Source organism: Tachypleus tridentatus, chromosome 2 (genome assembly GCF_004210375.1).
Source record: "Tachypleus tridentatus isolate NWPU-2018 chromosome 2, ASM421037v1, whole genome shotgun sequence".
NCBI lineage: Eukaryota > Metazoa > Arthropoda > Merostomata > Xiphosura > Limulidae > Tachypleus > Tachypleus tridentatus.
This window is the reverse complement of record NC_134826.1, coordinates 4,848,913-4,901,083: the sequence shown is the minus strand read 5'-3', so window position 1 is coordinate 4,901,083 and position 52,171 is coordinate 4,848,913. Positions and strand designations below refer to the sequence as shown.

At 35.7% G+C, this 52,171-nt stretch overlaps 1 protein-coding gene across 1 annotated transcript; it reads right to left on the bottom strand.

Annotated features, from left to right (window-relative positions):
- Positions 1-935: 935 nt before the first annotated feature.
- LOC143237096 (uncharacterized) lies at positions 936-50,610 on the bottom strand. The gene is made up of 13 exons (XM_076475966.1): positions 50,568-50,610; positions 48,006-48,106; positions 43,540-43,612; positions 40,161-40,372; positions 23,883-25,019; positions 14,378-14,569; positions 9,630-9,743; positions 8,840-8,956; positions 8,099-8,268; positions 6,575-6,617; positions 5,166-5,332; positions 3,384-3,485; positions 936-3,054 (listed from the first exon to the last, which is right to left on the bottom strand). Exons 1-13 carry the CDS (start codon positions 50,608-50,610, stop codon positions 1,509-1,511), a joined length of 4,017 nt encoding a protein of 1,338 aa, XP_076332081.1. The 3' UTR covers positions 936-1,508.
- Positions 50,611-52,171: the final 1,561 nt, after the last annotated feature.

Below are 52,171 nucleotides of genomic sequence, written 5' to 3'. Positions count from 1 at the left end.
TCTAATTAAATTTTACACTAAGGTTTAAAACTGCACATGTACATACTAGTATAAATAACTCACGATGGAATACTTTTTGTTTTGTAACCCATAAACATCAGAATGACCCAAAACCAATTACAACTGTAAGAAAGATAAGTGGAACAGCTCGCCCACTCTGCTCAACCATCGAGATTATGGCACAGAAAATATAAGCAGCACTAGTCAAGTTAATTATCGACTTGAAAAAAATCAACATAGGTCTTTCTAACCCCATCCTATCAACTGAGAATTAACAAACGAAATCATTGAATTGGTTACAAGCATACTTGCAGCATCTCAAAGTATGTTGTACTCAATTACTTTTATTTGCAAGGTGTATTCACTTTTTATAAAGCTGTTACTAACGCTTAAAGATTTTGTTTTTTAAATTCATTGTGAATTAAAAGTTACAAAACCTTCCACAAGAGATACAGAGCATCACGTTTTTGTACAATTGAACGTCTTTATCTGATAAAAGTTATTTGGAAAACTAAACCTATAACATATAATCGAACTTTATCACTACAGTATTGTTATTGCAATACATATTGATGCTATAAATTAATGTTTAAAAAGAACGAACTTTTCATTTTACTGAATTGGAATACGTGGAATGTGGACCTTATCTAATCATTTTAATATAAAACGCTAACATAACTAAGCTCAGTTAGTAGTTGTACTTTAACAGCAGTTAAGTAATACCACAAATAAGTTGAATATAACAATGCAGGATATTAGAGATAACACATTACATACAGGCTATCAAATACACAAGCTTGTATGATATACCTTTCTGTGTTCTAGTTCAGGAAAGTTTCTCTTTACTTCTGAGTCACTTTTATGTCCAGTGGTGATTTTGTCATCACCATTATCTGTCGTTGGAAGGCGTATAATGTCTACTGTGGCAGCTGTCTTTACCTCCATAGCCAGTAGTCAAACATGATGCTTCGCGTTTGACAGTTTCTTCTATCTTGCCCAGATTATGGGGTTTTGTGATTTCTGTTTTTGATACATCAATGGGTGGTGAAAGGGCACTTTCAGTCTTGGAGACCTCACTCGGAGCAGGAGATTGTCGTCCAGCTGTGGAGGAATCGGGTGTAAGTAACACTTCTATTAATGTAGAAAATGTTTTGTTAACGGGAACTCTGAAGAATTTTCGTTATCTTCTGCATGAGGAGATGAGTCAATCCGAGATAAAGAGTTAGGTTTGGAAGAGACAATAAAGGGTTGCTGAATTTGGCAGTCTTTAATATGTACTGAGAAAGAGGTAGTGTTGGATACCTTGGAATGTTTTTGTCCTTGCAAAACTATTGATACCAGAGGTGTATTGCAGGTCGAAGCTCCTTCCAGAGATTCTTGCAGTGGGCCTGATTCAGCACTGCTCCAGATTGCATCTTTAACATCTCTCCCACTTCTTTGTAAAGTTGGAGGAGCAGGTGGAGGCTCTCTTCTTGGAGGGAGTAGAACTGATGGAAGCTCTTCTAATCTTAAAAGTTGAGAAGATGTATTACTTCTTTCTGCAGATGGTGCACACACCCCTCAGTGTTCTGATCTTCTAGAAAGGACTGCTTGCAAGTGGTGGTGTCTTCTGTAATGTATGTTTGTGATGGTGCACAAGATGATTTTTTAAAAAATGTTTCTTCCTTTGTAGAGTTAATGATCCTAGGGTCTTGACTAGAAACAGTTGAAAAGTCTGGAACAATCAAATGATCTTTGCTTTCGCTTACACCAACAGATCTTGAATACATGTCTTGAAACTCATCTGCTGAGATTTCGTCTAGTTTCTTTGGTGTTTGAGACTTGTGTTTCAATGCCCATTTACCTTTGAGAGAAAGTTTGGACAGGAACCCTTTCATCTTTGCTGTATTAACCTGATATTCTGAGGGTATTGTAACTTTAGAACTAGGTTTAACAATAGTACTGAGCTGTTTATTGATAGACTGATTAATGTTTGAAGGAGTAGACTTCACTTCACTTCTTCGATTGTGTGCTTTCCAGCTTGTCTTCCCTAGTTTTTGTGGCATATTCAAATTGTGATTAGATGCTGACAGTGATATTGATTTCACTTTGGTTTCTCGAATCAGATCGGGTTCATGAAATCCTGAGCTTCCACCATCAATGGTTTTGACTTGAGTTTCCTGGGATAGATGTGCATTTAACATTGCATCTTGTACCGATAACCTGCATTTAGTTTTGTCTTCAGAAAACAAGTGAACATTCAACATATTTCTTTCAAGTGTTGAAGGGTCATAGTGGTGTTGAGATTTGCCAGAATGTAGAACAGTGTCCATTAAAACATTTTCCCGACTTTCATCTGGACCCAGTTTTTTTTCTCGGCTGTTTAAAGAAAAGGAGATATCTCCTGAAGAAAACTTTGGGTGTGAAGACATGAGCTTCTGTCTCGAAGAAGCCCAAACCTTGTAGTCCTTGTCTGACTGTACGGAACTGTTTCTGTTGTAATTTTTCTCTATCCTACAGCCTCCACTATTTTTTGTTGTTTTCTTAATTTTGGAATTTTCCTCATTTTCACTGCTGGAAGGTTCCAACACTTCCAGTATCAAGCACGTTTTCCCTTCCTGTTGTAGCTCTGGATTTCTTTCAAATAGAGATTGTAGGCTTGTGTCCTCAACCTCTTGCACCATTACTTTAGCAGTGGTTGAAGACTTAATAGGTGTAGACTTTTTTTTTAAATCTTTTGTCTTCTTTCCGAACTTGCTCTCATAATGGGAACAAATTTTACTAAGTTCTCTGTCTGCATGGTTAATTGATTTTGAATCAATGTTCAATGTACCGCACAGTGAGTGGAGATTATCTGCAGTAGGAAGGTTAGTAGAACAACAACAGGAAGCAGATGGCATGGATAAATATAAATTCTGTAGATTGTGGAGCTCTTTCTCGGGTTGTACTTCTTTCTCGTCTTCATCACTGAAGCTATCAAGAGAAAGGGTACTCTCAGATGATGATGAAGATATCCTGGAGGTTTTTCCCAGTACAGGACTGCTCGACTTGGCAAGAATTTGAGCAAAGTGTGATCTAGAAATGAAATAAACAGTACTAACTATTTTTCTTACTTTATTATTTGTTTATAGCAAATACTAATCTCTCTACAGATAAATAGTACAATTCATGTTAGAGAACAGAAATGATATGTCACTTAGATCATTACTTTGGTACAGTTTTGATACTTTAAGTAATGGTTGCCAGAATGTTCCAGGTTTATAACGTTTCAATTTTCTGATTTACAAAAGATGAAGTTAATTTCTACTAACATTTAAGCAAAATCTTACTGTAAATTATAAGACATTATACAAGTTAACGGTCCTTAATTTAAAAGTACATTTGAATTTAATTTTCAGACCTACTTTAGTAAGTCAAGTGGTAGCCTCCTGTCCTCCGTTCCTTTGTTAGGGTTCATCCTCAGTCTTCTCCATTTGTTCTCTATCCTTTGGAGTTTAGCTTCCTCTCTAGGTAAGATATGTGTATACCATTCATTAATATCTTCTTCAACTAGTCCTCTATTTGAAGGCCAGTGTTTTTCTACATCTTCAGCCATACTTGTGGTAAAACAATTTTGTATTAAAGAAAATGTTTTCATAGAATTCAAAGTAGTGCATTAACATGTTTAACTCTTTAAAACGACCATTTCTTAGCATCAGCACTTACCACTAGCACGTTGCTTAACCGTTTAACTCTGAAACTCCCATTTTTACTCACACTATAGATTTATCCCAAGGAACGTTTATCTTCTCTGTTCACCTAAATATCTCTATGAATCTTACCTCACTAGTTCCAGTCTTCATACCCCACACTAGTAGCCAAAGTTAAATCATGTAACATTCCCCACCTACATCACTACACCCTCTATCCCAGATCCATACAAGTTCCCTCTTACTTATGCTTTACATGTTTGTTTTTTGTTGGGTGTTTTTTTGTTTGAACCGTTCTTTTTTAGCTTGAGTATGTTTTCAATTTTACACAATAATGAAAAGGTAATTTTGAAATAATATCTATTCAAAATGATTTTGTGCTTCGACGTTTTGGGGGACACCTTCATTATCATCATTTGCATCCCAGTCCACAGTGAGTCTGATGTGCTTTTGTCCAAAACTGCCCTAGTGATCAGTTGACTGATAAAACAAGATCAGTTGAGATTGGGTCTTCAATGAGACAACCCTGTATGTAATTCTAACACCACTAGACTACTGTCCTGTCACTCCTGGACTATCCTGAGTAAAGTTTGAGGCAATTTTGCCCATCCCTACTGACCACTTAAATAAACTGGGGTCAATTTATTTTTCAAAATAGGGATTGATAAGCCTTTACCATCCAGATATTAAAGTTCATGTTGTCTTAAGCTTTAAGAAGTAGTGCAGAAATGCTCTTACTATATCTCATTTTTGCACACCTCTTTCCTATGCTGAGGCTTATTACTATGGTATCCTAACTGTAGTGTAAGTGAAGTCATTGTGGAAGTTAATATTTACCAAAAATATTTATTTATAATCATTCTTACCTCCCTGTTTCTCTTTCTTCCCAGTTTCAGGTGTGTGGAGTGTTTTTTAAAACAAATAATAAATAATAACAGAAAGATTTAGTATGGGAGGAGGGACATTACCATAGGTGGAGAGAGTCAACCCTGAATTAGCTTCCAGTGGTTTGGTTTCCTGGTTTGAGTCTACAGCTAACTTGTGTTAAACTGTTACACTTACATTAGATGTTAAAAAATGAAACGTAACATTCAGTGTTCATTTATAGGTAAATAAAAGAGATGATTGTGAGTTTTAGGAAGAGTTACTGTGGAAGATTCTTTTCATAAACTAAGGCAGGGTTAACTTGCTATGAGTAATTTACTGTGATACAAAGGCCAGCAAGAAATACAAGGTTCATGTTGATGCCAAGATGTGCAGAGACCAATTTGATGGGATAAAGTGAGAGAGGCAAGTGTAACTAAAAACACATTTTAAATAAAGAAGAATGTTCACTCTATATAAACAGAACTAAACAAAGACAGGACAAACCTGTTCACTCTATATAAACAGAACTAAACAAAGACAGGACAAACCCATTCACTCTATATAAACAGAACTAAACAAAGACAGGACAAACCCAATCACTCTATATAAACAGAACTACCTCTTCCTCACCCTGAGGTCTTAGTTTCATTCAAGGAATTTCTAATAATCTTCACTTTCTCTCCTGTACCATCTTTTGATAAACTTGTTCCAGCTGTACCCAGGTCCGAGTGAATCACTTTAAAAGTTTCTAACATCTCGTTTTGTTGCTTGAATAAATGTTTGGACAAGGCTAGTAACTGAAAACAGAAGGGGTGTGGTTCTGAAATACTGAGACTGTCACAGTAAGAACAGTTAACCTCTATAGATCTTGGTAAGGATCTTATTTAAAACACAAGCAAACTCTATCATGTTTCATTAGATTAACTATGAATGTTTCAAATCTAATATAAAAAATAATATAATGAAAACAATGCTTGTTCAAATAACAAGGTATTTTTTTATAGTAACGCACATAGGACGACCGTGTGCCATTTTCTACTTTTATGTTTTATTACAATACTTCACCAAATTTCATTATATTCCATACACATGTGGAATTAATGCATTTACTCTCTCAACAATGTATATTTTGACCAGCTGTAACTTTTCATGGGCAGAATTTTGAAAGATAACACATCTGATTTCTGATCTTTATAAAATTATGGCATTATCATCCTAAAGACTTGAATTCATGACTAAAACAGAAATAAACAGTTGTAAGGTTATAGTAACGATCTTCAGTATTAAAGTTATGTGACCTCAGATAAAACAGATATATAAATACAAAACCTATTATTCGCAGATGTCCCTTTAATGCTCAATACATTGAATATAACGAAATGTGTGTTTGCACAATTAAAAATTGAAGTTAAGTGATTAATGTAATTTACTAATTAATTAATCAATTAACTATTCTAACATAATACTTCAGAAAATGAAAAGCAGGAAGAACTCGGAACACCAATTATTATTTATTTCACACAACATTAAATAATGTGAACACTGCTCATTGACTTATAACATTATTGGAATTTTTTATCTGTGAGAAAGGAATGTCACAAAGTAAAGCATTTAAAAACTTGAAGAATGGTCCAGATGGAGGGGGGGTTCCCATATGTCACACTCATTGAAACCCAGTTAATCAGAGATTTAAACACTTGAAGAATGGTCCAGATGGAGGGGGGTTCCCATATGTCACACTCATTGAAACCCAGTTAATCAGAGATTTAAACACTTGAAGAATGGTCCAGATGGAGGGGGGTTCCCATATGTCACGCTCATTGAAACCCAGTTAGTCACAGTTTTACCACAAAGTCACTTTAATTTTACATAACTTAACAATTGCACTTTAAATTAATATAATCAAAAATCTTCTTAAGAAAGACAAGAGAAACTAATAATAAAATTGTGCCTCAGAAGTAACCTAACTACATGTTTTTCACTAACACATTTATGAGAAACTATACACTTTTACATAATTCTTTCAAACACCATCTTACCTTTTTAACCAATGACTTCAATTCCATATTTACTGAGACCAAACTATAAGAAATAAACAGTAACAATAAGTCATACAAGATAAAATGACAGAAAGTAACTTCACAGAATTTTGTTTTTAAACGTTATACATGTATATAAAATATAAATAATTTTTTCTTTATAATCAGAATAGATGTTTTGGTTTTTGAATTTCACACAAAGCTACACGAGGGCTATCTGCACTAACCATCCTTAATTTAGCAGTGTAAGATTAAAGAAAAGGCAGCTAGTCATCACCACCCACTGCCAACTCTTGGTCTACTCTTTTTACCAACGAATAGTGGGATTGACCGTCACATTATAATGCCCCCACTGCTGAAAGGGCGAGCATATTTGGTGCGTCGGGGATTCGAACCCGCTACCCTCAGATTACAAGTTGAATGCCTTAATCCACCTGGCCATGCCAGGGCCCAGAATAGATCTTCACATATTATATCTTCTTTTTCAGAGAATATGAATTGTGCAAGTAAATTGATACTGTAGCCACATCAAGTAAAATGTATCAACCTCAAGAATACTATCCTTTAATGTTTTATTCTTTGTGTTTTTGTTTGTTTGCTATTTTAAGATAAAATTTACTTGTAAATAGTCTGTATGTTTTAAAAATAATTCCTCCAACTGTACACATGTTTAATTTTGTGGAAAATGATATTTAAAACGTATTCATGCGATAATTGAGGGTTAGAAACATTAAAGAAATAAAAACGCTAAGTAGCATGATCACGTGTAAATAAAAGCGTGAAGTTGGATGATCACGTGTAAATAAAAGCGTGAAGTAGCATGATCACGTGTAAATAAAAGCGTGAAGTAGCGTGATCACGTGTAAATAAAAGCGTGAAGTAGCGTGATCACGTGTAAATAAAAGCGTGAAGTAGCGTGATCACGTGTAAATAAAAGCGTGAAGTAGCGTGATCACGTGTAAATAAAAGCGTGAAGTAGCGTGATCACGTGTAAATAAAAGCGTGAAGTTGGATGATTACGTGTAAATACAAGCGTGAAGTAGCATGATCACGTGTAAATAAAAGCGTGAAGTTGGATGATCACGTGTAAATAAAAGCGTGAAGTAGCATGATCACGTGTAAATAAAAGCGTGAAGTAGCATGATCACGTGTAAATAAAAATGTGAAGTAGCATGATCTGTTATGATCTTATACAAGATTGTGAAGAACAGTTGCAAAATAATCTTCATGTCATCTTTCTGAAGCTACAAAGACTGAAAGGTTTGTGTTAGTTGTAATATATTTCTGAGAAATTCACTTTATTATGATAATAATTACAATAAATATTATAATCCAGACAGTTCCTTATACTTAAGATGTAGTAGAAGGTATACAAAATTATTTAAAGTACATTAGTTCTTAACAAACCCTCACAAAATAAAAATATTTGAAACTAATTGTGGTAAACAAATGGCATGAAATCAGTTGTTTTACAAACATAATGTGTCTAGAAATTCACTTTCCAGTAAAACAACTGTAACTTACTGTTCCATATCTTCTTCTAGGAAAAGATGTTTTGCTGATAACGATAGACAAGCTTCCATGACTGTCAAGTAATCTGTACAAGAGGGGCGTTCACTATAGATAGCAAGGTCGTGGGGGTTTAACCCCAATTGGTTTTTAGCCGAAATGTCTGCACCATGAAGAATTAAGGCCTAGTGAAACGATAAAAATACATACGTTTTTATTCACCCACATTTAAAATTACAGATCTGAGACCTTAGAGTGAAGTTTGATAATTTAAGTTGCTAGGAATAACGTAAAGTCACTAAATGCAAAATAATTTTTTTAAAATCTGTCATTAAAAAAAAGGAAGTCATTAAAATGTACCCATTCTTGATAACGAGAAACTCTCTTGAAATAAAAATGTATCTCAGGACAGCTGGGTATTAACACTGATTGATAAAGCATAGAATAACCCGACCGAGGAAAGTTGAAACGTTGTTAGTGAAAGTGTTAACAACCATACCAGCCGTTCTCAGATACATAAAATGAGCCCAGTTTTTCAAAATGGAAACTGATTCATAGAATCTGAATATATTTCTGTAACAATACAACTGGAAAAGAGATGAACCATATTTATTATTAAATTGTTTTCAATAAAAGTTTTATTTACTGCATCAACTCCAAAGAACAAATTAACCTATAGGAGTACTTATCAACTCCGAAGAACAAATTAACCTATAGAAGTACTTCTAACAAACATTAAAGAAACAGAAAACTTACTTTTGCACAACCGATGTGGCCATATTTAGCTGCCAGATGAAGAGGGGTGTCACCTTTGGAGTCACAGTAATTAATGGATGTTTGTACATTCTCTGACAACCAGTGCACAAGTTGTTCCTACCATGGTTGTGAAATTTAGTTCTTTTTAGTAAACAAAAAACTTTGACCAGAAATAAAATGTTTTAAATGTGGTGATGTAAGCACAAAAACTAGAACCTGAGGCACATGGAAAGTACACATTTGTGTGCTATAACTAATCATCTTTGTTTTAAATGTGGTGATGTAAGCACAAAAACTAGAACCTGAGGCACTTGGAAAGTACACATTTGTGTGCTATAACTAATCATCTTTGTTTTAAATGTGGTGATGTAAGCACAAAAACTAGAACCTGAGGCACTTGGAAAGTACACATTTGTGTGCTATAACTAATCATCTTTGTTTTAAATGTGGTGATGTAAGCACAAAAACTAGAACCTGAGGCACTTGGAAAGTACACATTTGTGTGCTATAACTAAAGTACACATTTGTGTGCTATAACTAATCATCTTTCGTGAGACGATTATTTCTCAAACACACACTTTCATCAGAATATCGAGCAAGTTAACTCGATGTACAAAAAGCAAGTTTATGTAGTCAAGTGCTAAATAAATTGAATCCAATAAGCATGACAGATATCACTTAACTTACAAAATTATATGATATAATACATCAAATGATTTATTTGCACCTTTCAAAAAGTGATTAGAGTATCATGTTTTCCTAATATCACAAATACAGGACATTAAAGTACCTGGCCATATTTTGCTGTGTAGTGCAGGAGTGACCGGTCTCTCACTGATGTCTCTAGTAAGTTTCCACAGGTGGTATTTTCTAACAGCCACTGAACAATTTCAACATTTCCATGCTGTAAAATTAAAACAAAACAGAAACCTTGGTCCATTACAAACAAAAGTATTTATTCCCATGTAATTATATATGATTGTTAGTTTAAAACTGTAAGCAGTTAGCAGATCACTGGTGAGAGCTGAATCACAGCTAAATCTTAAGATATGTACACTGTACTGATTCATGGTTATTACGTAAGTTAAGAGATGAATAATCAACTGATACTTGATACGGTTTCTTTTGTTTTGGTTCCGGCATGGCCAGGTGGGTTAAGGCGTTCGACTCGTAATCCGAGAGTCGCGGGTTCGGATCTCTGTCGCACCAAACATGTTTGGCTTATAGGGCAAACATTGATCGTCACATTATAACGTCAATCCCACTATTCATTAGTAAAAGAGTAGCCAAAGAGTTGTCGGTGAGTGATGAAGAGTAGGTGTCTTCGATTTAGTCTTACACTACTAAATTAGGGACGGCTAGTGCAGGTTACCCTTGTGCAGCTTTGCGCGAAATTTAAAACAAACCAAACCTAAATGGATAAACCAGCCGATTTCTTGTCGCAGAATATTTCGGTATTCCAATCCAATAATTAATAATGTTATTAAATCAGATCAAGATAAAGAAATCGATCAGTCATTTACAAACTTACACATATAACTGTTTTCCATTTTTGGATATTTGAAACAATCACTATACCGTTGTGTTAGCGCAGTACAACAACAAAATTTGTACCTTACAGGTAGTTTGGGTTCTGAAAATAGTACAAGTCAATAGGTACCTCACCATCGATTTAACGAACACCAAATAACTTGGCAGTGAGAACCTAGTTTGTGCAGCAACAACATAGTTAAAAACAAAACTCGTTCTGCAATGTCATTACACAGGTCTGCGATGGTATTACTGTTTTGAAATATTTTTACATGGTCTACAGTAATTCATGTACACACAATCCGAAACTATCCATTACGTACAGGTTTTTCACAAAACGTCGTATGTACTGTTATACAAGTGAACCATTTTCATTAAGATCTGGTCATATTTTGTTATGTTTCAAATGTTGACAACCACTGACTATAAATCTCTCTAGACCAATCGTGACGTAAAAATTATCAATTTTTTCTAGGACCAACAAGAAATACACTGCTAGTATATAAACGGTTGACAGGTCGCATGACGTGTCATTTCTGGAATACACCGCTAGTATATAAATGGTTGACAGGTCGCGTGTCGTGTCATTTCTGGATGGTGTGGATACACTACTAGTATATAAACGGTTGACAGGTCGCGTGACGTGTCATTTCTGGATAGTGTTAATACACTGCTAGTATATAAACGGTTGACAGGTCGCATGACGTGTCATTTCTGGATAGTGTTAATACACTGCTAGTATATAAACGGTTGACAGGCCGCGTGACGTGTCATTTCTGGATAGTGTGAATACACTGCTAGTATATAAACGGTTGACAGGTCGCGTGACGTGTCATTTCTGGATAGTGTTAATACACTGCTAGTATATAAACGGTTGACAGGCCGCGTGACGTGTCATTTCTGGATAGTGTGAATACACTGCTAGTATATAAAAGGTTGACAGGTCGCGTGACGTGTCATTTCTGGATAGTGTTAATACACTGCTAGTATATAAACGGTAGACAGGTCGCGTGACGTGTCATTTCTGGATAGTGTTAATACACTGCTAGTATATAAACGGTTGACAGGCCGCGTGATGTGTCATTTCTGGATAGTGCTAATACACTGCTAGTATATAAACGGTTAACAGGCCGCGTGACGTGTCATTTCTGGAATACACTGCTAGTATATAAACGGTTAACAGGTCGCGTGACGTGCCATTTCTGGATAGTGTTAATACACTGCTAGTATATAAACGGTTGACAGGCCGCGTGACGTGTCATTTCTGGAATACACTGCTAGTATATAAACGGTTAACAGGTCGCGCGACGTGTCATTTCTGGATAGTGTTAATACACTGCTAGTATATAAACGGTTGACTGGTCGCGTGACGTGTCATTTCTGGATAGTGTTAATACACTGCTAGTATATAAACGGTTGACAGGTCGCGTGACGTGTCATTTCTGGATAGTGTTAATACACTGCTAGTATATAAACGGTTAACAGGTCGCGTGACGTGTCATTTCTGGATAGTGTGAATATACTGCTAGTATATAAACGGTTGACAGGTCGCGTGACGTGTCATTTCTGGATAGTGTGAATACACTACTAGTATATAAACGGTTGACAGGTCGCGTGTCGTGCCATTTCTGGATAGTGTTAATACACTGCTAGTATATAAACGGTTGACTGGTCGCGTGACGTGTCATTTCTGGATAGTGTGAATACACTGCTAGTATATAAACGGTTGACAGGCCGCGTGACGTGTCATTTCTGGAATACACTGCTAGTATATAAACGGTTGTCAGGTCGCGTGACGTGTCATTTCTGGAATACACTGCTAGTATATAAACGGTTGTCAGGTCGCGTGACGTGTCATTTCTGGATAGTGTTAATACACTACTAGTATATAAACGGTTGACAGGTCGCGTGTCGTGCCATTTCTGGATAGTGTTAATACACTGCTAGTATATAAACGGTTGACTGGTCGCGTGACGTGTCATTTCTGGATAGTGTGAATACACTGCTAGTATATAAACGGTTGACAGGCCGCGTGACGTGTCATTTCTAGATAGTGTGAATACACTGCTAGTATATAAAAGGTTGACAGGTCGCGTGACGTGTCATTTCTGGATAGTGTTAATACACTGCTAGTATATAAACGGTTGACAGGTCGCGTGACGTGTCATTTCTGGATAGTGTTAATACACTGCTAGTATATAAACGGTTAACAGGCCGCGTGACGTGTCATTTCTGTAATACACTGTTAGTATATAAACGGTTAACAGGTCGCGTGACGTGTCATTTCTGGATAGTGTTAATACACTGCTAGAATATAAACGGTTAACAGGCCGCGTGACGTGTCATTTCTGTAATACACTGTTAGTATATAAACGGTTAACAGGTCGCGTGACGTGCCATTTCTGGATAGTGTTAATACACTGCTAGTATATAAACGGTTGACAGGCCGCGTGACGTGTCATTTCTGGATAGTGTTAATACACTGCTAGTATATAAACGGTAGACAGGTCGCGTGACGTGTCATTTCTGGATAGTGTTAATACACTGCTAGTATATAAACGGTTGACAGGTCGCGTGACGTGCCATTTCTGGATAGTGTTAATACACTGCTAGTATATAAACGGTTGACAGGCCGCGTGACGTGTCATTTCTGGAATACACTGCTAGTATATAAACGGTTAACAGGTCGCGTGACGTGTCATTTCTGGATAGTGTGTATACACTGCTAGTATATAAACGGTTGACAGGTCGCGTGACGTGTCATTTCTGGATAGTGTTAATACACTGCTAGTATATAAACGGTTGTCAGGTCGCGTGACGTGTCATTTCTGGATAGTGTTAATACACTACTAGTATATAAACGGTTGACAGGTCGCATGACGTGTCATTTCTGGATTGTGTTAACACACCGCTAGTATATAAACGGTTGACAGGTCGCGTGACGTGTCATTTCTGGATAGTGTTAATACACTGCTAGTATATAAACGGTTGACAGGTCGCGTGACGTGTCATTTCTGGATAGTGTTAATACACTGCTAGTATATAAACGGTTGACAGGTCGCGTGACGTGTCATTTCTGGATAGTGTTAATACACTGCTAGTATATAAACGGTTGACAGGTCGCGTGACGTGTCATTTCTGGATAGTGTTAATACACTGCTAGTATATAAACGGTTGATAGGTCGCGTGACGTGTCATTTCTGGATAGTGTTAATACACTGCTAGTATATAAACGGTTGACAGGTCGCGTGACGTGTCATTTCTGGATAGTGTGAATACACTGTTAGTATATAAACGGTTGACAGGTCGCGTGTCGTGCCATTTCTAAATAGTGTTAATATCTAACTGTTACTTGTCTATAGTGTTTTATAGCTTGTTCACATAACAAACAAACAATATCCAACTGTTACTTGTCTATAGTGTTTTATAGCTTGTTCACATAACAAACAAACAATATCTAACTGTTACTTGTCTATAGTGTTTTATAGCTTGTTCACATAACAAACAAACAATATCCAACTGTTACTTGTCTAGTGTGTTTTATAGCTTGTTCACATAACAAACAAACAATATCCAACTGTTACTTGTCTAGAGTGTTTTATAGCTTGATCACATAACAAACAAACAATATCCAACTGTTACTTGTCTAGAGTGTTTTATAGCTTGATCACATAACAAACAAACAATATCCAACTGTTACTTGTCTAGAGTGTTTTATAGCTTGATCACATAACAAACAAACAATATCTAACTGCTACTTGTCCATAGTGTTTTATAGCTTGTTCACATAACAAACAAACAATATCTAACTGGTACTTGTCTGTAGTATTTTATAGCTTGTTCACATAACAAACAAACAATATCTAACTGCTACTTGTCCATAGTGTTTTATAGCTTGTTCACATAACAAACAAACAAATCTAACTGTTACTTGTCTATAGTCGTCCGGATTGACGTTTTAATTTTCTTTATGGTAGAAGTCACTGACCACGAAAATACAGAACGTACCCTAATGGCCAAAATAATTGGTGTGAATCCGTTATTGTTTTCGTCCATCAGAGCCTCGTTACTGTCCTGGTTACAAAGCCACTGGAGGCAGTGGAGGTGGTTCTGGTTACAACACACGTGCCACAAATTGTTCCCATTCCGGTCGGACAGGTTCCGAATTAAAGTGACGTCCATAACTCTCAAGCAGTTTTGCTGTAGATTGAATATAATATATTACATCCACGCGCACACTACTATTGCTGATATAAAAACAAAATACGTCCACAAGAAAATCAAAGTTACCAAAACCTACCAGATGAGCAGCAATAACTCTTATAATAAAGGACAACACAGGTTTTACTGAAGGTTCAATGTCTAAAACAATACTTGAGGTCAAATTCAATAGCATCACCATCACAACTTGTTCTGGAAGGATCTCACGAGTCAGGACACAAAATCAAACACTACGTTACTTCTCGTCTCATCTATGCAAAAATTTAACAAATAACTAAGGACCACTGGACTGATTGTCATCAAACCTAGCATGTACAACTATCCCTCCTACGAAGTTTTTTTACAGAGGGGTCGGTATTTGAATCTAGAATCCCCCACCCATACCATTGAATGTGTACGTCAGCTGGTATGAAATAAAAACAATAAGTCACTGTCCATTTGGTAAAGGACACGAAAAGAACATGTCCAACTTAGAAGTATACTTAAACGATTCATACAGGATAGAAATAAAACATTAACGCTATTAATTGCAATGGGAAAGTATTATTCCATTTTATATATTACGTAACACAGACTAGGTTCATAACGACTTACAGTCATGTGAAAAAGTTAGAACACCCTATGAAAGTCTGTGTATATTTGTAACATGTTTGGATATATAGATATTTAATTTCAATTGCAACAATACTAAGAGATTATAACCGAAGAAAAGACTTTTCAAGATCTTCTGTAAATGTATTTTTACACAAATTCACATTCTAACTGAGGCAAAAGTTAGGACACCCTACATCCTAATAGCTAGTGTTACCCCATTTGACTGAAATAACTGCAGTGAGACGCTTCTTGTAGCTATCTACCAGTCTCTGACATCGGTCTGAAGAAAGTTTGCCCCACTCCTCAATGCAAAAGTCTTTCAGCTGTGAGATGTTTCAGGGTTTTTTTGCAATGTACAGCCCGTTTTAAGTCATCCCACAGCATCTCAATGGGATTAAGATCTGGGCTTTGACTCGGCCATTCCAGGACTCTCCATTTCTAAGTTTTCAGCCAGTCCTTGTTGGATTTACTGGTATGTTTTGGGTCATTGTCGTGTTGCAGGGTCCGGTTCCGCTTCAGCTTTAATTTTCTTACAGATGGTCTCACATGATCCTCAAGCACCCTCTGATACACAGTAGAATTCATGGTGGATTCTATGATTGTGAACTGTCCAGGTCATTCTGCAGCAAAGCAGCCCAAACCATGACAATTCCTCCTCCATGCTTCACAGCTGGTATGAGGTTCTTTTCCTGCAATGCTGTATTTGGTTTACGCCAAACATGTCCTCTATTCTGGTGTCTAAATAATTCAATTTTGGACTCATCTGTCCAAAGAACATTATTCTAAAAATCTTGGTCTTTGTCTACATTCTCTCTGGCAAACTTCAATCTGGCCTTGATGTTTCTCTAAGAGAGCAAAGGTTTCCTCCTTGCATACCTCCCATGCAAGTTAAACTTGTGCAGTCTCTTTCTGATTGTAGAGGCATGCACTTTCACACCAACAGTAACCAGAGCCTGCTGTAGGTCCCGTGATGACATGTTGGGGTGTTTGGAGACCTCTTTTAGCATCTTGCGGTCTACTCTCAGGGTGAACTTGCTTGGACGACCAGACCTGGGCATGTTGGCAGTTGTTTTGAAAGCCCTCCACTTGTTGACTATTTTCCGGACAGTAGAATGGCTGATTTCAAAATTTTTTGGGATATTTTTAAATCCCTTACCAGACTCATAAGTTGTTACAATTTTCTTTCTGAAGGCTTCAGACAGCTCTTTTGTTCTCACCATGGTGCTCACTCTCACATTAACAGTCAGGAGCACACCAAACTAAATGTCTGAGGTTTAAATAGGGCAAGCCTCATTCAAAATGCTGAGTAACGATCTTCTAATCATGTGCACCTGGTGTGATACACCTGTGTGTGAGTTGAGCCATTTTAAGTGGGAATAAATGTGGGGGTGTCCTAACTTTTCCCTCAGTTAGAATATGCATTTTTGTAGAATTACATTTACAGAAGATCTTGAAAAGTGTTTTCTTCAGGTTTAATTGTTTAATTATGTTCTTATAATATCTCAGTATTGTTAAAATTGAGATTAAATATCTATATATCCAAAAATGTTACAAAAATACACAGGCTTTCATAGGGTGTCCTAACTTTTTCACATGACTGTAGATGTGGAGTCTTTCACATGTCCATACTTTCAACTACGGTAATCTGGTGACAAAACTAACTAAATAGAAACTAGTTTGTAAATTTGAAATTAGAACGATCTAAATTATTCCTTCAGTCCCTTTACTACTAACAACATTTTCGGCAATAAATCCAATAAAATCTCACAAAGATCAGCAAGCTTATATAGAAAACAATTTAAAATCATTTCACTAAGTGTAAATATTAATAGATGTAATGTTTGAAGGAATTCAAACATTATGATAAATTTCCTGAACGAAATTAATGTTAACGAAAAATAGAATAAGTCATTACTTAATAAAGTATTTTAAAAAGTAAGTTGTATCTCAAAGTATTAACACTTTTATTGATAAAAAGATAACAACGTTTCGACCTTCCTAGGTCATCTTCAGGTTGAGAAAGTGTTTGAATGTGTCCGTTGACGGACATGTCAAAGGGACGAGAGTATAAATGGCTACGGGATTGTAGGTGGTGTTGCAGGTGATATTAAGCTATTAATTAGTTTTGGTATAAAAGTGTTTCTTTATATTGGTGTAATTTTGGTTTTAGCTGCTGTATAATTAGGGCTTCTTTGATTTTACATTTTATATTTGTTTCCCTACTTAATATCTAGGTGTTTTCTATGGTTATGTTGTGTTTATTTGATTTGCAGTTTTCAAAAACGTATGAAGTTGTATTATTGTGTTCTTTGAATCTGGTCTCCATTTCTCTGTTTGATTCTCCAATATAGGAGACGCGGCAGTTGTTACATTGTATTTTATAAATAATGTTGGTGTTATATGTATTACTGTAGTTTTTACATAGTATGAACTTTAGTTTTGTACCTGGTTTTTGAATCAGTTTGGTGTTTAATGGAATGTTGTGTTTTGTTATAAGTTTTTTTTCCAAATGTTGGTTATGTTTTTGCCGATGTCAGGAACATGTGGTATACAGCAGTGTAAGGTTTTGTAGTTTGTTATATCTTGTGATTTATTGTTGTTTGTTTGTTGTTTGTCTAGGTGTGTGTGTAATTTTTTCCACAGATTTTTCAGGAAATTTGTTGATGTTTATGAAGTGTTGTTTTATTTTGTTGATTTCATCATTAATTTTATCAGGTGAACATAGTTTTGTGGTTTGTGTTTATTTGGTTTCTTAATATGTTCATTTTTTTTTTTTTTGTTTCATGTGCTGAGTCCCAGGGAATCTATAGTCCAGTATGGGTGATTTTTCTGTGGATTTCTGTTTCGAACTGTTTATCAGTTCTAGTGAATTTAATGTTGGGGTATATCGAGTGGTTAAAATAACAAAGTGCGCGTTCTGTAGATGTGTATCATCAACATATCTGTACCAGTATAGTTGTGTGTGTAAGGCTGAATTGATCGTTTGTGATTCAGTCTGTGTCATAAACATGCTGGCTAGAACTGGTGACAAGGGATACCCCATACCATTTATTTGTAGGTAGTTTTTTTCAAGTGGGTTTCTCGTCATCACGAAAAAATCAGTTGTTTGTACTGAGATGCATACGTCTTATTGACACACAAAACATTAATATATTTTCTATGGAATTATATGTTTGTAATAGTCCATATCCAACAACAACAACTGACCAAAGACAAAATAATTATTACATATTAACAAACTAATGATCAGCTTACTGTGTTTCACTGTTAACAAATAATTATATCTTCTGTCACTGAAAAGAACACTAGACACGGACACAGAAACTGCTGAAATGTTTGGAAACTTAACTTTCATTGAAGAAAATAGTGTGGTTATATTTTATCAAAGACCAAACCTATCATAAATGTAATAAACTGAACAATTACAACTGTAATTCATTGTTTTGTCTGTTTAACAAAGACCAAACCTATCATAAGTGTAATAAACTGAACAATTACAACTGTAATTCATTGTTTTGTCTGTTTAACAAAGACCAAACCTATCATAAGTGTAATAAACTGAACAATTACAACTGTAATTCATTGTTTTGTATGTTCAACAAAGACCAAACCTATCATAAGTGTAATAAACTGAACAATTACAACTGTAATTCATTGTTTTGTATGTTTAACAAAGCCCAAACCTATCATAAGTGTAATAAACTGAACAATTACAACTGTAATTCATTGTTTTGTCTGTTTAACAAAGCCCAAACCTATCATAAGTGTAATAAACTGAACAATTACAACTGTAATTCATTGTTTTCTCTGTTTAACAAAGCCCAAACCTATCATAAGTGTAATAAACTGAACAATTACAACTGTAATTCATTGTTTTGTCTGCTTAACAAAGACCAAACCTATCATAAGTGTAATAAACTGAACAATTACAACTGTAATTCATTGTTTTGTATGTTTAACAAAGACCAAACCTATCATAAGTGTAATAAACTGAACAATTACAACTGTAATTCATTGTTTTGTATGTTTAACAAAGCCCAAACCTATCATAAGTGTAATAAACTGAACAATTACAACTGTAATTCATTGTTTTCTCTGTTTAATAAAGACCAAACCTATCATAAGTGTAATAAACTGAACAATTACAACTGTAATTCATTGTTTTGTCTGTTTAACAAAGCCCAAACCTATCATAAGTGTAATAAACTGAACAATTACAACTGTAATTCATTGTTTTGTCTGTTTAACAAAGACCAAACCTATCATAAGTGTAATAAACTGAACAATTACAACTGTAATTCATTGTTTTGTATGTTTAACAAAGCCCAAACCTATCATAAGTGTAATAAACTGAACAATTACAACTGTAATTCATTGTTTTTTCTGTTTAACAAAGCCCAAACCTATCATAAGTGTAATAAACTGAACAATTACAACTGTAATTCATTGTTTTGTCTGTTTAACAAAGACCAAACCTATCATAAGTGTAATAAACTGAACAATTACAACTGTAATTCATTGTTTTGTATGTTTAACAAAGCCCAAACCTATCATAAGTGTAATAAACTGAACAATTACAACTGTAATTCATCGTTTTGTCTGTTTAACAAAGACCAAACCTTTCATAAGTGTAATAAACTGAACAATTACAACTGTAATTCATTGTTTTGTCTGTTTAACAAAGACCAAACCTATCATAAGTGTAATAAACTGAACAATTACAACTGTAATTCATTGTTTTGTCTGTTTAACAAAGCCCAAACCTTTCATAAGTGTAATAAACTGAACAATTACAACTGTAATTCATTGTTTTGTCTGTTTAAGAAGTAGAAAATCTCTCTAAACAATTTTTTTCATTTCTGTTGATAGAGGTTTCAATTACATTTTGGTATCTTCTTGATACATTAGTACAAAAAATATTGTATCTAATAATGTAGGCATAATATTACATTCAACAAAGATAATGTTCGCACTTTTACAAAAATAGACCAATATAATCGTGTTGAAAACAACACAGAACCGAATTTATAACCCACATTTGTCATGTCATATTGCATTTGTCCCATTTCTTCCGAAGACAGAAATCATCGTACTCTACGTTTAGCTAAACCTCAAGACTGGCTGCCACAATTATAACACCCACATCTCAAAACAAAGTGTGTGTCCCTGTAATAATGCGGCTCAAAACTCGGATTTCTCCAATACGCAACAAATTAATTATAAAATAAAAATGATAGAATGGAATGTTGAATAAGCCTAAAACACAAATACGCTCTCTATGTAACATTGTATGAAGAGTACCCAACAGATGCTAAGGACAGGCTGAGACTTTCATTACAACTAACGTAACTGCTTTTTATAGAATATTTTAGGTCCTGGTCTGAATGCGTATAACACTTCGTAACCATACACTGCTACTTAACTTTAAGGACCAAAACGAAGCTCAATCTTCTTGCTACTTAACCTTTTAAACTATTTAACCACCAATACGAAGCTCAATTTTCTTGCTACTTAAATTTTAAACTATTTAAGGGCCAATACGAAGCTCAGCCTTCTTGCTACTTAATTTCTAAACTATTTAAGGACCAAGACAAAGCTAAGCCTTTTTGTTACTTAACTTCTAAACTATTTAAGGACCAATACGAAGCTCAGCTTTCTTGCTACTTAAGGTCTAAACTACTTAAGGACCAATACGAAGCTCAACCTTCTTGCTACTTAACTTCTAAACTATTTAAGGGCCAAGACGAAGCTCAGCCTTCTTGCTACTTAATTTCTAAACTATTTAAGGACCAATACGAAGCTCAACCTTCTTGCTACTTAATTTCTAAACTATGTAAGGCCCAATACGAAGCTCAACCTTCTTGTTACTTAAGTTTTAAACTATTTAAGGGCCAATACGAAGCTCAGTCTTCTTGCTACTTAAGTCCTAAACTATTTAAGGACCAAGACGAAGCTCAGCCTTCTTGCTACTTAACTTCTAAACTATTTAAGGACCAAGACGAAGCTCAGCCTTCTTGCTATTTAAGTTCTGAACTATTTAAGGACCAAGATGTAGCTCAGCCTTCTTTTTTTTAAACATAACTTCACTATAAAAAGTCACGATTTTGGCCACTGGTTATCCTTATGTCCAAGATTGGAGCCTCTCAGTTAAGTCTGACTTCTCCTTTACCATTTTTTATTTAAATAGTCCTCAGATAATTTATCAGTAAGATGTGGACAGTTGATAAAAAAGTCCTTCATTTGTTGATTTTTTTCGTCAACCAACTGTCCTAACTATTGGCTTAGACAATTCAAGTGGTTGGAGCACTTGGTAGTCCAGTCAAAAGTGTACAAGTACCCCCGCGTCAAGATAGTAGTAATAAAGGTCGTACATTTACACAGCAGTTCTTGTTATAGACTCTAACAACAAGAATAAAGATTATTCGTGTACAGAAAGGTCCTTGGTCTTCTGCGGTTACAGTTTAGTCACTGAAAGCTACCTGCTTTAACCGACTGGGTTACATAGTCTTTTCCTATTGCGGTTTACGCTTGTCTCGAATTTAACGTGTACGTAAGCCCTCTGTTCGTACCAGGAGATCAAACGACTGGCTCCTGTAGATAAACCACGTTCTCTTGTCGACCATATTTGATTTCAGCTTCACTGGAGGTGAATCGAGTTCGCCACCAACGCAAGCAGACAGATTATACAACTGAAAATGTCACTGGGCGTCAGCAGGTGGCCAGATTGTCAGGACGCGAGACTAGGCTACCGAAAACTGTGTGCAACGCAAGTATTTTGTCGTTTTATTTCTAGACCCTGCTTGACAAATGTAATCTGGTTAGACCTGTATCAAGTTCCTCTCTCCTAAGTTCCGATAAATCATTTTTCATCGATCACGTTCTGAGAACGTGAATGATAATCAACCTGGCGAATTAAACATACTTTTTGGGGACCCCTCATTTTTACAGATACTTTCGAATATTTTGTGTATGAAACTCATACATATAAGGTCAAGAAACAAGAGATACAACCCACAACTGGTCAAGCTACAAAAGACTACACTTCAGTAAATTTTGCACACAACCACAGCTGGATTTAGTATGGTCCAAAAACCACATCTTAGATATTTTAGTTTTAATTCGTTGATACAAAAACCACAAAGAGAGAGTATTGCGATGTATCGTAGTCTAAAAAGAAACAAAACAGCATACTGTATTTATACCTTATGTACATAATTTAACAATGCAACAGACAACAAAGAAACATATACATGACTGGCTTACACCATGCGTCAAACCAAAACTACGCGAATGGATTACATTAAGAGGTAAACCAAAACTACGTGAATGGATTACACCAAGAGCTAAACCAAAACTATGTGAATGGATTACACCAAGAGCTAAACCAAAACTACATGAATGGATTACATAAAAAGTTAAGCCAAAACTATGTGAATGGATTACACTCAAGTTTTATCCCATTTCATTTACAGTTTAAACATTTTATAAAGGTAATTAATATATAGCCTAGAAGTATAAACTAAATTGAGAGAGAATCAAATGAACAGATAATAAAATAATACAACGATATTGTACAGGTATTTAGAACGGACTTAAAGTTGTGTTATAATTTAAATATGAGGATTCATTTATAACGTATAACCTTTCTTTAATTAAAAGTTCGGTATTTGATGATACAGATCAGATGATTTAAAATTTCGTAATCAAGACGAAGTGGTTGGTGCGTTCACTCTGTGGGCGAATTGTGGATTACATCACTTTTTACTTGCACTGTTTGATACTTTTATATTCGCGGGTGTAACTGGCGCATAGTTTCGCCACCGTAAGTGGCATTACAGCCACCAGGTCAATATTATGTATGGTCCTGGAACGCATGGGGGTAGATAATATATCTTTAGATATGGGCGAGGTTTCAGTTCGACTCAGGAAAGTTTATGTCAACATAAAATAGATTTTTTTTTGAAAAGGAAGGTTTTGAATATCCCTTTCTCTACACACGGGATATCAGTTTCACTCTTCCAGTTAAAATTTAAATGCTGTGCTTTTACTGCAGTTATCCATAAACTCTAATTGTCATATTCCTCCTGGCAATCTGAAATAAGGTGTACCCCTCACTAGAACATTAAAAAACCTGCATATCTTGATATAAAAACAACTGAAGTGGCTTAAAGTTTGGTTGTAATTCTGCTAGTTTAGGTTTGTTGGAATTTATTTCAATCCAATTATATTGTACCCCGTTATGTAACAACATTTTGTATTTTATTAGTTAAAAGCATTATTTATAGTGACTGAAAGCAGTTACAAATAAACGAAAGTTTAAAACAGTGATTACGGCGGTATGTGTGTACATCACACGCAATAGTAGCATCAGATACTCTATCCGAAACGAAATCGACATACCTTTAAATTTATTTTATTATTTTAAATTGCAGCTTGCAATAGAAGAGATTTACTCCAGTTTGTACGGTTTTACTTGATGAAGGTCAAAATGCCCGAGGTCGTAGAAGTCATGAACGAAGAAAATTAGAGAACTTTTGTCTATTCAATAATGTTTTAGAAAATTTGAATTTTAGAAATTCTTTTATCAAGTTTATTTATGGATCACATACTAATATAATGACGGCAAAATATTTCCGAAAACACACACACACACTATATTACACACTGAACTGCATCAAATCTAAAATATATTACCTACCAAAATTTCTAAATCTCCCTTTTTTGCGGCTGTAAAAATCGACCGAATCCATTCAGGTGCACGAGACCATCGTCTTGAAGCGCCCCCTACCTTTGACCGCAAAATCCTTTGCGTCGAAGCTAATTCTCGGGACTTTTTTACCGGAGTGTCAGTAACAAGATTAGGCTTAAGATTATCAACACTTTTTTTAGCGACAACGTCTGGTCCAGACTTAAATGCACATGACTTACTAAGTGAATATGGATTGTGAAAAGACGGAACAGAATTGACGTCAGTTGGTAAACTCTTAAGGTCACTCGTCCTGAGTTCACTATCAGATAAGCACAAGCGAGCATAATTTCGATCCAATCGCTTCCCGTGATGACGTCTTACTTTCAGATTCTGTTTTTCGTCAAAAAACAAGCCTTTCTCTTTCACCACTGTGGAAGATACGGCCTTACGCAGTTGTTTCAAGGTTCTTTTCAGTGATCCCCCAGGCACGTGACTCCCATGATACTGCCGTGAAGTCCAGGGCCGAGATGACACGCTGCTAGCGTCTTCCGGGGGACTAGATGTTGTTGTAATTGGCTTGCGATGTTTTGATTTACCTTGAGACGAGGGTAAAGTGCGCGTCTCTCCCACGCGCAAGTCACGACTCAAGTTCGATTCTTGGTGTCTTGTCTGACGAGAGTCAAACAAGGACTTGTGTCTATCCATATGAACGGTAGCGGAATCATTATTGGTATCTGCTCGGTCTCTTTGGACGTCCTTGGAATTGTGGCGAATTTCCCATCGAGGAAGAATCGTTTCCTCCGAACCATCCACTTGTGAATACTTCCTTCGATCTCTTCCTCTGACGGTCGAACCGTGCTCTTGGTCCTTAGCTTCCTGTGCAAGTTCGCTAAGCGTGTCTATGATGGACACGGTCTTAAGTTTGGCAGATTTCCGCATCCGGTGATGTTTACCAACTTCCAGTGAGATGTCACAAAAACTCAGCAGATTCAGATCGTGGTCATCAAGAACAAACTCTTCTAGTCCTTGCTGTTCAAGCCATTTCACTCCACCAGAGGCTGATGTATCAAACGTTGCAGAAGAAACTGTTTCAATAGAAGCAGCACCCGATTGGACAGTTCTCGAAATCAGCCTTCGTCTTCTTTCCTATTTGTTGGAAGAAGAATGTTATTCTATATGCCATTAAAGAATAATCCATAAAATTATATTATTGAAATAAAAAATAAAATCTGAAATGCGCAAAACAGACAATTTGTAAAAGTATATCTAAAATTTAAGTACATAAAAGTACATTTAAAATATACCTAGATTATGCATTACATAATTACGTAATTTGTAAATTCTGAAATCGTTGACATTCTTAAAGCGTTCAAAAACGTCCAACAGAAAGAGGAAAACTACTCCTGTTTCCTATATGTCTCTCAGTGTGTCTTTTCCTCATGTGATATACACACAGAAAGTGAAAAACTACTCCTGTTTCCTCACGCCTCTCTATTTCTCTTAGTGTGTCTTTTCTGCATGTGATATACACACAGAAAGAGAAAAACTACTCCTGTTTCCTCTATGTCTCTCAGTATGTATTTTCTGCATGTGATATACACACAGAAAGAGAAAAACTACTCCTGTTTCCTCTATGTCTCTCAGTGTGTCTTTTCTGCATGTGATATACACACAGAAAGAGAAAAACTACTCTTGTTTCCTCTATGTCTCTCAGTGTGTCTTTTCTTCACGTGATATATAGACAAAGAGAAAAACTACTCCTGTTTCCTTTATGTCTCTCAGTGTGTCTTTTCTTCATGTGATATACAGACATAAAGAGAAAAACTACTCCTGTTTCCTCTATTTCTCTCAGTGTGTCTTTTCTTCATGTGATATACAGACATAAAGAGAAAAACTACTCCTGTTTCCTCTATGTCTCTCAGTGTGTCTTTTCTTCATGTGATATACAGACATAAAGAGAAAAACTACTCCTGTTTCCTCTATGTCTCTCAGTGTGTCTTTTCTTCATGTGATATACACACAGAAAGAGAAAAACTACTCCTGTTTCCTCTATGTCTCTCAGTGTGTCTTTTCTTCATGTGATATACAGACATAAAGAGAAAACTACTCCTGTTTCCTTTATGTCTCCCAGTGTGTCTTTTCTTCATGTGATATACACACAGAAAGAGAAAACTACTCCTGTTTCCTCACGCCTCTCTATTTCTCTTAGTGTGTCTTTTCTTCATGTGATATACACACAGAAAGAGAAAAACTACTCCTGTTTCCTCTATGTTTCTCAGTGTGTCTTTTCTTCATGTGATATACACACAGAAAGAGAAAAACTACTCTTGTTTCCTCTATGTCTCTCAGTGTGTCTTTTCTTCACGTGATATATAGACAAAGAGAAAAACTACTCCTGTTTCCTTTATGTCTCTCAGTGTGTCTTTTCTTCATGTGATATACAGACATAAAGAGAAAAACTACTCCTGTTTCCTCACGCCTCTCTATTTCTCTTAGTGTGTCTTTTCTTCATGTGATATACAGACATAAAGAGAAAAACTACTCCTGTTTCCTCTATGTCTCTCAGTGTGTCTTTTCTTCATGTGATATACAGACATAAAGAGAAAAAGTACTCCTGTTTCCTCTATGTCTCTCAGTGTGTTTTTTTTTCATGTGATATACACGCATAAAGAGAAAAACTACTCCTGTTTCCTCTATGTCTCTCAGTGTGTCTTTTCTTCACGTGATATATAGACAAAGAGAAAAACTACTCCTGTTTCCTTTATGTCTCTCAGTGTGTCTTTTCTTCATGTGATATACAGACATAAAGAGAAAAACTACTCCTGTTTCCTCTATTTCTCTCAGTGTGTCTTTTCTTCATGTGATATACAGACATAAAGAGAAAAACTACTCCTGTTTCCTCTATGTCTCTCAGTGTGTCTTTTCTTCATGTGATATACAGACATAAAGAGAAAAACTACTCCTGTTTCCTCTATGTCTCTCAGTGTGTCTTTTCTTCATGTGATATACACACAGAAAGAGAAAAACTACTCCTGTTTCCTCTATGTCTCTCAGTGTGTCTTTTCTTCATGTGATATACACACAGAAAGAGAAAAACTACTCCTGTTTCCTCACGCCTCTCTATTTCTCTTAGTGTGTCTTTTCTTCATGTGATATACACACAGAAAGAGAAAAACTACTCCTGTTTCCTCACGCCTCTCTATTTCTCTTAGTGTGTCTTTTCTGCATGTGATATACACACAGAAAGAGAAAAACTACTCCTGTTTCCTCTATGTTTCTCAGTGTGTCTTTTCTTCATGTGATATACACACAGAAAGAGAAAAACTACTCTTGTTTCCTCTATGTCTCTCAGTGTGTCTTTTCTTCACGTGATATATAGACAAAGAGAAAAACTACTCCTGTTTCCTTTATGTCTCTCAGTGTGTCTTTTCTTCATGTGATATACAGACATAAAGAGAAAACTACTCCTGTTTCCTCACGCCTCTATTTCTCTTAGTGTGTCTTTTCTTCATGTGATATACAGACATAAAGAGAAAAACTACTCCTGTTTCCTCTATGTCTCTCAGTGTGTCTTTCCTTCATGTGATATACAGACATAAAGAGAAAAAGTACTCCTGTTTCCTCTATGTCTCTCAGTGTGTTTTTTTTTCATGTGATATACACACATAAAGAGAAAAACTACTCCTGTTTCCTCTATGTCTCTCAGTGTGTCTTTTCTTCATGTGATATACACACAAAAGAGAAAACTACTCCTGTTTCCTCTATGTCTCTCAGTGTGTCTTTTCTTCATGTGATATACAAACATAAAGAGAAAAACTACTCCTGTTTCCTCTATGTCTCTCAGTGTGTCTTTTCTTCATGTGATATACAGACATAAAGAGAAAAACTACTCCTGTTTCCTCTATGTCTCCCAGTGTGTCTTTTCTTCATGTGATATACAGACATAAAGAGAAAAACTACTCCTGTTTCCTCTATGTCTCTCAGTGTGTCTTTTCTTCATGTGATATACACACATAAAGAGAAAAACTACTCCTCTTTCCTCTATGTCTCTCAGTGTGTCTTTTTTTCATGTGATATACAGAGATAAAGAAAAAAACTACTCCTGTTTCCTCTATGTCTCTCAGTGTGTCTTTTCTTCATGTGATATACACACACAAAGAGAAAAACTACTAATGTTTCCTCTATGTGTCTCAGTGTGTCTTTTCTTCACGTGATATATAGACAAAGAGAAAAACTACTCCTGTTTCCTCTATGTCTCTCAGTGTGTCTTTTCTTCACGTGACATATAGACAAAGAGAAAAACTACTCCTGTTTCCTCTATGTCTCTCAGTGTGTCTTTTCTTCATGTGATATACACACACAAAGAGAAAACTACTAATGTTTCCTCTATGTGTCTCAGTGTGTTTTTCTTCACGTGATATATAGACAAAGAGAAAAACTACTCCTGTTTCCTCTATGTCTCTCAGTGTGTCTTTTCTTCACGTGACATATAGACAAAGAGAAAACTACTCCTGTTTCCTCTATGTCTCTCAGTGTGTCTTTTCTTCACGTGATATATAGACAAAGAGAAAAACTACTCCTGTTTCCTCTATGTCTCTCAGTGTGTCTTTTCTTCACGGAGATATATAGACAAAGAGAAAAACTACTCCTGTTTCCTCTATGTCTCTCAGTGTGTCTTTTTCTTCATGTGATATAAACACATAAAGAGAAAAACTACTCCTGTTTCCTCTATGTCTCTCAGTGTGTCTTTTCTTCACGTGATATATAGACAAAGAGAAAAACTATTCCTGTTTCCTCTATGTCTCTCAGTGTGTCTTTTCTTCATGTGATATACACACATAAAGAGAAAAACTACTCCTGTTTCCTCTATGTCTCTCAGTGTGTCTTTTCTTCACGTGATATATAGACAAAGAGAAAAACTACTCCTGTTTCCTCTATGTCTCTCAGTGTGTCTTTTCTTCACGTGATATATAGACAAAGAGAAAAACTACTCCTGTTTCCTCTATGTCTCTCAATGTGTCTTTTCTTCACGTGATATATAGACAAAGAGAAAAACTACTCCTGTTTCCTCTATGTCTCTCAGTGTGTCTTTTCTTCATGTGATATACACACATAAAGAGAAAAACTACTCCTGTTTCCTCTATGTCTCACAGTGTGTCTTTTCTTCACGTGATATATAGACAAAGAGAAAAACTACTCCTGTTTCCTCTATGTCTCTCAGTGTGTCTTTTCTTCACGTGATATATAGACAAAGAGAAAAACTACTCCTGTTTCCTCTATGTCTCTCAGTGTGTCTTTTCTTCACGTGATATATAGACATAAAGAGAAAACTACTCCTGTTTCCTCTATGTCTCTCACTGTGTTTTTTCTTCATGTGATATACACACAAAGAGAAAAATTACTCCTGTTTCCTCTATGTCTCACAGTGTGTCTTTTCTTCACGTGATATATAGACAAAGAGAAAAACTACTCCTGTTTCCTCTATGTCTCTCAGTGTGTCTTTTCTTCATGTGATATATAGACAAAGAGAAAAATACTCCTGTTTCCTCTATGTCTCTCAGTGTGTCTTTTCTTCATGTGATATATAGACATAAAGAGAAAAACTACTTCTCTTTCCTCTATGTCTCTCAGTGTGTCTTTTCTTCATGTGATATACAGACATAAAGAGAAAAACTTCTTCTGTTTCCTCTATGTCTCTCAGTGTGTCTTTTCTTCATGTGATATACAGACATAAAGAGAAAAACTACTCCTGTTTCCTCTATGTCTCTCAGTGTGTCTTTTCTTCATGTGATATACAGACATAAAGAGAAAAACTTCTCCTGTTTTCTCTATGTCTCTCAGTGTGTCTTTTCTTCATGTGATATACAGTCATAAAGAGAAAACTACTCCTGTTTCCTCTATGTCTCTCAGTGTGTCTTTTTCTTCATGTGATATACAGACATAAAGAAAAAACTACTCCTGTTTCCTCTATGTCTCTCAGTGTGTCTTTTCTTCATGTGATATACAGACATAAAGAAAAAACTACTTCTCTTTCCTCTATGACTCTCAGTGTGTCTTTTCTTCATGTGATATACAGACATAAAGAGAAAAACTACTCCTGTTTCCTCTATGTCTCTCAGTGTGTCTTTTCTTCACGTGATATATAAACAAAGAGAAAAACTACTCCTGTTTCCTCTATGTGTCTCAGTGTGTCTTTTCTTCACGTGATATATAGACAAAGAGAAAAACTACTCCTGTTTCCTCTATGTCTCTCAGTGTGTCTTTTCTTCACGTGACATATAGACAAAGAGAAAAACTACTCCTGTTTCCTCTATGTCTCTCAGTGTGTCTTTTCTTCATGTGATATACACACACAAAGAGAAAAACTACTAATGTTTCCTCTATGTGTCTCAGTGTGTTTTTTCTTCACGTGATATATAGACAAAGAGAAAAACTACTCCTGTTTCCTCTATGTCTCTCAGTGTGTCTTTTCTTCACGTGACATATAGACAAAGAGAAAAACTACTCCTGTTTCCTCTATGTCTCTCAGTGTGTCTTTTCTTCACGTGATATATAGACAAAGAGAAAAACTACTCCTGTTTCCTCTATGTCTCTCAGTGTGTCTTTTCTTCACGGAGATATATAGACAAAGAGAAAAACTACTCCTGTTTCCTCTATGTCTCTCAGTGTGTCTTTTCTTCATGTGATATAAACACATAAAGAGAAAAACTACTCCTGTTTCCTCTATGTCTCTCAGTGTGTCTTTTCTTCACGTGATATATAGACAAAGAGAAAAACTATTCCTGTTTCCTCTATGTCTCTCAGTGTGTCTTTTCTTCATGTGATATACACACATAAAGAGAAAAACTACTCCTGTTTCCTCTATGTCTCTCAGTGTGTCTTTTCTTCATGTGATATACACACATAAAGAGAAAAACTACTCCTGTTTCCTCTATGTCTCTCAGTGTGTCTTTTCTTCACGTGATATATAGACAAAGAGAAAAACTACTCCTGTTTCCTCTATGTCTCTCAGTGTGTCTTTTCTTCACGTGATATATAGACAAAGAGAAAAACTACTCCTGTTTCCTCTATGTCTCTCAATGTGTCTTTTCTTCACGTGATATATAGACAAAGAGAAAAACTACTCCTGTTTCCTCTATGTCTCTCAGTGTGTCTTTTCTTCATGTGATATACACACATAAAGAGAAAACTACTCCTGTTTCCTCTATGTCTCACAGTGTGTCTTTTTCTTCACGTGATATATAGACAAAGAGAAAAACTACTCCTGTTTCCTCTATGTCTCTCAGTGTGTCTTTTCTTCACGTGATATATAGACAAAGAGAAAAATTACTCCTGTTTCCTCTATGTCTCACAGTGTGTCTTTTCTTCACGTGATATATAGACAAAGAGAAAAACTACTCCTGTTTCCTCTATGTCTCTCAGTGTGTCTTTTCTTCATGTGATATATAGACAAAGAGAAAAAATACTCCTGTTTCCTCTATGTCTCTCAGTGTGTCTTTTCTTCATGTGATATATAGACATAAAGAGAAAAACTACTCCTGTTTCCTCTATGTCTCTCAGTGTGTCTTTTCTTCATGTGATATACACACATAAAAAAAAACTACTTCTCTTTCCTCTATGTCTCTCAGTGTGTCTTTTCTTCATGTGATATACAGACATAAAGAGAAAAACTTCTTCTGTTTCCTCTATGTCTCTCAGTGTGTCTTTTCTTCATGTGATATACAGACATAAAGAGAAAAACTACTCCTGTTTCCTCTATGTCTCTCAGTGTGTCTTTTCTTCATGTGATATACAGACATAAAGAGAAAAACTTCTCCTGTTTTCTCTATGTCTCTCAGTGTGTCTTTTCTTCATGTGATATACAGTCATAAAGAGAAAACTACTCCTGTTTCCTCTATGTCTCTCAGTGTGTCTTTTCTTCATGTGATATACAGACATAAAGAAAAAACTACTCCTGTTTCCTCTATGTCTCTCAGTGTGTCTTTTCTTCATGTGATATACAGACATAAAGAAAAAACTACTTCTCTTTCCTCTATGTCTCTCAGTGTGTCTTTTCTTCATGTGATATACAGACATAAAGAGAAAAACTACTCCTGTTTCCTCTATGTCTCTCAGTGTGTCTTTTCTTCACGTGATATATAAACAAAGAGAAAAACTACTCCTGTTTCCTCTATGTCTCTCAGTGTGTCTTTTCTTCACGTGATATATAGACAAAGAGAAAAACTACTCCTGTTTCCTCTATGTCTCTCAATGTGTCTTTTCTTCACGTGATATATAGACAAAGAGAAAAACTACTCCTGTTTCCTCTATGTCTCTCAGTGTGGGTTTTCTTCACGTGATATATAGACAAAGAGAAAAACTACTCCTGTTTCCTCTATGTCTCTCAGTGTGTCCTTTCTTCATGTGATATACACACATAAAGAGAAAAACTACTCCTGTTTCCTCTATGTCTCTCAGTGTGTCTTTTCTTCATGTGATATACAGACATAAAGAGAAAAACTTCTCCTGTTTCCTCTATGTCTCTCAGTGTGTCTTTTCTTCATGTAATATACAGACATAAAGAGAAAAACTACTCCTGTTTCCTCTATGTCTGTCAGTGTGTTTTTTCTTCATGTGATATACACACATAAAGAGAAAACTACTCCTGTTTCCTCTATGTCTCTCAGTGTGTCTTTTCTTCATGTGATATACACACATAAAGAGAAAAACTACTCCTGTTTCCTCTATGTCTCTCAGTGTGTCTTTTCTTCATGTGATATACACACATAAAGAGAAAAACTACTCCTGTTTCCTCTACGTCTCTGAGTGTGTCTTTTCTTCACGTGATATATAAACAAAGAGAAAAACTACTCCTGTTTCCTCTATGTCTCTCAGTGTGTCTTTTCTTCACGTGATATATAGACAAAGAGAAAAACTACTCCTGTTTCCTCTATGTCTCTCAGTGTGTCTTTTCTTCACGTGATATATAGACAAAGAGAAAAACTACTCCTGTTTCCTCTATGTCTCTCAATGTGTCTTTTCTTCACGTGATATATAGACAAAGTAAAAAAACTACTCCTGTTTCCTCTTTGTCTCTCAGTGTGTCTTTTCTTCACGGAGATATATAGACAAAGAGAAAAACTACTCCTGTTTCCTCTATGTCTCTCAGTGTGTCTTTTCTTCATGTGATATACACACATAAAGAGAAAACTACTCCTGTTTCCTCTATGTCTCTCAGTGTGTCTTTTTCTTCACGTGATATATAGACAAAGAGAAAACTACTCCTGTTTCCTCTATGTCTCTCAGTGTGTCTTTTTTTTTCATCGTGATATATAGACAAAGAGAAAACTACTCCTGTTTCCTCTATGTCTCTCAGTGTGTCTTTTCTTCACGTGATATATAGACATAAAGAGAAAACTACTCCTGTTTCCTCTATGTCTCTCACTGTGTTTTTTCTTCATGTGATATACACACAAAGAGAAAAATTACTCCTGTTTCCTCTATGTCTCACAGTGTGTCTTTTCTTCACGTGATATATAGACAAAGAGAAAAACTACTCCTGTTTCCTCTATGTCTCTCAGTGTGTCTTTTCTTCATGTGATATATAGACAAAGAGAAAAATACTCCTGTTTCCTCTATGTCTCTCAGTGTGTCTTTTCTTCATGTGATATATAGACATAAAGAGAAAAACTACTCCTGTTTCCTCTATGTCTCTCAGTGTGTCTTTTCTTCATGTGATATACACACATAAAAAAAAACTACTTCTCTTTCCTCTATGTCTCTCAGTGTGTCTTTTCTTCATGTGATATACAGACATAAAGAGAAAAACTTCTTCTGTTTCCTCTATGTCTCTCAGTGTGTCTTTTCTTCATGTGATATACAGACATAAAGAGAAAAACTACTCCTGTTTCCTCTATGTCTCTCAGTGTGTCTTTTCTTCATGTGATATACAGACATAAAGAGAAAAACTTCTCCTGTTTTCTCTATGTCTCTCAGTGTGTCTTTTCTTCATGTGATATACAGTCATAAAGAGAAAAACTACTCCTGTTTCCTCTATGTCTCTCAGTGTGTCTTTTCTTCATGTGATATACAGACATAAAGAAAAAACTACTCCTGTTTCCTCTATGTCTCTCAGTGTGTCTTTTCTTCATGTGATATACAGACATAAAGAAAAAACTACTTCTCTTTCCTCTATGTCTCTCAGTGTGTCTTTTCTTCATGTGATATACAGACATAAAGAGAAAAACTACTCCTGTTTCCTCTATGTCTCTCAGTGTGTCTTTTCTTCACGTGATATATAAACAAAGAGAAAAACTACTCCTGTTTCCTCTATGTCTCTCAGTGTGTCTTTTCTTCACGTGATATATAGACAAAGAGAAAAACTACTCCTGTTTCCTCTATGTCTCTCAATGTGTCTTTTCTTCACGTGATATATAGACAAAGAGAAAAACTACTCCTGTTTCCTCTATGTCTCTCAGTGTGGGTTTTCTTCACGTGATATATAGACAAAGAGAAAAACTACTCCTGTTTCCTCTATGTCTCTCAGTGTGTCCTTTCTTCATGTGATATACACACATAAAGAGAAAAACTACTCCTGTTTCCTCTATGTCTCTCAGTGTGTCTTTTCTTCATGTGATATACAGACATAAAGAGAAAAACTTCTCCTGTTTCCTCTATGTCTCTCAGTGTGTCTTTTCTTCATGTAATATACAGACATAAAGAGAAAAACTACTCCTGTTTCCTCTATGTCTGTCAGTGTGTTTTTTCTTCATGTGATATACACACATAAAGAGAAAAACTACTCCTGTTTCCTCTATGTCTCTCAGTGTGTCTTTTCTTCATGTGATATACACACATAAAGAGAAAAACTACTCCTGTTTCCTCTATGTCTCTCAGTGTGTCTTTTCTTCATGTGATATACACACATAAAGAGAAAAACTACTCCTGTTTCCTCTACGTCTCTGAGTGTGTCTTTTCTTCACGTGATATATAAACAAAGAGAAAAACTACTCCTGTTTCCTCTATGTCTCTCAGTGTGTCTTTTCTTCACGTGATATATAGACAAAGAGAAAAACTACTCCTGTTTCCTCTATGTCTCTCAGTGTGTCTTTTCTTCACGTGATATATAGACAAAGAGAAAAACTACTCCTGTTTCCTCTATGTCTCTCAATGTGTCTTTTCTTCACGTGATATATAGACAAAGTAAAAAAACTACTCCTGTTTCCTCTTTGTCTCTCAGTGTGTCTTTTCTTCACGGAGATATATAGACAAAGAGAAAAACTACTCCTGTTTCCTCTATGTCTCTCAGTGTGTCTTTTCTTCATGTGATATACACACATAAAGAGAAAAACTACTCCTGTTTCCTCTATGTCTCTCAGTGTGTCTTTTCTTCACGTGATATATAGACAAAGAGAAAAACTACTCCTGTTTCCTCTATGTCTCTCAGTGTGTCTTTTCTTCACGTGATATATAGACAAAGAGAAAAACTACTCCTGTTTCCTCTATGTCTCTCAGTGTGTCTTTTCTTCACGTGATATATAGACAAAGAGAAAAACTACTCCTGTTTCCTCTATGTCTCTCAGTGTGTCTTTTCTTCACGTGATATATAGACATAAAGAGAAAACTACTCCTGTTTCCTCTATGTCTCTCACTGTGTATTTTCTTCATTTGAGATATATAGACAAAGAGAAAAACTACTCCTGTTTCCTCTATGTCTCTCAGTGTGTCTTTTCTTCATGTGATATACACACATAAAGAGAAAACTACTCCTGTTTCCTCTATGTCTCTCAGTGTGTCTTTTCTTCACGTGATATATAGACAAAGAGAAAAACTACTCCTGTTTCCTCTATGTCTCTCAGTGTGTCTTTTCTTCACGGAGATATATAGACAAAGAGAAAAACTACTCCTGTTTCCTCTATGTCTCTCAGTGTGTCTTTTCTTCATGTGATATACACACATAAAGAGAAAAACTACTCCTGTTTCCTCTATGTCTCTCAGTGTGTCTTTTCTTCACGTGATATATAGACAAAGAGAAAAACTACTCCTGTTTCCTCTATGTCTCTCAGTGTGTCTTTTCTTCACGTGATATATAGACAAAGAGAAAACTACTCCTGTTTCCTCTATGTCTCTCAGTGTGTCTTTTCTTCACGTGATATATAGACAAAGAGAAAAACTACTCCTGTTTCCTCTATGTCTCTCAGTGTGTCTTTTCTTCACGTGATATATAGACAAAGAGAAAAACTACTCCTGTTTCCTCTATGTCTCTCAATGTGTCTTTTCTTCACGTGACATATAGACAAAGAGAGAAACTACTCCTGTTTCCTCTATGTCTCTCAGTGTGTCTTTTCTTCATTTGATATATAGACAAAGAGAAAACTACTCCTGTTTCCTCTATGTCTCTCAGTGTGTCTTTTCTTCATGTGATATACACACATAAAGAGAAAACTACCCTGTTTCCTCTATGTCTCTCAGTGTGTCTTTTCTTCACGTGATATATAGACAAAGAGAAAACTTCTCCTGTTTCCTCTATGTCTCTCAGTGTGTCTTTTCTTCACGTGATATATAGACAAAGAGAAAACTACTCCTGTTTCCTCTATGTCTCTCAGTGTGTCTTTTCTTCACGTGATATATAGACATAAAGAGAAAAACTACTCCTGTTTCCTCTATGTCTCTCAGTGTGTCTTTTCTTCATGTGATATACACACAAAGAAAAAAACTACTCCTGTTTCCTCTATGTCTCTCAGTGTGTCTTTTCTTCACGTGATATATAGACAAAGAGAAAAACTACTCCTGTTTCCTCTATGTCTCTCAGTGTGTCTTTTCTTCACGTGATATATAGACAAAAAGAAAAACTACTCCTGTTTCCTCTATGTCTCCCAATGTGTCTTTTCTTCACGTGATATATAGACAAAGAGAAAACTACTCCTGTTTCCTCTATGTCTCTCAGTGTGTCTTTTCTTCACGTGATATATAGACAAAGAGAAAACTACTCCTGTTTCCTCTATGTCTCTCAGTGTGTCTTTTCTTCATGTGATATACACACGTAAAGAGAAAACTACTCCTGTTTCCTCTATGTCTCTCAGTGTGTCTTTTCTTCACGTGATATATAGACAAAGAGAAAAACTACTCCTGTTTCCTCTATGTCTCTCAGTGTGTCTTTTCTTCATGTGATATACACACGTAAAGAGAAAAACTACTCCTGTTTCCTCTATGTCTCTCAGTGTGTCTTTTCTTCACGTGATATATAGACAAAGAGAAAAACTACTCCTGTTTCCTCTATGTCTCTCAGTGTGTCTTTTCTTCACGTGATATATAGACAAAGAGAAAAACTACTCCTGTTTCCTCTATGTCTCTCAGTGTGTCTTTTCTTCATGTGATATACAAGTTAAAATGGTTTCATGGTTTAAAACAACACCCAAATACCAACGGTTCCTTTTTCACTTTTATAATTGTCACCATTGTTGTAACAACAACAAAACCCCACTGGAACTAGTGATCCACATTTCGATAGAAAAGAACCTCACATGCGAGCTCCCGTGTTGGACGAAATTACCAGGCTATGCGACTAACATTGGTCAAGTTTATTTTGTTATGTAATCAGTGGTTACTCCACTGCTCAAGAGGCCTTGAATTGCCGGACTGAGTGGGAGACGCCGAGATCCTAAGACGACAGCAGTTTGATTTACGGAGTTGGGATAAGAAATACAAACTAACTGATGTGTTCTGTTGTTATTGTTTTGATTTTCGTGCAGAATTCGCTTGAGAAGAAACATATTTTACACTACAGAGGAAGCAGAAAACGCAGAGCCAGAACAGCTAAAGAGATTATTATAAATAAGGGTCTCGCCCCTCAAAGCTCTTGGTGAACACGACCCCCCGACGTTCAGTTGTTATTGCTTGTCAGTGTATCATGAATTCGTGTTAATTATTTCATTGTATAAAATTATTCCTTACTTTATTATTCACACAAAAAGTTACTGATACAGACTTCATAACTGACCTGATTCTGACTTATTTTATTATTCATACAATAAGTTACTGATTGATACAGACTTCATAACTGACCTGATTTTGACTTATTTTATTATTCACACAATAAGTTACTGATAAAGACTTCATAACTGACCTGATTCTGACTTATTTTATTATTCACACAATAAGTTACTGATTGATACAGACTTCATAACTGACCTGATTCTGACGTATTTTATTATTCACACAATAAGTTACTGATTGATACAAACTTCATAACTGACCTGATTCTGACTTATTTTATTATTCACACAATAAGTTACTGATTGATACAGACTTCATAACTGACCTGATTCTGACGTATTTTATTATTCACACAATAAGTTACTGATTGATACAGACTTCATAACTGACCTGATTCTGACTTATTTTATTATTCACAATAAGTTACTGATTGATACAGACTTCATAACTGACCTGATTCTGACTTATTTTATTATTCACACAATAAGTTACTGATTGATACAGACTTCATAACTGACCTGATTCTGACTTATTTTATTATTCACACAATAAGTTACTGATTGATACAGACTTCATAACTGACCTGATTCTGACTTATTTTATTATTCACACAATAAGTTACTGATTGATACAGACTTCATAACTGAACTGATTCTGACTTATTTTATTATTCACACAATAAGTTACTGATTGATACAGACTTCATAACTGACCTGATTCTGACTTATTTTATTATTCACACAATAAGTTACTGATTGATACAGACTTCATAACTGACCTGATTTTGACTTATTTTATTATTCACACAATAAGTTACTGATTGATACAAACTTCATAACTGACCTGATTCTGACTTATTTTATTATTCACACAATAAGTTACTGATTGATACAGATTTCATAACTGACCTGATTCTGACTTATTTTATTATTCACACAATAAGTTACTGATTGATACAGACTTCATAACTGACCTGATTCTGACTTATTTTATTATTCACACAATAAGTTACTGATTGATACAGACTTCATAACTGACCTGATTCTGACGTATTTTATTATTCACACAATAAGTTACTGATTGATACAGACTTCATAACTGACCTGATTCTGACGTATTTTATTATTCACACAATAAGTTACTGATACAGACTTCATAACTGACCTGATTCTGACTTATTTTATTATTCACACAATAAGTTACTGATACAGACATCATAACTGACCTGATTCTGACTTATTTTATTATTCACACAATAAGTTACTGATACAGACTTCATAACTAACCTGATTCTGACTTATTTTATTATTCACACAATAAGTTACTGATTGATACAGACTTCATAACTGACCTGATTCTGACTTATTTTATTATTCACACAATAAGTTACTGATTGATACAGACTTCATAACTGACCTGATTCTGACTTATTTTATTATTCACACAATAAGTTACTGATTGATACAGACTTCATAACTGAACTGATTCTGACTTATTTTATTATTCACACAATAAGTTACTGATTGATACAGACTTCATAACTGACCTGATTCTGACTTATTTTATTATTCACACAATAAGTTACTGATTGATACAGACTTCATAACTGAACTGATTCTGACTTATTTTATTATTCACACAATAAGTTACTGATTGATACAGACTTCATAACTGACCTGATTCTGACTTATTTTATTATTCACACAATAAGTTACTGATTGATACAGACTTCATAACTGACCTGATTCTGACTTATTTTATTATTCACACAATAAGTTACTGATTGATACAGACTTTATAACTGACCTGATTCTGACGTATTTTATTATTCACACAATAAGTTACTGATTGATACAGACTTCATAACTGACCTGATTCTGACGTATTTTATTATTCACACAATAAGTTACTGATTGATACAGACTTCATAACTGACCTGATTCTGACGTATTTTATTATTCACACAATAAGTTACTGATTGATACAGACTTCATAACTGACCTGATTCTGACGTATTTTATTATTCACACAATAAGTTACTGATTGATACAGACTTCATAACTGACCTGATTCTGACTTATTTTATTATTCACACAATAAGTTACTGATACAGACTTCATAACTGACCTGATTCTGACTTATTTTATTATTCACACAATAAGTTACTGATACAGACATCATAACTGACCTGATTCTGACTTATTTTATTATTCACACAATAAGTTACTGATACAGACTTCATAACTAACCTGATTCTGACTTATTTTATTATTCACACAATATGTTACTGATTGATACAGACTTATAACTGACCTGATTCTGACTGTTGCTAAGGTCTTGATTTGATAAACAGCTACAACCACTGTTCCAGCTGTTGTTCCCAAAACTTTGGCTGGTTTTTCCCAGGCTATCCGGTTGTCTTCCACATTGTTTAGAGACATATCCTGGTTGGACCCACGGTGAGCGTGTTCTTTTTTTGCTTTCTCTTATTGGCAGGGTTGAGGTGCTGCTAGTTAAAGCATCGTCTGTAGAAACAATGATTAGTAATTATTAACTCCATCTCTAGGAACCAGACAACTTGTCCAAACACCACCCCTAGAAACATCGAATATAAACACCACAAATATGATCCGTGGGACAACCGACCATACTCACCACAAACAACTTGTCCAAACAATATCCGTGCTAACACCAACTATACTCACCACAGACATCATCCGTGGTAACACCGACTGTACTCACCACAAACAACTTGTCCAAACATCATCCGTGGAAACACCGAATATAAACACCACAAACATCATCCGTGGGAACACCGACCATACTCACCACAAACAACTTGTCCAAACAATATCCCTGGAAACATCGAATATAAACACAACAAACATCATCCGTGGGAACACCGACTATACTCACTACAGACAACTTGCACAAACATCATCCGTGGAAACATTGACTACAGATAACAAGAATCACTCATGGAAACCTAAACAACCAAGTCAAACATCATCGTATACAAAAAAGCTGTAAAGAAAGTCAATTCAAAAATGTATTTTTAAACATGTGCTTTATTATTTGAAATTTCCGTTCAATGTGAGAAAAAATGAAATAAGAACAAATTTGTATTTCATTACTTTACTTTCTCAATATATTTTAGAACCTTCTGTGTGTACGATCCAAGTTTAAGAGCCCACGAGTTTGTTAACCACCCTATACAGAGCTGACGAGGCCCTACGTACAATCAAGGTGTCATGAGAGTGGTTGGCGAGACGTTGTAATATCGAGACATGTTTAAAACCATATGCTTATCACTTTGGGAACAAACATTCGAACATTTCTGCATACTGTTTGTTCTTGTTTTAAATTTCGCGCAAAGCTATTCAAGAGCTATCTGCGCTAGTCGTCTCTAATTTAGCAGTGTAAGACTAAAGGGAAGGCGACTAGCTATCACCATCCACCAAGAACTCTTGGGATGCTCTTTTACCAACGAATAGTGGGATTGACTGTCACATTATGACGCCCCAACGGCTGAAAGGGGCAAGGATGTTTGGTGCAACGGGAATTCGAACCCGCGACCCTCGGATTACGAGACGAAAGCCTTCACCCACCTGGCCATGCCATGCCCGACTAGTAACATGGCTTTCCAGTTATCATGCTCTCGCTGCCTTAAAATGAATATAAAACTATATTTCTGGTTTTGTTTTACAAATTTCATTTTTAGAATGGTATCATCACTTTAAACCAAACTAACTACACATTTTCTTTCTATAACAAGAGGGAATTCTCAACAGCCGCGGCACTTGAAATTCCTTTGCGCAGAATTCGAGTAATTTTCTTTCCATTAGTTATATTCTTGTGCGCCAACAATACTAAATGTGGGACGCGCGTATACTCATCACGACCTCTTCCAGTCTACCCTAAAATTAAAGCTGAGATTTTCATAAATTAATCAACGAGGCCTTGGGCGTGGTCAAATACCTCAGTCAAAAGGGTTTAACCCCTTAGACCAAAACTGTAATTAGATATCAAATCGGTCAAGAAGTGATGGAGCTATGAACTAAACGTCTGTACGTTAAAAACTCATAGTCATTCTATGAGCCGTTATGCCGAGGCTAAAAAAATGTATAATCGTTGTTGGCTACCTCAATCCCAGAAAGCTCAACACTTCGAATTGTTAAATATTTGTTATGTTCTTGCTTAGCAGTCAACAAGAACTTAACAAGATTGGTAGAACTGAACAGGAAGTACCATTTCAATAATAAACACCACACCAGACGTCGCTTTCAGGATGATATTACGTGAAAAGACCGCTAAACCACATTATCTGACCTTCAAAACGAGCCGCTACACTAATCCAGCTGACCTTCAAAAGGACCTCTGTAATACACCAGCTGACCTTCAACATCCTGTATTGGAAGGTTCACCTTGAGCAAACAAAACTGCTAAGTAGAAAATTATTTCTGGTTTCAGGTACGTGATTCTGGAAAATTATTTCCAAACACGAAAATTTTTATTCGTGTTTCGTGAGCTACGCTGTAATTTCACGTGGTCGGTTGTAAGAGTTGTGCATCCTGTCTTGCAGAGTAACTACAGTAATGAAATTGATTGAGAAACGGATACAATTAGTTGGTTACACTTCGTAAAATAGTTAATATGAAATGTTAACTATGTAAATACGTTAATTGTTAAGAAACGTTCTTTTAACTATGATCGAGAAACATGAAGTATCTACAGGGTGGCGTAAAACTGTGTTTTATTTATGGGAGGTCCTATAGCTCCGCCACATTTACGAACAAAATCACAGATAGCGCTAAGTGGCATATGATTAATACGCCCTCTATCCATTCCAGCAACAGACGAGGTAAGACACGATAAACAAACAGCATGAATTTATTTAGTATCTTCATTCACGTAATACTGAATATGTTAACCCTAAATAGATGTAGCAAGCCTTCCAGACAATGAGAACCGACTACAAATTCATGATCTGAACTAAAATAGCAATGACGTGTCATCAGTAAATAATTATTTCAATGCCACATTACAGTGCCACCTATGTGTCCTGCATGTTCTCATTCATTCTGCTGTTTGTGCGATTTATCCATCGTTTGTTCCAATTCTTGACTTCTGTTAGACTAGCAACAGGTATAAAAGACATAGAAATCACCCCTCCTCTTAAGTCACAGGCTTCGATTCAAACCTTGAGAAAACCAAATTTGTTATATGGTCTCGTGAATAATTCAAAACACGCAACAAAACAAATATAAAAATTGGTGCGTTATAATATTACAGTCAATCTCACTATTCGTTGGTAAAAGAGTAGCCCAAGAGTTGGCGGTGGGTGGTGATGACTAGCTTCCTTCCCTCTAGTCTTACACTGCTAAATTAGGGAAGGCTAGCGCAGATAGCCCTTGAGTAGCTTTGCGCGAATTTCAAAACAAACAAGGAATAGTAGGATATGACTGTTACGGTTATTGCGCACCCATGACCTCAAAACACGAAGCGAATTTCTGCGGCAACGGGTTGCGAACCGTGTCTCAATGGACTCATCAAATGGGCACGCTAACACCCAACCCAAAACATAACAGAAAAGAAAAACAAGTTAAATTTTATTAACAGGACAATACACCCATGTTAATAATATTTGATAACAATGTAATTACATTAATATCGAGACAACAGTTAAACTTACCGATATTTGTTGCAGACAGAATAGTGTCCAAACATTCCAGATCGTCCTCAGACAGAGTATGGAGTTCCTGAAACTAAAAATATATTTTATTATATATGAAACAGAAACGTATTCTCACGAACAGTTTTCTGAAACTAAACATATCTTACTTTTTTTCGCCGTTACGTTTAGAAACATGGAGATTTAACGAAATTCATTTTTAATTGTTCGTAAAAAGTATTATAATAATAGCTTCAGCCCAAAGTAACTTTATAATATATTCTTCTCATTTACCTTGTTCACGAATAAATACTACAACATTACTTATAGAAGGATTGTCACGTCTCATATAGAAAGGTGCCCATTTTGGTGCTTTATATACCTAGGTTCTGTTTTACGTTTTTAATCACACACGTTTCCTACTTAGATATTTGGAGGAAACAGAAAAAGTGAACGAAAGTGTCTGAAAATAATTCATAGAAAATATCCAACCAAAGTACATAAAAATAAAATACAAAAAATATAGCAGTTTTTGAAAACGCATAAAATAATGAAGTTCTTGAGAAACAAACAGAAAATAAGGCATAACTTGTTTTTATAGCCTACATCGATTTCAAGTTAGGAAACTACGAAGGGTAAAAAACACGCACATATTTGATAATGTGTATTGTGCGTCTTCTTGTTCAATGAATTTCGCGCAAAGCTATTCGGGGCAATTTGCCCTTGCTGTTCCTAATTTAGGGATTATATACTAGACGGAGGACAGCTAATCAATACAATCCATCCCCAACTGTTCAGCTACTCTTTTACCAATGAATAGTGGGATTGACTGAAACATTAAAGCGCCCCCCACAGCTGAAAGGGCGAATATGTTCAGTGACGGGGATTCACATCCGTGGCCTGCATATAGTGGCTTGTATTTCAATACACAACGCTTTATACATCCTAAAACTTCAAAATGTTATTGTATAACGAAATCTCCCTTTCCTCACAAATTTTGTGTCTCACACAATCTACATTTTGTGTTGTTTTTACGTTCCATAATTTGACTTACAGATAACATCTATTACCTCAAATAAGTTTTCAAGTGAAACATCCAAAAATGTCACACGTTTATTAAGAAAGTATAAACTAATTTTTTTTTTACGAATATCCCTACGTTCAACAAGTACAAGTGTCAAAGCCTCCTTTCAATAAGGCCTGGTAAGTAATACGTTTGACTTGCTCTTTTGCGGGTCTTAAGTTCGAATCCCGTCACCGAACAGACTCTCCCCACGTGACAGGTAATCCCTATTCGATTAAAGTAGTCGACGAGTAGGCGGTGGGTGACTAGCTACATTCCCTCTAGCTTACATTCCTAAAATTGAGGCGACCAGTGCAGAAAACACAGAAGCTGCGAGATCCTTCAACAACGCCATGGTATGGTTAAATTGCAATAAAGGATGACAGGGCGATATATCAGGTCATCCCATAAGTATTGTTCGAAAATTTAATACAGAAAGTACATTTCTGTGTTTGTAGAAGATTTTAATGACTAAAATATGTCGTAGGACGTGTATAAAAATGTTCAGACAAATAAAATAAACTAACCCAACTACACTGTTTCAAATCATTAATCAAATAAACCCTTATGAAGATGGATGTTTATGGTGCAAGATTTCTCAATGAAAGAAAATGTCGAAGTTGGTTTCTGAAGTTCATATCAGGTTACTACAGCTTAAGTGATGCATGACGTTCAGGTCATCCTGTTGAGTTTAATAATAACTTGCTGCTGGCTGCACTTGATGAAGATTGTGTTGTAACAGTTGAAGAACCAGCACAGAAGATTAATTCAACCCATTAAATAGTTCACAGTCATGTGCAAGTTTGGAAAAGTGTCAAAACTTGGAAAATGGGTCCCCATGATTTGACAGAAGCCAACCTTAGAGCAAGAGTGAGCATTTGCACTTCTTTGTACTCGCGTGAACGTAACTCACTTTTATTGGACAGGTCAGCGACTGGAGATGAAACGTAGTTATTTTATAAAAATGTTAAGCACCAGACAGTAGCTCAGTGCAGGTAAACTGGCTAAAGCACAGCCCAAAATGGACCTCAACCTTAGGAAAGTCATGTTAAGCGTTTGGTGGAATATTGTTGGTATGATCCACTTTGAGTTGCTGTCATCCAATGTAACGATTATATCAGACTTCTATTGTCAACAGTTAGAGTGCTTGAATGTTGCACTGAAAGAAAAGTGGCCTGCTTTGATCAATTGTAAAGGTGTTGTGTTACACCAGGATTATGTACAGTTTCATACAACAAGGATCACATCTGTAAAGACTGAAGATCTAGACTGGGAAAAACTTCCACATTCTCCTTATTCTCCAGACCTTGTCCTATCTGATTATCATCTATTCCAAAGTTTGCAGAACTATCTTGATGGAAAAGAGTTTGGAACACATGAAGATGTTAAAACTACCCTCTCTACATTCTTTTCCTCCATACCCCAAGAATTTTATAGAAGTGACATTCAGAAGCTTGTGAATCATTGCAGCAAGTAATTAATAATAATGGAACATACATTATTGATTAAATAACATTAAAAGTGTTTGAAATCCTTTCTCTTTCTATGAACCTAAAATTGGACATTACTTAAGGGATGACTTGATACATTTCAATATTCTGGAATAGCTTTATATGTACATTATACTTTTAGATAATAGCCTCAGATTCTAACTTTCCGCTAATCAAATTACTGTAAAATATTAAAGTTGATCTTTCTCTGAAAACGTAGAAGTCACGAATTTTTGATCCAATTTCTTTCCACGTGACCTATCAAATCTCAGCCTGGTTACGCATTACTGGTAACTGTAGGTAACAAGGTCAAGAGTATTTGACCTACTGCGATGGAATCCTACCCCCCCTTCCTTCTCTGATAATTCTGGATACGCTACTGGATATGGTCTACAGCAGTGCCGTGAGTATGCCCTTGTAATTACCAGAGGAGGAGGACGTGTTTTTGGTCCGAATCGTAACTACAATTTTAATGGAATAAAAGTAAGAAGCCCATTTACTTTTATGAGGAGGTGGGGTCCATTTTTTGTAGTCACGCCACCGATCAGTATTATCACTTACCCTTCTTGAAAATTGTGTCCTTATTAACGGTAGAACGAAAATAAAGCAGTTAATAGCTGGGTCGGTACACTCTCTTTGAATTGTAATAACAACAACTGTGTTTACAACGTTTCGTTCCAAAAGACGTAAGAAAATACGATAAAAATATTGTTTTCCCTTCAATGTATTATGTCAAGGTGTAAGATGTTGTTTTTCTTTCGATTTGTTGTATAATTTTGTGGCCTCTCAGAAAGGTTTAGGCTTATTTCCATATATTTTTGTCGTATTTTTGTAAGGTATTTTATGTTTGCGTCAAATCGTTTCTAGTAAATAATCCCATGTTGTTGTTAACAGTGTTGCTGCAAAAACTGGATTGTATCTGCTTTAATCCAAATTTATTTTTGTGTCTACAAAACTTGAAAATATACCACCACAGTAGGGCTCTCTTCAGCCAGGTCCTCTGAAAATATACAACCACAGTAGGGCTCTCTTCAGCCAGGTCCTCTGAACATATACCACCACAGTAGGGCTCTCTTCAGCCAGGTCCTCTGAAAATATACCACCACAGTAGGGCTCTCTTCAGCCAGGTCCTCTGAAAATATACCACCACAGTAGGGCTCTCTCAGCCAGGTCCTCTGAACATATACAACCACAGTAGGGCTCTCTCTCAGCCAGGTCCTCTGAACATATACCACCACAGTAGGGCTCTCTCAGCCAGGTCCCTGAAAATATACCACCACAGTAGGGCTCTCTCCAGCCAGGTTCTGAAAATATACCACCACAGTAGGGCTCTCTTCAGCCAGGTCCTCTGAAAATATACAACCACAGTAGGGCTCTCTTCAGCCAGGTCCTGGAATATACCACCACAGTAGGGCTCAGCCAGGTCCCTCTGAAAATATACCACCACAGTAGGGCTCTCTTCCCAGCCAGGTCCTCTGAACATATACCACCACAGTAGGGCTCTTTTCAGCCAGGTCCTCTGAAAATATACCACCACAGTAGGGCTCTCTTCAGCCAGGTCCTCTAAAATATACCACCACAGTAGGGCTCTCTCTCAGCCAGGTCCCTGAAAATATACCACCACAGTAGGGCCTCCTCTCTTCAGCCAGGTCCCTCTGAAAATATACCACCACAGTAGGGCCTCTTCAGCCAGGTCCTCACGAGGCAAGAAATAGTTACTCTTGAATTCCAAATTCATCCAGACAAATGATGAGATGGCAAACTTATTGTCAAGGTTGCGCGCATCGTATATATATTTATTGTTGTTTTGTTTTAGTAATTTATGCTTACACCCTTTGGCCGTCAGTTTTTATAACTGTTTCAAGTGATACAATTATGTAGAATAAATTAGATAAAAGCTTTATGAAAAATCACTCACGATGTTTCATCCATACCTGGTAAACAGCATGACCATCATCTTTACCAAAGTTCTTGCTGAGTTCTCTGCAGAGTGAAGAGGGTACCGAAGAGTGCACTTCGTGTCCAAAAGCACACTCTGTGCATGGCCTGTATTTTACTCTAACTTCGTTCTACCATATCTGGTCCATCAATAGAAGAAGAAAGATTTTAGCCGAACGTCACTCGTCCATTAACCATATTCTAGACTACAAAGAAACATAAAACCTTGCTCAATGGCCTCTAGAGGGTATTTTGTTTTTCTGAATTCATAGGTAGAAAAAATTAGACATTTTGTCAATAAAGTTGGAGAAAAACAAAACAGAAAACTGTTTTTACTCTCTAGATATTAATAATAATTATTTCAGTCAATGTTTCACTATTGTGGCTTCATCAAATCAGATACTGGAGCACTTAATCAAGACGTATTTACGAAATAATTTCTTGGAACTTTCATTAATGCCTTAATAAACATTAACTGATCATTTTGAACAAAACTTTAAGATGTTGTACTTTGTTACAGACATACACAAAACTTGGATTTCAAAATATAATCAACTTATCTATCGCTGCTGCCCCACGCTAGTACAGCGGTAAGTCTACGGATTTACAACGCTAAAATCAGGGGTTCGATTCCCTTCGGTGGGCTCAGCAGATAGCTCGATGTGGCTTTGCTATACGAAAAACACAGACACACGCGCTGCCTCACTCACTCGAAAATCATAACATTGCGAGCAGTGATGAACTGAAGGGAAGACTGCTAGTCAACACCCACCGCCAACACTTGAGCTACTCTTTACCAATCAATAATCTGATTGACTATCACTTTATAACGCCCCCAAGGCTGAAAGGGCGAACATCTTCGGCGATTGAGATTTGAAACCGTAGATTGCGAGTCACGCGTCCTGACCATCAGGCTATGCCAGATCCCCTCCTAACTTATGCCGTTCATTGGTATTTCTTTCTTTTTCTACGAAAGTTTATTGAGCAAACTGACGTTTTCTATTGTGGGGCTCAAATTTATCTTGCATGACCAATACTGTGGTTTGTTTTTCCAAAAAGGCATATCATTTATAAGTTTATTTACAACTTGACAAGCATACTTATTGAAATCGTAGCAAATTTTACGCAGAACTTCTTTTAACAATATACTGTACGCAAGCGTATTTTACAGTTTTTGTTTGTTTGTTTCCGTTATAAAATTGTTATCAATAGAAGAATTAAAAATAAATTGTTAAAAGTTATGGATTTGGTTTGGCAGTTCGCAATAGTGAAATAGAACCACTGAATATTCTAGAAATTTCATGACGTTAAAGTCAAGAAATTATAGCGTGTAACAACATTGGGAGACTAAGAGATACAAGAATTATCAAAGTATAAAAAAAGCGTCAGATGTAATGGGTTTAAAGCTACACTGCAGAAGCTGCTATTAGTCTTAACAACCCAGCCAACGTACAAGTGTAGTTTTCTGTACAGCAGTGTAAAAGTATTTAAGCTGGTAGAGACATTAAAGGTGAAAGTTAACTAAGCTGTGATTACTAAATGTGGTGCGAATGTTAATTTGATTTCAAATATAACAACGAAAAATAACGTTACAACAATTTTATATTACTTGCTAATGTTGTTATGGATACTTTAACATTAAACAGTGAAAACTAGCACTTACATGAAATCAGTAAAGAAGGGTAAAAGAAACAGATAAGGTTATGTATTTTCCAACTGAGAAAGCGACGTAGTGAACGTAAAATGAATAATCATATATCAACTTGAAAATCTAACATCAGTAATACACGATATTACCTAATTTTACTGGACGTCTTCAGTCCATTTTGTTGTTATAAACATTAGTAATACACGATATTACCTAATTTTACTGGACGTCTTCAGTCCATTTTATTGTTATAAACATTAGTAATACACGATATTACCTAATTTTACTGGACGTCTTCAGTCCATTTTGTTGTTATAAACATTAGTAATACACGATATTACCTAATTTTACTGGACGTCTTCAGTCCATTTTGTTGTTATGAAAATAATGTAAGTGAAACAAACTTACGGTTAATGTTTTTCTAAAAGTACCCAAAAAAGCTATAAAAACTGTTAGATGTTCCCCTCATTCCTTATGCCATAATCTTTTCGATTTTCTAAATTTAATAGTCAACTTACGTAAGTAGTCAGTTTTAAGTTGATAATTTGATCACAAACTCATCTCCAGATTGCAAGAGAACAGACGTCCATAGGTGCGATTGCGATATTCTAACCATAAGTGACATGAAGACGAAAGTACTGATGTATTTTGGGTATTTCAAGGAAGCTTTGTATGGTCTGGTTTTTGTTAAGCCCAAAACTTCAGCTTAGTAAATGGATATATTAGAGATGCAGAGAGGTGAGAAAACCTTTTCACATAGTGTGGTGTGTATTAGTCATTAAGCGGTAGTAATGACTAGTGTGCAAGGATCTGTCCAGGACAAAAACAATGGCCGCCATATTTTGTAATTGCCCATCATGGTTTCAATTCTTTTCTTATAACAATTCAAGAAAATTGATAAATAGCTAACCTGGGTTTTCATTAACACTGTTGGTTTTCATCCCAACTTCCATTTATTAACTGCTAAAATAAAAAACAAACAAGTATAATGTAGGGATGATGTATAATGGCAAAGTCAAATTAATACATAAACAAATATAAACATCCGTACATAAGTGGCCATTGAGTCCATACTACAAGATGACAGCATAAAGCTGTATAGCATATAAAAATAATTACTTAACACATAAAAAACAATATAAACATCCGTACATAAGTGTTCCATTGAGCCAATACTACAAGATGGCAGCAAAAGCTGTATAGCATAATAAAATACTTAATACATAAAACAATATAAACATCCGTACATAAGTAGCCATTGGAGCCAATACTACCAGATGACAGCATAAAAGCTGTATAGTGGTAAAATACTTAATACATAAAACAATATAAACATCCGTACATAAGTAGCCATTGAGCCAATACTACAAGATGACAGCATAAAGCTGTATAGCATATAAAATACTTTAATTAATACATAAAACAATATAAATCACCGTACATAAGTAGCCATTGAGCCAATATTACAAGATGACAGCATAAAGCTGTATAGCATATAAAAAATACTTAATTAATACATAAAACAATATAAAACATCCGTACATAAGTAGCCACTTGAGCCAATACCTACCAGATGACAGCACAAAGCTATATAGTATATAAAAAAATACTTAATACATAAAAACAATATAAACATCCAAACATATAAGTAGCCATTGAGCCAATACTACAAGATGACAGCATAAAGCTGTACAGCATATAAAAATACCTTAATTAATACATAAAACAATATAAACATCCGTACATAAGTAGCCATTGAGCCAATCACAAAGATGACAGCATAAAGCTGTATAGCATATAAAAATAATTTAATTAATACATAAAACAATATAAACATCCGTACATAAGTAGCCATTGAGCCAATACTACTGCAAGATGACAGCATAAAGCTGTATAGCATATAAAGTAATTTAATTAATACATAAACAATATAAACATCCGTACATAAGTAGCCATTGAGCCAATATTACAAGATGACAGCATAAAGCTGTATAGCATATAAAATACCTTAATTAATATATAAAACAATATAAACATCCGTACATAAGTAGCCATTGAGTCAATACTACAAGATGACAGCATATAGCTGTATAGCATATAAAAAATACCCTATTGAAATCTGAATTCATAGAAATTCAAACACCTTAGTTGTTGGTAATTTTCTCTTGGAAAGATCTGATTACTTATGTAGAGTTTTGCATGGTTTCATTCTTCCTTGTTTCTGTAGGGTTTTCTATGGCATTACCATCCATACCCCATCTTATCTCTTTCAAAATTGTTCTGATAGTTGTATGAGGTGTTGGAGACACAGAGGATTGTTTGTTTGTTTTGGAATTTCGCACAAAGCTACCTGAGGGCTATCTGTGCTAGCCGTCCCTAATTTAGCAGTGTAAGACTAGAGGGAAGGCAGCTAGTATCACTACCCAATGCCAACTCTTGACTACTTTTTTACCAACAAATAGTATATGATTGACCGTAACATTATAACGCCCTTACGGATGAAAGGGCGAACAT

Bases quoted from the DNA above. Each gene is read 5' to 3' on its own strand.
- LOC143237096 (XM_076475966.1), bottom strand. From the start codon at position 50,610: ATGGAAGTTGGGATGAAAACCAACAGTGTTAATGAAAACCCAG. The intron at 14,570-23,882 runs GTAGGTAATATA...TTCAATCTACAG, and splicing joins AGGGAGATTTAGAAATTTTG to CAAAACTGCTTGAGAGTTAT. The intron at 9,744-14,377 runs GTACGTTCTGTA...TTAATTTTACAG, and splicing joins CAATTATTTTGGCCATTAGG to CATGGAAATGTTGAAATTGT.